Here is a 72,089-nt window from a genome sequence, read left to right on the forward strand (position 1 = left end):
TGCTCTATATAAGCTGTCAGGGAAAGAATAAAGATAGTGGTAAAATGGGTTAGAAGAAAAACATCAAGAATGAGAGATTTAGAAGGGAAACATCAAGAGTGAGAGAAGGAATAGAAAATGCAACAGAAGAATAAAGAAAACGGTTGAAGGAAACCATCAACAGAGTCTGTATTTTTTTCCTACTCCCCTGAGACAGAAAAGTCTGAGTATGTGTCAATTCCATGGATTCCTTTTAAGCCCTGTGCTTCTGGAGGCTGGCCCCCCAGGCAGCACTACCATACCTGGTTAAAAGTGAGTTGACACTCCCTTTTTCCTCGCTTCTTCAGGGCCATAAGATTCCCCCAGCTCAGCCTGTTTGGGAGCTGGGATGAGGTGGTGAGTGCAGCCAGGTTGGAGTTCCTTTGTTTCAATAGCCTGCCTGCAGCAAGGTAGGCCTTTTGTCTGCAAGGTCCCTGACCAGCAAGGGGATCTGATTCTGTACCAGAAAATCCATCAGAGGGTTGAGTGTGTTCCTGACCCGCTACAGAAGCCCAGGAATAAGAGCATAGACATTCCTCAACCCCCCATAGCGAACTTACAACAGGAAGACTTGAACACCCTAATCCAGAAGAAGTAGAAAAAATTAACATTATGAAAGTGATAGAGTCCCTTAAACAGGAGGTGAAAAACTCCCTTAAAGAAATGGATGAGAAGAATAACAAAAAGTTTGAAGAAATGAGTAAATCCGTAAAAGATACCCCAGGAAACCAAGAAAAAACAATCAAACAGAAAATGGAAGCAGTTCAAGACTTGAAAACTGAAATGGAGGCAATGAAAAAAACACAAACCGAAGGCTGACTGGATATGGAAAATCTAGGTAAATGAACAGAGACAACAGAGACAAGCATGACCAACAGAATACAAGAAATGGAAGAAAGAATCTCAGATGCTGAAGACACCATAGAGAAAATAAATGCACTGATCAAGGAAAACAACAAATCCAACAAATTCTCATCACAAAATATTCAGGATATCTGGGACAAAATAAAGACCAAACCTAAGAATAATAGGGGTAGAAGAAAGAGAAGAATTACAGCTAAATGGCCCAGAAAATATACTCAACAAAATTATAGAAGAAAATTTTCCCAACCTAAAGAAAGATATTCCTATGAACGTTCAAAAAGCATACAGAACACGGAATAAACTGGATCAAATTAAAAAAAAGTACCCTCGCCATATAATCATCAAAACACAAAACATACAGAATAAAGAAAGAATATTAAGAGTTGCAAAGGAAAAAGGTCAAGTAACTTATAAAGGTAAACCTATCAGACTTACACCTGACTTCTCTATGGAAACCATGAAAGCCAGAAGGTCCTGCAGAAATTAAGAATCCATAAATGCAAGCCCAGCCTACTATACCCACCAAGTTTTTGTTCACTATCAATGGAGAAAACAAAATATTCCAGGATAAAACCAAATTTAAACAATACGTAGCCACAAATCCAGCCTTACAGAATGTAATAGAAGGAAAATCACAACCCAAGGAATCCAATAATGCCCACAGTAACTCAGACATCAAGCGACCCTTCACCAGCACAACTCAAAGAAGGGAAACACACAAACTCTACCACCAAAAAGAGAAGAAAAAAATAACCGGAGTGAACAACCACTGGTCATTAATATCACTTAATATCAATGGACTCAATTCACCTAAAAAAGGCACAGGCTAAGAGAATGGATGCGAAAACAGGATCCAACATTCTGCTGTTTACAAGAAACATACTTCAGCCACAAAGACAGACATCTACTCAGAGTAAAGTGTTGGGAAAGGTTTTTCAATCAAATGGACCTAAGAAACAAGTGGGTGTGGCCATACTGCTTTCTAACAAAATTGACTTCAAACTAAAATCAATCAGGAGAGATGGAAATGGACATTTTATACTCATAACAGGAACAATTCATCTGGATAAAGTCTCAATCCTGAATATCTATGCCCCTAATATAAAAGCACCCACTTATGTTAAAGAAACATTACTAGAACTCAAGGCACACATCAAACCACACCCACTAAAAGTAAGAGACTTTGACACTCCTCTCTCGCCAATGGAGAGGTCAATCAGACAGAAACCTAACAGAGAAATAAGAGAATTAATGGAGGTTATGAATCAAAAGGACTTAACGGAAATCTATAGAACATTCCACCCAAATAGGAAAGAATATATCTTCTTCTCAGCATCTCATGGAACCTTCTCGAAAATTGACCATATACTCAGTAACAAAGCAAACTTCCACAGATACAAAAAAAATTAATAACCACCTGTGTCTTATCGGATCACCAGGAAATAAAGTTAGAATTTGACAATAATTCTACACCCAGAAAGCCTACAAACTCATGGAAGCTGAACAGTCAACTACCAAACCACCCGTGGGTCAGGGAAGAAATAAAGAAAGAAATTAAACTCTTCCTTGAATTCAACGAAAATAAAGACACAACATACTCAAAGCTATGGGACACTATGAAAGCAGTGCTAAGAGGAAAGTTCATAGCTCTCAGTGCCCACATTAAAAAAACGAGAAAGCTCACATTAGAGACTTAACAGCACACCTGAAAGCTCTAGAAAAAAAAGGGCAGATTCACCCAGGAGGAGTAGAAGACTGGAAATAATCAAACTGGGGGCTGAAATCAACAAAGTAGAAACACAGAAAACAATCCAAAGAATCAATGAAACAAAGAGCTGGTTTGACTTGAGAAAGTCAACAAGATTGACAAACCTTTATCCAAACTAATCAAAAGGCAGAGAGAGAACATGCAAATTAACAAAATCAGAAATGAAAAGGGGGACATAGCAACAGACACGGAGGAAATTCAGAGAATCATTAGATCTTACTACAAAAGCTTATATGCCACAAAGTTGGAAAATGTACAAGAAATGGACTTGTTTTTAGATAAGTACCATTTACCAAAATTAAATCAAGACCAAGTGAACAATTTAAATAGATGTATAAGTCATGAGGAAATAAAAACTGTCATAAAAAACCTCCCAACAACAATAACAACAAAAAGCCCAGGACCTGATGGTTTTAATGCAGAATTTTATCAGAAATTCCAAGAAGAGCTGATACCTATACTCCTTAATGTGTTTCACATAGTAGAATCAGAAGAGTCATTGCCAAACTCTTTTTTATGAAGCTACAGTCACCTTGATTCCAAAACCACACAACGACCCAACCAAGAAAGAGAATTACAGACTCTCACTTATGAACATCGATGCAAAAATTCTCAATAAAATTCTTGCAAACAGAATCCAAGAACACATTAAAAAAATATCCATTGCGATCAAGTAGGCTTCATCCCTGAGATGCAGGGCTGGTTCTACATATGAAAATCTATCAATGTAATCCATCATATAAAAAAACTGAAAGAAAAAAAACATATGATCATTTCATTAGATGCAGAAAAAGCATTTGACAAAATTCAACACCCCTTTATGATAAAAGTTTTGGAGAGGTTAGGGATAGAGGGATTATGTTTAAATATAATAAAAGTAATATATAGTAAGGCAACAGGTAATATCAAGTTAAATGGAGAGAAACTCAAAGTCATTCCACTAAAATCAGGAACAAGACAAGGTTGTCCACTCTCACCATATCTCTTCAACATAGTTCTTGAAGTTCTAGCTATTGCAATAAGACAACATAAGGAGATCAAGGGGATTCGAATCAGAAAGGAAGAAGTCAAACTTTCATTTTTGCAGATGATATGATAGTGTACATTAGTGACCCCCAAATCTCTATCAAAGAACTCCTACAGCTGATAAATAACTTCAGTGAAGTGACAGGTTACAAGATAAACTCAAAAATATCAGTAGCTCTCCTATACACAAATGATAGAGAAACAGAGAGGGAATTCAGAGAAACTTCACATTTTACGATAGCCACAAATAGCATAGAGTATCTTGGGGGTAATTCTAACCAAGGAAGTGAAAGATCTATTTGACAAGAACTTTAGGGCATTGAAGAAAGAAATTGAAGAGTACACCAGAAAATGGAAAGACTTCCCATGCTCTTGGATGGGTAGGATTAGCATAGTAAAAATGGCAATTCTACCAAAGGCAATCTATAAATTTAATGCATTCCCCATTAAAATCCCAACAAAATTCTTCACAGACCTTGAGAGAACAATAATCAACTTCATATGAAAAAATAAAAAACCTAGCAGAGCCAAAATAATCTTATTCAATAAAGGAACTTCTGGAGGCTTTACCATCCCTGACTTCAAACTCTATTACTCTATTATTCTCCCTTTCTAATTAAAACTCCTTTTCCACTTCACACCTTGCTATGCCCCTCTCGCTGCCCCATATTTTCCCTTTCCTACTTTCCTAGTTTCTGCAGTTACTCCCGGATACAGACTTACATCTGAAGATTAAAGACTATGAACAAGTGATGAGAAAGAATTCATGATGTTTTTCTTCATAGTCTGGGTTACTATTTTATATAAATTTTCATGTTTCATCTTTTTACATTCAAATTTCATGATTTGTCTTTTCTTTATATATGCATATTTTTCATAATGTATATGTCTAACATTTTTATTGTCCGTTTCTCAGTTGAAGGATATATGGGTTTCTTACAATACCTAGCTACTATGAATAGGACCGTAATGAAGATGAATGAACACATATCCTTGGAGTAGAGTGTGCAATCTTTGAACATATGCCAATGAGTGGCTTAGATGGGTCATATGGCACATTGATTTCTTGCAAGTTAAGAGTTCTCTACACTAATTTCCAGTGCAGCTGGAACTCTAGCCTTAGGAGATTTGCTATCTTTTGGATTCTGTTGCCATGCACATACCTTGACACAAACACACATGCATATACATAATCAAAATAAAAATATATCTCAAAATGCAAGAAATGAAACAAGGAAGAAAAGAAGCAAGAAGTTGACAGATTGGGGTGGTGAGAAGATGGGTGGGTAAACTGAAACTGAGACGAGAATCTGAGTTTGGTACCTAGGACCCACATAGTAGACGGAGAGAACTGACTGCCATAAGATGACTACGTACCTCCAACCGGCACCATGGCATGAGTGTTCCTCATATACAAACAAATAAAGAAATGAATAAATACAAACAATAAAAATTGTTAGTTTCATAGTAAAAGGAAACTAAAAATAAAGGGTTGATACATGGTAAGGGGGCAGATATGGGGCTAATAAGATGGCTCAACAGATAAAACTATTTGCCTTCAAGCCTGAGGTGCTGGGTTCCATCCCTGAGACTCATCTGACGGAGAGAAGCAATGCCTGCAAGCTGTCTCCCAACTGCTACATGAAACTGAGACACATTCACACACGCACTGAATAAGTCTATAATGTAAAAGCCATGACATGGTGTATCTAAAGATGTCTTTACATGAGATGATGAACAACAATAGTCAGGACAATAAAGCTTCAGACCTCAGGGATGAACTGACAAAGACAGAAGAGGAAGAGGCTGATAAAACAAGGAGGAGCCTCTGTGGCACAACCCTAGCCAGTGGGAGCAGGGGCAGCAGCAGTCTCACAGGGACGGGAAATCTGGGGCCTGCTAGAAATAGGGACATTGCACTCAGAAGCCTCAATCTAGGTTTCTGGTGAGGCAAGTTTTACTTTCCTGGGCCAGTCACAGAAAGATCCGTTTACTATATTCCACTTTGTTAGGGGGAGCTTCTGTGAGAAATATGTAACTAACATTAACATTTCAATGACCACAAAACATTGCCCAGTTAACATTGGGAAGCACCAGCAATTTTACTCCAAAGCATTGCCCAGAGAATGGGACATATACTCACATTAGCAAACTGCATATGGGGCTGGACGCAAGGTCCAAGGTAGGCCCAAACAATGCTAGTGTTACTGACAGTGTCTTAAATAACTGTCTAGGCTAGGTTCTGGCTGGACTCAGATTGGGTAAACAGAAGGATTGCTACCTAAACTCAAACTCAATATCCCTCAAAAATCTTATAAAGCAGGTTTCTGTTTGTCAAGAAAAGCCATCACCTTCCTTATCTGCTGTCTACAGCCAACTACCTCCGGCAAGGGTATTCAGTTTCCAATTAACTCCAACAAGCTTGGAACAGATCGAAGTCCCCATGCTCATTCACAAGCTGTCCTGGCCTACATTGCACTTCATGCTGCTCTAATTCCCAGGCTGTTCTGGCTCACACATGCTCCCCACCTCCAAATGTCCCCTTAAAACTGGAAGGGGACATTTCTATGATTTTTTTGTCCCTGCACTAGCCATTTGATTTTCCAATCAACCTTTCTTTCTGTCTAGAGAGTAGTCTAGTTTGTTGGTTTCACAGCTTCCTCACATTCACTGGAGAGATGCCTCATGGGTAGGAGAGCGCACTTCTCCATCAGAGACTGGTACTCAAATCCCAGTACCTGTACTTGATGTTTCACAAACGCCTCTGCCTCTCAGTCCAATGACATCCAATTCCAGTCTATATAAACAACCCTCACTACCACCTCCCCTCTCCTCCCAAACTGTTCACATATACAGTTCTTAGAGTACATACAAATATTTAAGTACTGTATTCATAGTCACTAAAATTGTGCTCTCATGGCCTTCAACAGATGGATGACAAATTGACACATACTTATTGTCATAGTAATTTTTGATTGTCAACTTGATTCAGCTTAGAATCACCTGTAAAGAGAGTCTTGATGAGAAATTATCTAGGTCAGTTTGACCATAGGCATCTGTGGGGAATTGTCTTGACTGTCAAAATTAATGGGAGATAATTCAGCCTGAATGTAGATGGCATCATTCCCTGTTTGAAGGCTCTGGACTATATAGGACTAGAGAAAGTTAACTGAGTACTAAACGTGTTCATTTATTTATCTCTGCCATTGAGTGTGAATATGACATGTCCGGCAGGTTCAAGTTCCTGCCTTGACTTTCCCCAGTGATGGGCTGTAAAGGTGGATGTATGCATCAAATAAACTTTCCTCTCTAAGTTGTTTTTTTGTCAGAGTGTTTTATTATAACAACAAGAATAAAACTAGAACACGTATGTTAGACAGAGAAGGCTGAGACCAGGATGCAAGCAGGATGGACAATAGCATCTAACATTCCAGCCATTCTGGGTTCTAGGTAGCTTGACTGTGTCCAGAAAGACTTCTGCAACATAGTCTAAGTCCACTATGTTCCAAACCACCGCAAGCATGTTAATTGAACATGCTTCCTCGTTATGTGGCATCTTCTAGGTTTTTTTTCTAGCAAAAGGACTATCTTAGTTTGTTTTGTTGTCAACTTGACACACATGGGAAAATGAAATATCAATTAAAGAATTACCTTAATTTAGGATGACTGACCATTTGGTATTGGATAACTAATTGGTGTGCTCTTCCCAAGGGGAGACAATTTCTTTTCTCTCAGCATTCCTTACTTGTCTGTATTTCTCTATGTAGGACTGACATCTCAGGGCCTTTCTCTGGTCCATGTTGTCAGATCTAATGCTGTTGTACTTGTTCAGCTCATGTGTCAGTAGTCAGTCATGCAATACCATTATACAGACTGAGCCGATTGTATTATGTATTTAAAAGTATATATGTGTATACACACATAAATGTGTGTTTTACTGTAATCAATGAGGAAAGAAACCATGAATTTGAAAGAGAGTAAGGAGAGGTATATGGGAGGCTTTGGAGAACAAAAAGGGGAGAGGGAGATGATATCATTATAGTATAATATAAAAATATAAAATAAATTATTTTAACATTATCTCAATTAGATTGGTCTCTGAGCATTTCTATCAGACATTTTATTAACTAGAAATTGTTACAGAAGGACTCCACCCCCTGTGGGTGGTGTCATTCATAGGCAGATGACCTAGGCCATGTAAGAAAGGTAGAAGTGAAAGAAAGTAAATCATATTCTTCTATGGTCTCTCTTTCAGTTCCTACCCTCAGGTTCCTCCTTAAGTTCTTACCTTGGCTTCTGTAGATGGTTGCTTTGTTTCTGTAAGTCAAATAACACCCTCCTCCAAGTTACTTTGGGTCATAATGTTTTTCACAGTACCGGAAAACAAATGAGCACAGGGAACTTATAATGAAAAAACTTTACTCTGTGCCTCTGTCCTGAAACTTTCTGCTTTCAGAATCCTGTTTTTACAAATTATCTCATTATAAAAGGTTTATCCATTTTGATGCATCTCGTGAACATATTCTTTCTTCCTTCCCAAAGTCTGGCAGTTAAAATGAAAATGTCATCAATACCAAAAGGAATGAAAGACTGGGCACACTGTAACTTAGGCAAACTCTTAAGTGGTGCATTAGTGAGGAAAGAGACCCTAAATATATTAGACAGCATATAATTGGACTGACTTGAAATTCTGGGAAAGGATCGGGATTAAAGATATTTTAGCTCTCTAGCATCACTGCTGGTGGGAAAGCATAGTAAGAGACATCTGGGAATCAGTTCCATATTGATAATGGTGTTCTAGAATTGTATACCAAAAGTAAATTCCTATACCTGTATGTCAAAAGCAACATTAATTTTACTTTCTGTAAACTTTTCTAAAAAGGTAAAAATCCATTCAAAGCATCAAATGCTTGGACACTTCACAGAAAGAAATAAATGTCAGGAATTACACATAAAATTAGTTACAAATATTGTCTATCAAAATTGGTCATCATACTATTGTAAGTTAAAGGCAATGTGCTATATAATTGCATGTCAATGTAATAACCCACAACCAGCATACATACAACCAATGCGAAGTAGAGACAACAAGAGTTTATGGTTGGTACATTAGCTATGGAAAATACTTTAGCCAGTTCTATTAAAACATGGTATTCTTTTATCATATCAACTTAGTAGCTGAACTCATGCATGTGCTAGAGAAAAATGAAAACATACATTCACCCTGTTAGGATCCGGTGATGATGGAGGAGACAGGAGTTCCATAGAGGGCTGCAGTACCTTGCTTGAATCATTCCTCAGCTTTATTACCATGCAACAAGCAGAACTGGGAGAAGTGGGAAGCTTCAGTCCTGACAGATAAAGCAAGGAAGGATTCTACTGGGAAGAAGTTTTGCATTCTGAGCAAGTACCCTCAATTAATATTTGACATGCTAAATGACTAAGGTAGGAGGGTAGAGCATATGTGGCTTGTGGCTTAGGCTACTTGACACTGGTAAGAACATGAGATAAAATGAGAACAGGCAGTTTAGAACAGGCCCTTATAAATGTTTTTATTTCTGAACAGAAATCCCAATATATTCTTGATTCTGTTTAGGCATGAGGACAAGTATGCCAGAAGGAATCTCTGGCTTCTTAATATAATGATTATATTGATTACACAGAGATGAACACCTCATTTAGAACTTACATGTGACCGAAACTGAGTCACTTAGCATATATCTGAGTCACCTGGACTAGACTGAATCCCCCCAAATCTTGCCAAATTCCCTCCCATAAGTCCTAGAAACAGCCTCTAGACTAGTGTCAATGGAACCCCATTTCAGAGAACCACTCTTGCTATACAAGATTTCTGCCTTTTCTTTCTCTCCTCACAGGTCCACTCCTTTATAAACTCACCTGATACTATGCTTAAAATCACCCTGAGAGTTTATGAGAAAAAAAATCCAGAAACCACTAACTTAACGTGATTGTGGCAGCTGTCGAATTGCCTGGCACCGTAGCTCCTCAAGCTCTGTAACCCTAAGATAAGAAAGCCTCTGTACCTCCTAAGGAGCCATGCTTCCCATATCAGCACAGGCAGTTTTCCTCATGAGTGAGGCTTGGATAACATGACCGGTGTGACATGGTCGTGCTCAGGCTAGCATCGAAAACTAAAACAAGGAAAAAGAAATATAAGCTTTGATGCTAAGAAAAAATGTCCTATTTTAAGTTCTTTGCTTATTTATCTTAACTTTCCTAATTTCTCTCTCTCTCTCTCTCTCTCTCTCTCTCTCTCTCTCTCTCTCTCTTTCTTTCTTTCTTTTATTCTTTCTTTCTTTCCATGAAAACATTGCCAAGTCAGAATTAAAGCCTGGGGATTAAACTGGGATGTTTACTTTGTAATAAACAGGAAGTAAAATGCCCATTCTTTTAAAGCGTGGTGTTCTAGAATGCAGTGATAGATGCAGCTTTTCTGTTCAGAAAGCTCATCATCTTGTTGAGTTTATTTAATGGTACATTAAATACTGAGACTCCAGACTCCAGAATATTTTTCTTTTGATGAATCCAATAGAACTGTTCTGGAGAAGGTTTCCTTGAGAAGAAATACAGAAAAAGGATAGTGAGCCTATGTGCAGACAACATAATATGTCAGCCTGAGAAATGATTTTTTTGGTGGATGCCATTTCTTCAACAATGGAAATCAACTAAATATTTGTCTATATAATATATTGTAAAATAAGACTAGACAGAGACAAAGGAATTGAATTAAAAATATCTCCAGGAAATGATAACAACCATATTTGGCACTGGGATACCAATGGGGCAGCTCTTTCCTTTAATTCATCTTTACTAATGTCAATGTTTTCAATATCGACTTCATATATGACTCTTAGGAGTACTGATGACCATGTGCTATGCACTCTGTGTTGTGTTAGAAAGGTGTCCCAACAACCCCCAAATGAGATACTGGTGGCATATTCAAGGTCACAGAGGACTCCCAACCATTCTGCTTTCCTACTCTGTACCATCGTATTGTGGTTTTCCACCTCCAATTTACTGCGGGTATCAGAAATCCTCTGGGTCTTAGAAACTGTCACACAATGTGGCAGACTGCTATTTGCAATACTTTCCAATTACATCTACATTAATAACAATGATTTTGTAAAAACGATGTTTACTTCTCCAAGTGCTTGCTTTGGCCACTGAGTCCCCGGGCAGGAGGAAGATGATGTGTAATTATATCGATAGCTTAGAGAGAGATGACTGCAGAGTTGGAAGCCAATCCTGTTCATCTCTTAAGCTCCTGGAATATTGTTAAGAACTGGAAGATTTCTTTGGATCTTTGTTTTCCCACAGCCTCTGTAGCACATTGTTTGGTGCTGTCTTTGAAGAACTTGTGTGATCAAAATTTTAGTGGATTATTATTTTTATATGCTATTTTATAAAATTTGATAAATTTGTGCATAGCCTAAGTTATAAAGCAGAAAAGATTGTCAGCCATTGCCTTACTCAGGAGGGTCCTTTATTGAGTGCAGTATTATCTACTGATTTCACAGACACTGATAACTTTTTAATGATCTGCTTATTCATCTGATCACCTAAAGAACATCTGGGAGTCGTTAGTGGTATTTTGTGAACAAGAATTGTGTGAGACACAAGGTGAGGGAGGGAATGATCCATTGATTCTGGCTCAGAAAGCATTCATATATTTTAAGACCTAATTTTCTACTGTAAACTAAAGCCTTGAAGTCTTCTCTGTGATTTCTAAGACATGAAACAGCCTCAGCTCTGGAATTGAAGCAAACACATGAAGTTTGTGGGCCCGAAGGGCCTAAAGAATAGATTCAACAGCAAATGAAGGCAGCCAACACAAAGGGTTCAGCTTCCTGGGAGACCTGTCTTGAAGATGGCACCTGGAGAAAAAAGTTCATTCCAAAGCTTTGCTTCAACCTAAGGATGCTGCAGTAGAGAAGTATTGCCTCCTGGAGAGGTAAGATGCTTCACTTCTGGAAGAAGGCAGTTCAATCATAATCCATGGCTCTCTCTGCCTCTCAGCCATATGACCTCAAATGAGGGCATCTGAATAGTGAAAACATGAAGTAGGAAAGAAAGACAGGGTGACCATGGAGAAATGGGCAGGGAAGGAATTTCTTATCTAGAATGGGTTTGCAGTCTCCACTCAGTTGAGAAGCAAGAGTCCCAGGACAATCAGCATGACCTATGCAAGCTGCTTATGGAGAGACAGTGTTGCTTTTATACATAAGTATTTGATGTTAAAGTACAATGAACCAAGGCCTATGAAATGGCTTTGTATAAAGGCCTTTTTCTGAGCCTGAAGAAATTCTGCTCCCCAGAACTCAACACCCACATGGTAGAAGGAGAGATAATGCTCCCAGAGGTTAGCCTCTGACCTTTACTTGAAGATCATGGCATATGCCCCAGTCATAATAAACACCATACATATTTAATTAAAAATATGATTTTTCCTTCTGAAATATTTTACTTTTTGAAATATCTTAGTTTTGTCTCTATCACATCCTAGAAAATATTTTTGATTAATCTTTGAAATCTCATGCATCACATATGTCTGTTATAAGTTATATTTATATTCTTCACAGTCATAATCTGGGAGCATAACCAAATCTGAATCTTGATGAGTTGCAAATCCCATGCCAGATTCTCTGTAGCTTTTGAAGATATGAACTCTTTAGTTATTATTTAGCACCCCCCAATTATTTTAATTCCTTTCACACTGATGAATAAATCAAAATAGTGACCTTGTTAGCTATTCTGTTTTGTCAGACAACACTCTAATGATTGTCTCCTGAAGTGGATGTAGCTTGGCACCTGCTGACCCCCTAGTATCTGCTGTTCTACAAGGCATGGGAATGTCCACAACCACACACAAACATTCAATCCTGAGTCCTGTGCTTAATGAACAGCTTCTCAAGATTCTCTTCTCAGTGATTTGGTGTCTGGGCAAAAGCCATAATAGGCAGACACAGTGTGAACAAAGAAGCTAAAGAAGGCTGTGTTCTCTGAGCACTTGCCTGCTTCACACCTTCTTATCTGATTTCTGCTTGCCATATGCTCATAACAACCTCACTGCATTTTTTGTGCCGTTTGAAAGTTTTGCTGGATGATGTGTTTGACTCTTGTTTTTATTTATCTACCTATCTATCTATTTATCTATCTGTATCTATCTATATGTATATGTATATATGCTGCATGTCTGTAGGGTATTTGTATGTATGTGTCTGTGCATGAGTATTAGATGAGAGGAAGCCATGTCATGGTCTGTTCTATCACTTTCTGCCATATTCCTTTCAGTCAAAGTGTCTCAGAAAATCTTTATTTTTTCAAAGTTTATTAAATTATAAAAGTTTCCATTTTCGCCCCTCCTCCCAACACCCTCCCACTCCCCTCACTCCCTCTCCTCCTTCCTCTCCATCCCTAAGAACAGTCAGGGTTTCCTGCCCTGTGGAAAGTTCAAGTTCCTCCCCGCTCCCTCCAGGTCCAGGAAGGTGAGTATCCAAACAGACTGGATCCCAAAAATCCAGTATATGCAGAGGAAACAAGTCCCAGTGTCATTGTCAATGGCTTTTCAGAAAGACTCCGGGCCAGCCACATTCAGAGAATCCGGCCACATTCAGAGAATCTGGTTGGATCACGTCCTCGTTCAGTCCCAGTCCAACTGGCCTTGGTGAATTCTCACTAAATCAGTCCCCTTGTATCAGTGGGTGATCGCACCCCTCACGGTCCTGATTTCCTTTTTCATGTTTTTCCTCCTTCTGCTCCTCATTTGGACCTTGGGGGGCTCAGTCCAGTGCTCCAATGTGGGTCTCCGTCTGTATCGCCATCCATCATCGGATGAAGGTTCCCTCTGGTCTTGCCTTCTTTGCTCACGTTCTCTTTCCTTCTGCGTCTCGTTTGGACCTAGGGAGTTAAGTCCAGTGTTCCAATGTGGGTCTCTGTCTCTATCTCTATCCATCGCCAGATGAAGGTTCTATGGTGATAAGCAAAATATTCATCAGTATGGTTATGGGCCAAGGCCGGTTCAGGTACCCTCTCTTCTGTCCAGAGAACAATCTGGGGATCTCTCCTTAGACCTGGCATCCCATTTATAATCAAGTCTCTTGTAAACCCTAAAATGACTCCCTTAGTTGAGATATATTCTTCCCTGATCGCATATCCATCCTTCCTCCCTCCCCCCATCCCAATCCCCCCGAGCTTTCCCCATTCCTCCCCTACTCCCTTCTCTCTAATCCTCTCCCCTTCCAACAACACTCCCACCCCCCCATGCACCCGAGGTTACCTGGGACTCTTGTCTATTTCCAATCTCCAGGAGGATAACTGCATGATTTTCTTCAGGTTCACCTTCTTATTTCGCTTCTCTAGGATCACGAATAATAGGCTCAAAGACCTTTAATTATGGCTAGAATCCACTTATGAGTGAATACATACCATATTCATCTTTTTGGGTCTGGCTTACCTCACTCAGTTCTATTTCCATCCATTTGCATGCAAAATTCAAGATGTCATTGTTTTTTACCGCTGAGTAAAACTCTATCGTATATATGTTCCACACCTTCTTAAACCATTCTTCTATTGAGGGGCACCTAGGTTGTTTCCAGGTTCTGGCTATTACAAATAGTGCTGCTATGAACATAGTTGAACAAATGCTTTTGTGGTATGATAGGGCATCTCTTGGGTATATTCCCAAGAGTGGAATTGCTGGGTCTTGAGGGAGGTTGACTCCCAGTTTCCTGAGAAACCGCCACACTGATTTCCACAGTGGCTGCACAAGTTTGCATTCCCACCAACAATGGATGAGTGTTCCCCTCTCTCCACATCCTCTCCAGCATAGGCTATCATTGGTGTTTTTGACTTTAGCTAATCTGACTGGTGTAAAATGGTATCTCATAGTTGTTTTGATTTGCATTTTCCTGATCGCTTAATCTTGATGTGGGATGCCCTTCTGTATGCTATGAATATGTTTCATTATCATTGGTTAACAAAGAAGTCAGACAGAATAGGGCCAAGCAGGGAATCCAAACACAGATAAAAGGAAAAAAAAGGTAGAGTCAGAAAAATGGCAACAGGTGCTGGAGACACAAATGTGAGGTAATGCCACGGTCACGTGGAAATACATAAATTAATAGAAATAGATTAATTTAAGATTAAAGAACTAGTTAATAATAATCCTGAGCTAATGGGTCAAACAGTTTGTAATCAATATTAAACCTCTGAGTGTTTAATATTGATTCAGAAACTGGCAGGAGGGAGAGAAACATCCAGTTACAGAATCTGAAGCTGTGCTGACAGCCAATAATAATCCTCTGTCTTCCATCCTCCTGTTTTCGATTCCCACTACAGAGATGGATATAAAAACACATGGTCACATTTAGCTTTCTGTTTGTTTTTGTGGGGTTATTAAGTAATCAAGACCAGACCCCTTCGCTTTGCAAAAAGCTCTCTTATCTTCTGAACCTTCTCCCCAGCCTTGTCTGGCTGCTGAGACAACATCGGGCCATGTAGTTCAAGCTGCTTTTGAATTCACAATCCTGTTTAATGTCCCAGTGATGAGATTCAGGCTTGTACCACCACATGTAGAACATCACTCTTTATTTTTTGTTAAAATTGTAAATTCTGTGATACGAATGCTCTACTGATGACTTTATTTTTTATTTTTCTCAAAGTAGTAAGTCAGAAATAATTTATTAAACATCTACTGAGGAAAAAGTAACTCTTCTGGGCCTGAGCATTCAGGAGTGACGCCCACAGACAAAAAGCTCTACTCATTGATCAGATTGAACTCTAAGACATTAAAAACAAAACAAACAAACAAACAAAAAACTAGAGTGTAAACCCAACTTTGCTAAGTTCTATCAAAACCAAAAGAGAGGAAAGGAAGGGCAAAAGTAGGAATGGGAGAGGGGAAGCAAAGAAGGAGGGAGGGACGTAAGGGAACACAAGGAAAGAACAACAGTAACAGTAGGCAGGAGAAGAGGTACTGAGCAACTGGTGGTGAAGGTAGCAGTGTCTAAAGTGTGAAATACCTGAAGAATACATCATTCAATTATCCTTGTAAAGGAAATACAGTACATGAGGGAAATCAAGTGAGAAGTGCTAAAATCAGGCATACCAAGAGTAAGGTTGGGGAGAGCAGAGATACAGTCAAGAATGAACATTTTTGTGAAAGAAAACAACAAATTGTAACTATCTTCAGCAGCAGGTTTAGAGGTTTTTTGTTGTTTGCCCCACCCCCACACCAGTATGCTACACAAGGAACCCAGCCAGAGCTGTGGGCATGCTAGCTAATCACTTGATCATTGAGTTAAATATTGAGAACATTTCCTTTAGAATGATGTTAAAAGGAGGTGTGTGTGTGTGTGTGTGTGTGTGTGTGTGCACCACAACAACGTATGAAGACCTGAGACCTCTGGTGTGAGCTCCCACTCTGCACCCGCAAAGCCCCTTGAGACAGGTTTTCCTTGCTGATTGCTTAAAGAACACAAGAGTCTCCCGGTACTTCCTGATCTCCTCACAGTAGCACCAGAGTTAGAGATAGAATTTGTGTCCACAACCCCATTTATATGGATTCTGGGAACTTGAATCCAAGTCCTTACACTATCCTAGCTACTGTTTTCTTCACTTAATCACCCTCCTGCCCCAACAGTTAGCTTTAGATTTAAGCCCATTTTACCAAAAGCACTGTAATCCAGAAGTAGAGACTCAATTTTTCTTTCAGTATTTCTTCATATAACATATGATAAGACTTCAAATGCATCAAGAAGACATTTTCGACCTTGGAGCAAAGGGTTTCTACTGCACATTCACAAAGACATGGCACTGACTCAGAGATCTGTCCATGAGTTTCTCAACTTCAGACCAAAAGATCTTTCTATGCTGGATGTGCTACCAGAAGGCTTTAATCCCAACACTTAGGTGGCAGGTGCAAGCAGGTCAGTTTAGGTTCCAAGCCAACGTGGGTAACACAGTGAGACCTTATCTTAAAGAATTTATTATTATTATTATTATTATCATCATCATCATCATCATCACCATCAATAGTAATATCTTTCTATTAAGTCAAATATGGAGCCAATTGAATATATTTAAGTTTTTGCTATGTTTTCAGACATGGTGATTTTGGGACCTTTGTCACCCTATTTGGTTTCCTTGTTCTGCCTTAATCTGGGGGTTTGTGCCTAGTCTCATTTTAGCTTGTTATGCTGTTTTCGGTTGCTATCACTGAGAGCTTTGCTCTTTTTAAAAGCAAAATGGAGAAGAAATGGATTTGTAAATGTGGGGAAGCTGGGCAGAGTGGAGGGGGTGGGAACCGAAGTTGGGAGGCATTATATGAGAGAAGAATAAATTTAAAAAAGTGTTATTTAAAAAATAACATTTAATTTGTCTACTGACTCCAAAAAGAAAAGGATGTTTTCTTCTGTTTGTAGTCATTGTCAATTACATAGTTCAGTACTTCTATTTATTTGGGTCGGGGGCAGCATGTGCATGCCGTGGCACACATGTGGAGATTAGAGAACAACTTGTGGGCGGTGGTTCTTTCTCAACTCATGTGGGGCCCTGGGATTGAACTCTAGTCTTCCGACTTGCCAACAAGTATCTTTACCCACTAAGGTAGCTTGTCTGTCCAGAATCATACATTTAAAATGTATGGTGATTATATTCTGGAGCTGCACATATACTAAAGCCTCCTGAGGGACTAGCTCTTCAATATCTTGATATTGTGATTTTATTTCTAGTCAAAGAGACAAGATTTACTGAATTTCTCATTTTCTCCTTTAGTCTGCATCTAAAAACATATTATACTTTTATCTTTATTGTAATGAATATTTTTAAAGGTGGACAATTTGGGGGAAAATCTTTGACTTAACTACAGCAACAACAACAAAACAAAAATCAAAATGGAAACAGACAAAGAAGCAGAAAATCCAACAAAATAAAAACACAAAGAAGACCACAAAAACAAGTCCAGTAGGCTAAGAAACTAGCTCCATTATTAAAGTTCCTGTCATGTATGAATTAGGACCTGAATTCATGTCCCTGATTTCATGTAAAAGGAGGCATGGTAACACATGTCTCCAATTCCAGCACTGGGGAGTTAGAGACATTAAGATCCCTGGAACTCTCCAGTATAGTTAAACTGGAAAACTCCAGGTGCTGTGAGAAGTTCTTTCCCTCAAACGAAAAAAAAAAAAGAAAGAAAGAAAAGAAAAAAGGAAAGAAAGAAAAAGAGAAAGAAAAAATAAGATGAGGGAAACAGCTGATGCCGATTATTGACTTCCCATATACACACAGGTATCCATATGAAGCAGGCAGCTATACACATGTGCTCACAAACCCAAACTATATTACATAAGAAATCTAGTTTCCCCCACGTGCTGGATACAGGGTGTCTTTCCTGATGCATGAGCTCATTTTGCACTACCGCCTAACTGTAACAGAGGTACCATCAACTCCATTCTCAATTATAAGGACACTAAGGTGCAAGGCAGATGGCTCAGCCCTTGTTGAAGAAGGCTGGGAACCTCAGTTCAAATTCTCAACCCCCACAGAACATGCCAGGTGTAGCTTTATGAGCCTGTAACCCCAGTGGGGAGCACAGGAGGATCGCTAGGATTTGCTGATCAACAGCCGAGCTCCAATTACAGCAGAAGATCCTACCTCAAATGAGTAAGGTGAGGGGAATAGAGTGGAACATATAAGGTTCACCTCTGGCCTCTGCACACGGGCTCATGGTATTCACACCTATATACACATATGTAGGTATATGACACAATCACCTACAAAATAAGTAAATAAATAGAATAGTTAATTAAAAAGTGCCAATATGTTGCTGACAGAAGTCCCACAAAGAAATACAGAATAAATTTCAAACACACTTCCTAGCTCTGAACACAGTGACATTCATTATGAGCATCTATTGAAACACTTAAGCAATTAATGATAGCAATCTCTACTTTACATAAATATACCATCTAATGGGAAATAAGCTTAATATGTAGTAGGTAATACTGTGTACATTAGGTATTTTCATTACATTACGGAATTCACTTTTTGTTTTCAATAAACCACAGTTTGCGGATTAATAATTGGTAATATGGTGGGTTTAATAGTTTGCCAATGCCCTACAGTTACAAAATAGTAGAGGTTAAATTCAACTAGAACTGCCTATCCCATTTCTTTTTCAAAGAATAGCTACTGACTTGGACATCTTAACCTCTACTTCTGCCCTTTGGGTGATAAGGCCTGGAAAACAGTCCCTTTGGGCTGACTTATAATTTCCTGAATATATGGTCAAAGATTTTAAGAAATGAACAGTCATGGTTTTTTTCAAGATACATGTTTAGGTCACTTATTCTTCATCATCAATAGATGAGCGGGATGAGAAGCAGTAGGGAGAGAAAGGGGGTTCATACAAATAAAAGAGTATTATGCAGAATGAACTCAGAAGGCAGTGATAGGCTCTATGAGATTTAAAAGCATAGGAAAAGGATTTGTCTAATTTTGTTTAGGATAAAACCTTGCTCTGCCCCTACTTCATAATGGAATTGAATATTTCATAAAATGCATGTATCTTCAGATTCTGATATCATCACCGTGGAGCTTAGCAGGTGTTGTGACCTTCGCCTGCACTGGAGATTTTCATGATATACGCTCTGTCAACAGAAATTCAGGAGACCAAGGGAGATGATAAATTATAGCTAAGTGACTCAAAGAGTAAATATTAGGTTCAATGCCTGATTGCCTCATATTTTAATGCCTCTTGTGTGACAGGTCCAGTGTAGAGCACTCACTATTTACCAATGCAGCTTCACACTAACACCTTGGCACCATCATTCAAAAATGCGTATGGTCCTCCTTAAAGTAATGGGCTTTTGATGACAGTAATAGATGAATCTTTCCTTTGGATGCTGGAACTATGGCCATTTTCAGATAAGCTGGCTACGAAGGACATTTCTTTCCAGTAATTGTGTGATTTTTCTTAGTCAGTGTTTTTCTCTGAGTTAAACTAGGTAGGTGGCTTTTGGGGAAGAGGGGACATGTTCGTTCCCTATCAAAATTGGAAGTAACTTTAAGGAGGCAGATGTAGGGGACAGACATATACAAAGAATGTGATTTGCAGAAAAATTAATGAAGATAGAGAGAAAGGTAATATGACAGATTGAGGTCAGAAAATGTGGATTGGGTGTTATAGAAGTAAAGATTCTGAGATGTGGGCTGTGGCCACGACAGACAGGGATCAGACGGGAAGCATGGGGGATCGATCTGGTCTGAAAACTAAGCTGTCTGGTATGGAGGGCTGCCATTCTTCTGTTATCTGCCAATTAATTACTAGAACAGAGTAGGTGGTAAGGGTTGGAAGATAGGAACCTTTACACAAGGAACAATTTCTCTACTCTCTATGAGTAAACTTTTCTAAATGAAATGACCCAAGTGCTGAGCGACATGATGGAAATTGAGCAGTGTTTGCGGACTTTAGATCTACACCTTCTGGTTTCATAACACTTTAGTTATTTCTAAGTGCAGGTGTCCTAGTTTGTTTATTGAGATTTTTTTTAGATGTTTATTGTTGTTGTGACAAAATCAACATAAAGGAGGAAGGATTTATTCCAAGGATCACAATTGAAAATACAGACCATCATTGTAGGGAAGTCACATGACAGAAGCTTGAAATAGCCACTCACATCTCATGCACAGTCAGGAAGCAGAGTGTGACTAAGGCAGACTGATGCTTAGCCAGGGAATGGTGTCACCAAGCTAGCTGGATCTTAGCTCCTCACTTAATGCAAAGATGCTGATTCTCACCGAAATGCTCAGAGACCCATTTCTCAGGTGATCCTAGGCTCCGTTAAGTTGACAGCTAACAGCAACCATTGACGTAGGTCTTAGGAGTTGTGAACACTGCAAAAAAAAACAGTATAACAGCTAGGGAAGTGCTGTGCTGGCAGTCTGCAAGCATGTGGCCTTTGTTTTCACAGTTCAGTTTTGCCACTGACAGTTACTATAAGTTTTGAGAGGATCCAACTTCTTTGGAATGCTGTTCATACTTACTGAGGTTTTTTTTTTTTAGATGTATGTTCATAGCACTTAATGGCCACTTAGCACAATCTGGCATTGTAATTAACCCACAGAGCGACCTTGAAGTATCATTCTGTTCCCATTCCCAGTTTTAAAATGACAACACAGATGCTAAAACTCAAAATGGCTGGTGGGTCCAGAATTTAAATAACAAAAACAACAACAAATGGCCTCTTTCAAAGACTTTTGTTAAGACTTTGAAGTGATGCTGAGGGCAGGGCAATGTTTGATGTCACTAGTTTTTGTAGACATAATTACGTAAGAGTCTATATGTATGGAAGCCTGTACTATAGCAGAATATTGCTGTGCATTTTAATCTAGGGGGGAAAGTCTTTAAAAAGAATGCATCCTTGTGGATGAGAATGGAGACACTGTCCTGGGTTCCCAGTGCTTGAGAGGTAGAGGCAGGGTCCTGGGCCAATCTGCAAGTTTAATTTCAGGCTGGACTAGTGGGGTATTGTCCTCTTGGAAGACAAAAGCAAGTGGCATGAGAGCAGAATAGATGAACCATATACATCGAATGTACATGTATTGCTTACCAAGAGCAACTGTGCTTTACTGATACAAACGTAGCCAGTATTCTGGGGAGCGATGAGAATATTCTAATGAGGCACTTATGTCCCTGTTATGAAAATTCCTTCCCTCTTGTTGGCTTGAACAATTCAACGCACTCCTCCTACTCTCCCAAAGACAAGAGGAAGTGCTGTTAGACCAATGTCTACCCAGGTTGCCAATGGATTTATTAGACTTCTTAGCAGAGAGAAAAATAAGGGGCTAAGACTTATTGAAACTTAGGGAATTGGAGTTTTCTTTTGGAGTCTCCTGCTGGGAGAAAGAAAGGCTGATGTGCTGGACGTATTAGGTCAGGTGCTCTAGGCACAGAAAGGCTTTGTCTCTTTGGGAAAAATGTACAGCTTATCTGACATGAAAAAGCAGGCAAGACCGTATTTGGAAGAACTGCTTAGTAGGCACATTTCCCTGTCTATTTAGATTCTTCATTCACCCTAGGATTGCCAAGCTGGCCTTAGGAATCATTGGACACTGGATCTCTTTGTCTCTCTTACCAACTGACCGCATTGAATAAATCTTTTCTGCTGATGTTTCTTACTTTAGCTCACGTATTGGGTTTATGCAGAATGGGTGGAAGAACCTGGCTGTTGAGTTATAGGCTGTGACTCTAAATCTGGGAACACAAACACTTTCTCCCCCCCCCCCACAAACCATGACTTTAGAAGATTATATTTATTTACTGAGTAAGTTACCATCTATTAGAGTGCTGAGAATCAACTCCAGTCCTCAGCAAGAGAAGTAAACGCTCAAGCCCTGGGCTATCTCCAGCCTGTTTTGTGTAATCAATGTTTAGAAGACTTAACTGAAAGAAATTCTTGCTTTTACTCCCATGTATATAAGTCACCAGAGTTTTGATAGGAAGACAATCAACCCTGGAAGTCCTAACAAACTTGGTTTAGTCATTCTTTCCCAATGTGCCAAATAAGGATGCTTACTCAACGTCTCCACACCAAGGAGTATAAGAAAGAAATATGTGTAGCTGCGGTAGGAAGGTAAGGAACTATCAAGATTAACACAGGAGAGCTTAGTGGGCAGGAATGATAGAATTTCTTCCCTAACTCTGTTACACATAACAGACTGTGGAAAAGACCCTTAGACACAAATACTAGAGGTGACAGACACTATGGAGGTGATGTATACTGCTCGTGAGACTGGTGACCCATGCTTTCAGAGTATTACTTAGGCCAAAATTATCTCAGGGCCTGTACCTCAAGGTCTGTAGGACAGAGAAAAGCCTGAATTGAGTTTAAAGGATAGTCTCAAAGCTACCGAGTGCAGATGAGACAGCAAAATCTAGGTAGATGACCCTCCAGGAAGAGGGAGGGTTTGCTTCTCTCTTATTTGCTAGAGGTACCCCCACATCACTCAGTGTCACTTAACCTATATAAGCTGATGCTCACAGTAACAAACTGAGTTCCTGCTTTGGCTTGACTCCCTATTACATCTGGTTGTCCTTTATCATGGGGCTGCAGAATGGGCAGATAGGGCACTCACCTTTCCATGGGGAATAAGGCTAAGGAGGCCTGGAAAGTATGCTTTTCCCAGTTCAGGGCCAGCTCCTATTCTTCGGTGTGGTGGTTTGAATAGAAATGAATTCCACAAGCTCAAATATTTGAATGCTTTAAAATTAGGGAGTAGTACTAAATGACAAGCATTAGGTAAGGCCTTTTTGGGCTAAATGTGGCCTTGTTGGTGGAAGTGCATTACTGAGTAGAGACTTTGAGCTTTCAGAAGCTCAAGAGAGGCCCAGTGGTTCTCTCTTCCCGCTGCCTGCTGATCAGGATGAAGAGATATCAGCTTCCTCTTCAAGACCATTTCCATCTTCATGCCACCATGGACTCTGCCATGATGACAATGGGCTAAGCTTCTGAAACTGTAAGTAAGCCCAAAATAAATGATTTCCGTTTTAGAGCTGTCGTGGCAATAGAGTTTCTTAACAGCAAAAGAACACTGACTAAGATACTAGGAGTGACCTTGTATTTCTTAATGGATTGTGTCTAATTCTATTGCTAACTATGAATCTCTGGTTCAGTTGTTCCTGGACACAAGAATCTGGAATTCAGTCTACGACTAAACATAATGAGCTCCACAAGATGACAAGTGAAGTCGAACCCATCACTTACCCATCATTGATTCCAGTCATTTCTTTAGAGTGGCCTGACAGTTAAAGGAATTGTATAAATCTCTATTTATTTAGCTTTCTCTCTAGCTGTCACCAAGGCTTCAGCCTTTCTCTTCCATAAGTACTGGATTCCTGGGGAAATTTTAATTCTTTCAGGTCAGTTGTTAAAGTAGTCTGATATCATAAGTATCTCTCTTTAAAAGGTCTTATTTCCTGTCAGTACAGTTATACATGTGCTTTCAGAATGACTTTAATATGAATTAAACAAATATGATTTTTAATAGGCCTTAACTAATTGAAAAGAATACATGCTTGATAGCATTAAAGATTACTGGCTTAGGTGTATTGGACTATGGAAAGAACAGAATTGTCTATTCCCATGTCAGCAACTTATCTCAGCAATAAAAGTAAAAGCTGATAAGAACAAAAGAAATAAATGAGTACTTTAAGTGTCTAATGAAATATAAAGTTATATCAGCAAGACAGATGTTTGTTTTAGTTGACAGTTCTCAAGGATGTGATTCTGAAGGGTTATTTTTCTCTATAACGTTGAAAATGTACCCAATTTAATAATAAGGAAAACTTGAATATTGTCCAAATTTATATGGGAAATAGAATTCATGATAGTAAATTCAAAGGCTTCAGAATCTACTCCCATAGAATCTCCAGCACTCTCCATAACCAACATAGAGGCAGCTGATGACATACCATTATAGGCCCATTAAAAGAAACCTATTTCCTTCTGGTGAACTTCAATCTGTCTCTGGGTGGAGGCATCCATTTTTTCCTGCCTTAAGACATAAGACAATTAAGCTGATCAATCATTTGACTATGGGGTCACCCCTCAGAAAGGCAGAGACAACTTAAGTCATGCTAAATATATATAAGAAATAATTACCTTTTTGTTGAGATGATGTACTTTTCCTTTCCAACATGGAGATGCCTTATGTAGTCACTCCAAAGTGGCCTTTTGGCTCTGTTAAGTCTACATACTTTTCTGTGTCTTCAGATGAAAAGAGGTCAGAGGACCAGAATTTAAAATCATGATAAATGGGGCAAGGTCTTCAATAGCCACGGTTTTAGTTAGGGTTTCTACTGCTGTGAAGAGACACTATAACTACAGTAACTCTTATAATGGAAAACATTTAATTGGGGCTGACTTATAGTTTTAAAGGTTTAGTTCATTATACTTGTGACAAGAAGCATGGTGACATGTATGCAGACATGGTTTTGGAGGAGCTGTGAATTCTGTATCTTGATCTCCATGTAGCATAAAGAAACTGTGCCTGACACACTGGGTATAATTTGAGAATATATGACAATTCAAAGTCTACCTCCATAGTGATACACTTCCTTCAACAAGGCCACACCTACACAAACAAGACTGTACTTACTAAGAGTTCCACTCTCAATTGGCCAAGCACTGAAACAATGAGTCTATGTGGGCTACTTCTATTTGAACCACATTCTGCTCCCTGATACCCATAAACTTGTGGCCATATCATAATGCAGAAAATGCCTTAAATCAAACTTCAGAAGTCTCCATAGTCTGTAATAGTTTCAAACTTGTTTAAAAATCCAAATTTCAATGTCTCTTCTAGAATTCTTACAATCCCTTAACTGTAATCCCTTGTAAAATAAAAAATGAAAATCAGACCACATACTCCCATCACACAATGGTACAGGATATATATTGCCATTCCAAAAGGTAGGGAAAGGGGCATAGTGAAGAAATAAATACTGTCTAAAGCAAATACAGTTGGGAAATCTCCAAACTCTCCATCTCCATGGCTGATGTCAAAGCACTTTTCCAAACTTTAACTCCTTTCAGCATTCTTGACTGCATCACACTTCTTCCTCTTGGACTGGTTCCACTCCTTGTTAGCAGCTTTCTCAGCAGGTACCCCATGGCTCTGGCAACTCCAACACCTTGAGATGCCCAAGGGAATCCAAAGTCAATACTAGCTGTTTTAAGATTTTCTCTGCCAATGGAATTAAGCCAAAGCTTATCACATTAACCCAAGGCAGATACTTATGACAAGAACAAAAGGCAGCCACATGCTTCACCAAAATATCACAAGAATGATGCCCAAGTAACTTAATCATTGTGTGTGTGTGTGTGTGTGTGTGTGTGTGTGTGTGTGTCTGTGTCTGTGTCTGTGTATTATGGGTTCACACACATGACATGGCACCTTTGTTAGGTGATCAATTTTCAAACAATCTCCTTCTACTTGGATTTAAGAACTCCAACTAAGGCTGTCAGGCTGCTGGGCTGCCACTATTGTTAAATGCCATTTTTTCTGTGTGTCTTTTGGCTGACTTCTTATTCACAATTATCTCTCTCTTAGTTGCTTCCAGGAGCTGAGACTCTTTTCTCCTCCAATCTACATGTATCTTCTGTCCTAGGGAGCCCAGGAATCTAGAACATTCCAATCCAATCTTCAGTCAAGATTTCTCCCCTCTCCCTACTTCTTCTGACCTTCCCTATACCCAAGCACAATGATGCTAACCATAGTCCATCACATCCCTTCTAAATTTAATTTTTTAACTTGGAAGCAGCAAATTATCATGATCAGCTGTTGCCAGTGCCAGTTCATTGAATTTTATATTACTCTGTGTTGCACTTACTGATCTGAAATCAACAAAACAAACCAATGAGCATAATAGAAGGGCATTTTTGTATTTATTGACTTGCATGCTGACTAAACCAACTTAACATGAGAGTTGGGAACCCAAATGAGAAAGCGCTTCTAGAAGATCAGACAAGCCAATGAGCATTTTCTTAATTAGAGATTGATATGGGTGGGCTGTACTATGGTTAGCATCATTGTGCATGGAGGCATCTCTGGGCTTATGATTCAAGCTTTGTGAATGTTCATGGTCTGTACTGCTACTGAAAACCATGTGGAATTCTATGATCCATGCTGCTGATGGTCGTTATCGGCAAAGAATCTTCTTTAGCAGTGGTTTTGATGTTAGAAGACTCCTTATTGAGAATGAAAGACACTAAAGGTTTCTGTGACAACCCCACCCAAGAAAAAAGAAAAAATAGCCTAGACAGGTGGAAAGAGTCTTTTAAAAATTGTGATAAAGATGCTTGAAGTATAGCTCTTCACAGTGATAGCTTCTGGTCAGGGAAGGGTATGAGTATATAATATCAGTGAGAGGTTGGGTAGATGCCTCAGAGGATAAATGTCCCCAGAACCCGTGTGAACATGGAAGGGGAGAAACAACTCCACAAAGTTATCCTCTGACTATCACATGTGCACTGTGACATACCTCCTCATGATACATGCACAATATTAATAATAAACACCACCACAACAATCATAACTATTATTATTATATTAAAAAGTAAACAATGTAAAATATTTTAAAATGTTTTGATATGCAATGCAGTCTAAAAGATCAAGGCTAAGCAAACAGATGTAAGATGAGGTCTTACCAAGGTATGAACTTGGGGGTCTAAAATAAAAATTTTGTATTACTTGTTTTGTTTCAGGTTTTCATAAAAATACTAACTATTGGCTCAGCAGTTAAGTGCACTCATAGTTTCTGCAGAAGACTGAGTTCAGTTCCAGGCATCCATGTAGTAGGTCACAGCTAACAATAGCTCCAACACAGGGACCAGATATTTTCTTCTGATGAGCATGGGCAACAGACAAACACATGGTGCACATTCATAATTACAGGCAATACACTCATACACAGAAAATAATAAATAATAAAATCTGATGGTTTAAGAGGTTCATTATTATTAAATAAATTAGATTTCCACAGAAGATTTAGTTTGAGAGACAGTGAGGAGCTGTGTAAACCGCCTTGAGTTTCTAGCTGCTTCCTAAGTGGGCGTGCACAGGGAGTGCACACACACACACATCAATTTTCAAATGCTATTTAAATAGTTATATTTAGACATTGGTACTGAATGTGTACTAAAACTTGAAATATGTAATGTAACATTTCTGATCTTTGCTTTCAAAGCTACACTCATATTCATATAGCAATAAAACTAAGATGGTCTTTTGTGCAAATTTGGAAATCACATCACTTTTTAAGAAATTTAAGTACTAATTGTTTATCATATGTCAAGTGACACAACATACTAAATCAGACTGAGAGAATGTAAAATAGGTTACCATGATTTCAACTTGTCAAATATCAGTTCATTTTCTTTGGTTTAATTTTGGGTTCATCACAGACTGACAGTTTAAGATGTTATAAAAATGTCACCTCACCAGGGAAAAGAAGCTATTTAGCCAAACGCTTTTGAAATGGATCCAACTGCAAGGTCCCTGTTCATTATTTATGAGGTACAGACTTGTTCTTTGGAAGGCAACAATGTCTCCTATCTTATAGGAGAGAATTGGAAGTTTTAGAATTCTGTGGTTTATGAGTCTTAGACTTCCTCATGCAACTAAAGACACAGATTTCAGTGAGTGCAAAAAGTTCCACATGTGCAAACATATCCACTCATATACCAGACACCATTCCTCCATGCAGGATGTAAATTCTTCGACATTCATGTTTCAAAATGGTCTATATATTAAAAATAAGCAACTAGCCTTTTAATGCTTCCCCGGTAGTCTGAGTTCTTAATCCTCTTCTAAATTCTTCCTAGAACTCTGTTTTAAGAGCAAACAGATCTCAATAAAGTTATCAGATTTTTTTCTTTTTCTAGAGATTTAAAAATCTTTATTTTTAAAATCATGTGTGCCTGTGTGTCTGTTGTTGGTATGTGCACATGAGTGCTGGGGGATTGGGAGGCTAGAGGCATTGGATCCCTCTGGAGCTGAAAATGTAGACAGTTGTGAGCTACCTGTGCATGGTGGGAATCGAACCCTGGCCTTCTGCAATAAGTGATCCTCACCCCCCAGTCATTTCTTCAGCTACTCTCAGTGACCTCTTACCATAAATACAAAACAGTCCTTTGAAAAATGAAGGAAAAAGAAACTATTTCCTGATAAATAAAAGATAATGGATTTCATTGCCACATCTCTGTGCTCTAGGAAATGTGAAGACAGGCCCTGCAGGTTGGAACTGAAAGCTGCTGGGCAGTATTTCAAGACCACATGAAGAAATAAAGTTCCATGGCAACAAACAGCAGAGCCATCAACATGGCAGCTACTGATATGGAGAATACCTGTAGCTTGTGTGTGTGTGTGTGTGTGTGTGTGTGTGTGTGTCTGTCTGTCTGTCTGTCTGTCTGTTTCTGTGTGTGTTTTCTTTCCTTCTCGTGTGTCTCTGTGTGATGTACATGTATTTGTTCATGTGTGTATAGGCACATGTCTGAGGTAGTGTACGTGAATGTGAGAGAGCCACAGTTGATGCTGGGGAGTTTCCTCCATCACCATCTACTTTATTTTTTGAGGCAGCCACTCATTTGAAGACATATCTCACAAGCATGACTAATCTACCCAACAGCTTTGCCCCAGAGCACTCTGCCTCTGCCTCTGAATACAGGAATTACAGGGGGACTGCCCCTTATCTTTTAACTGAGTTCTGGGATCCAAACTTGAGTCTTCATGCTTGCTGCTTGCTCAGCAAGTATTTTGTCCACTGAGCTACCTCCCCAGCCCAAATCCCATATTTTACCTTTTCATATAGTTTAAGAGACTAATATTAAAACTTGTAGATATTAAAGTCACCATTCTAATTTCAGTTTGTAGCTTTATATGTTTTTCTGCATAATTCAAGAAAGCAACATATTTAAAATATTACTAGCTTATGTTTTATGGCATTTGTTTTTCTTTTCATTAAGCGCTACATTTTTCTCTGTTCCCTTCGCTGCCTTTCCCCTCTACCCTTCAACTCTGCCACAAGGTCCCCATACTCACAATTTCCTCAGGAGATATTATCTTTTTCTACTTCCCATGTAGATTAGATCTATGTAAGTCTCTCTTTGTGTTCTCATTGTTGTACAAGTTCGCAGGGATTGTGGTTTATAGGCTGTTTTTCTTTGCTTTATGTTTAAAAAACCACCTATGAGTGAGTACACGTGATAATTGTCTTTTTGTGTCTTGGTTACCTCACTCAAAACAATGTTTTCTAGCTCCATCCATTTTTCTGCAAAATTCAAGATGTCGTTATTTTTTTCTGCTGTGTAGTACTCCATTGTGTAAATGTAGCACCTTTTCCTTATGCATTCTTTAGTTGAAGGGCATTTAGTTTGTTTCCAAGTTCTGGCTATGACAAACAATGCTGCTATGAACATAGTTGAGCACATAACCTTATGGCACGATTGAGCATCCTTTGGATATATACCCAAAAGTGGTATTACTGGATCTTGAGGAAGGTTGTTTCCTAATTTTCTGAGAAATCACCACACTGAAATTCAAAGGGGCTGTACCAGCTTGGACTCCCACCAGCAATGCAGAAATGTTCCCCACAACCTCTCCATCATAAGTGTTGTCATTAGAGTTTTTGATCTTGATTATTATTACAGGTGTAAGATAGAATCTCAGAGTTGTTTGGATTTGCATTTCTCTGATGACTAAGGATGTTGAACATTTCCTTAAATACATTTCAGTCATTTGAGATTCCTTTGTTGAGAGTTCTCTGTTTAGGTCTGTACTCCATTTTTTAATTGGATTATGTGGTTTTTTTGAAGACCAATTTCTTCAGTTCTTTCTATATTTTGAAGATCAGACCTCTGTCTGATGAAGGGTTAGTGAAGATCTTTTCCCATTCTGTATGCTGTTGTTTTGTTTTGTTGACCATATCATTTGCTTTATAGTTTTTCAGTTTCAGGAGGTCCCATTTATTAATTGTTTCTCTCAGTGTCTGTGATGCTGGGGTTATATTTAGGATGCGGTCTTCTGTGCCAATGCAATCAAGTGTACTTCCCACTTTATTTCTATAAGATTCAGTGTGGCTGTCTTTATGTTGAAGTCTTTGATCCATTTGGACTTGAGTTTTATGTATATATAGTGTTGGATATGGGTCTATTTTCATTCCTCTACATGTTGATATCCAGTTATGCCAGCAACATTTGTTAAATACACTTTCTTTTTTCCGTTGATATTTTTTGCTTCTTTGTCAAAAACCAGGTGATTGAAGGTGTGTGGATTAATATCTGGGTCTTCAATTCGGTTCCATTAATCCTCCTGTTTGTTCTTATGCCAATTCCAGGCTGTTTTCAATACTGTAGCTCTGTAACAGAGTTTGAAGTCTGGAATTGTGATGATTCCAGAAGTTCTTTTATTGTACAGGATTGCTTTGGCTATTTTTTTTTTCTTTTCCATATGAAGTTGAGTACCGTTCCTCTGAGGTCTGTGAAGAATTTTGCTGTGATTTTGATGGCCATCGCATTGAATCTGTAGATTGCTTTTGGTAAAATTGCCATTTTTACTATGTTAATTCTGCTGACCCAAGACCATGGGAAATATTTCCATTTTCTGATGTCTTCTCCAATTTCTTTCTTCAAAGATTTAAAGTTCTTGTCATACAAATCTTCCACTTGTTTAGTCAGAATTACTCCAAGATATTTTAGGCTATTTGTGGCTATTGTGAAGAGTGTTGTTTCTCTGATTTCCTCCATAGCCCTTTTATCATCTGTATACAGGTGAGCTACTGATTTTTTGAGTTAATCTTGTATCCTCTTACATTACTGAGTAGAAGTTCCTTGGTAGAATTTTTGAGACTTTCTTATGTAAACTGTCATATCATCAGCAAACAGTAAGAGTTTGACTTTTTCTTTTCTGATTTGTATCCCCTTGATCTTCTTTTCGTGTCTTATTGCTCTAGTTAGTACCTCAAGAACTATATTGAATAGATATGGAGAGGGTGGGCAACCTTGTCTTGTTTCTGATTTCAGTTGAATTGCGGGGAGTTTTCTTCATTTAGTTTGACGTTGGCTGTTGGCTTGCTGTATATTACCTTTATTATGTTTAGGTATGTTCCTTGTATCCTTGCTCTCTCCAAGACCTTTATCATGAAGGTATGTTGTATTTTGTAAAAAGCTTTTTTGGCATCTAATAAGATGATTGTGTGGTTTTTATTTTTCAATTTGTTTATACTGTGGATTACATTGACAGACTTTTGTATGTTGAACCATCCATGCATCTCTGGGATGAAGCCTACTTGACCATGGTGGATGATTGCTCTGAGGTGTTCTTGAATTTGATTTGCAAGTACTTCATTTATATTTTTGCATCAATGTTCAACTGTGAGATTGGTCTTTAACTCTCCTTCTTAGTAATGTCTTTCTGTGGTATGGGTATCAGGGTAATTGTAGCTTCATAAAAAGAGTTTGACATTGTTCCTTCTCTTTCAATTATGTGAAATAATTTGAAGAGTATTGGAATTAGTTCTTCCTTTAAAGTCCTGTAGAATTCTGAGCTGAAACCATCAGAACCTGGGCTTTTTTGGTTGGAGGACTTTTGATGACTGTTTCCTCTTGATGGATTTTTCCTGTGAGTAATATGAAATGACCTTCTTTGTCTCTTTTGAGTGATTTTAGCTTGAAATCTATTTTTTTAGGTATTAGGATAGCTCCACCTGCTGGTTTCTTGGGTCCAGTTGATTGGTATGTTTTTTCCCAACCTTTTACTCTGAGACAATGTCTGTCTTTGAGGTTGAGATGTGTTTCTTGTATGCAGAAGAAGGACGGATTCTGTTTTTGTATCCAATCTGTTAGCTTATGCCTTTTTAATATGTGAGTTGAGTCCATTTACATTAATGGATATTAATGATCAGTGATTTCTATCTCCTGTTAATTTAGTTTACATTGTTGGTGATGTTAATTTGTGGGTTTTTCCCTTCTTTGGAATTTACTGCTATAAGACCATCAATTATCTGTGTTTCCTTGTGTTCCTTGGGTTGGAGTTTTCCTCCTAGTATTTTGTGTAGGGTTGGGTTTGTGGCTAGATATTGGTGAGATCTAGTTTTGTCATGAAATATCTTATTTTGTCCTTCTATAGTGATTAAAAGTTTTGCTGGGTATAATAGTCTGGGATCGCATCCACGGTCTCTTAATGTCTGTATAATGCTTGACCACTACCTTCTGGCTTTCATTTTCTAGAATAAGAAGTCAGGTGTAATTCTGATAGGTCTACCTTTATGTGCTACTTGGTCATTATCCTTTGCAGCTCTTAATATTCTTTTTTACTCTGCATGTTTAGTGCTTTGATTATTATGTGGCAAGGGGACTCTTTTTTTTTTTGATCCAGTCTATTTGTTGTTCTGTAAGTTTCTTGTATCTTCATAGGCATATCTTTCTTTATGTGGGGAAAGTTTTCTTCTATGATTTTGTTAAATATATCTTCTGTGCTTTTGAGTTGAACTTCTCCATTTTTGACATCAGACAGGGAAATGCAGAGTTTGGAGTTTGCCTGGCTGGGTTTCGATCTTGCTTTTGTTCAGACTTTGCTCTCTATGCTCCCTTCCCTTCCCTGCATTTTGGAATTTTTATATATAATTTGTGCCATTATATGTTGCAAATATGTGATCTTTTTTAAATTTTTATTTCACAGTGCTTTATTGTTAATAGATTGCATGAAACTCGGAAAAGACTTTAAATTTTGGACATTAAAACATTGTAGAGACTATGATAGACTATGGGGACTTTTGAAGTTAAGCTAAATATATTTTGCATTGTTAAAAGTGTATGGGAGCTAGGGAGTGGTGGTTTCTCAGGTTCTCTGTTATGATGATAATGGACTGTGTATTTTCATTCTTCTACAGGTTGACATCCTGTTCTGCTAACACTATTTGTTGAAGATGCTTTCTTTCTTCCATTGTATACTTTTAGTTCCTTTGTCGAAAATCAGGTGTTCATAAGTTTGTGGGTTAATATCTGGGCATTCTATTCAATTCCATTGGTCGACTTCTCTGTTTTTATGCCAATACCAAGCTGTTTTCATTACTGTAGCTCTGTAATAGAGTTTGAAGTCAGGGATGGTAATGCCTCCAGAAGTTTCTTTATTATATAAGATTGTTTTTGCTATCCTGGGTTTTTTGTTTTTCCATATGAAGTTGATTATTGTTCTCTCAAGGTCTGTGAAAAATTTTGATGGGATTTTAATGGGGATTATGTTGAATTTATAGATTGCCTCTGGTAGAATTGCCATTTTTACTATGTTGATCCTACCCATCCAAGAGCATGGGAAGTCTTTCCATTTTCTGGTGTCCTCTTCAATTTCTTTCTTCAATGCCTTAATGTTCTTGTCAAATAGATCTTTCACTTCCTTGGATAGAGTTACCCCCAAGATACTTTATGCTATTTGTGGCTATCATAAAAGGTGAAGTTTCTCTGATTTCCCTCTCTGCTTCTCTATCCTTTCTGTATAGGAGGGCTTAACCCAGTTAAAAAATGGGGCTCTGAACCAAACAGAGAATTCTCAACTAAAGAAATTCAAATGACCAAAAGATACTTAAAGTCATGCTTAACCTCCTTAGCAATCAGGGAAATACAAATCAAAACAACTTTGAGATACCATCTTACACCTGTCAGAACTGCTAAAATCAAAAACACTAATGATAGCTTATACTGGAGAGGATGTGGAGTAAGGGGGACACTCATCCAATTGCTGGTGGGAATACAAACTGTGCAACCACTTTGGAAATCAGTGTGGCAGTTTCTCAGAAAATTCAAGATCAACCTACCCCAGGATCCAGCAATACCACTCTTGGGAATATACCCAAGAGATACCCAATCATACTACAAAAGCATTTGTTCAATTATGTTCATAGCAGTATTATTTGTAATAGCTAGAACCTGGAAACAACCTAGATGCCCCTCAATGGAAGAATGGATAAAGAAAGTGTGGAATATATATTTTTTTACCACACAGTGGTAAAAAAAGTGTTTTTTACCACTGAGTATTACTCAGTGGTAAAAAACAATGACATCTTGAATTTTGCATGCAAATGGATGGAAATAGAAAACACTATCCTGAGTGAGGTAACCCAGACTCAAAAAGATGAATATCGTATGTACTCACTCATTAGTGGATTCTAGCTATTAATAAAGGACATTGAGCTTATAATTCTTGATCCTTGAGAAGCTAACTAGGAAGGTGAATCCAAAGAGAAAAATGTGGTTATCCTTCTGGATATTGGACGTAGACAAGACTGCTAGTCAAAAATTGAGAGCCTTGAGGGGTGGGGTGGGGGTAAGAGGAGATGGGTGGAGAGAAGTGAGAAGGGGAGGATGGGGAGAGCTTGGAGGAATGAGATGGTTGGGATGGAGGAAGAGTGAATATGGGAGCAGGGAAGTATAGATCATCTTAATTAAGGGGGCCATTTTAGGATTGGCAAGAGACTGGTCTCTAGAGGGGTTCCCGTGTGTTCAAGGAGATGTCCCCAGCTTGTTCCTTGAGCAGCTGAGGAGAGAGCACCTGAACTGACCTTATCCGATAGCTACACTGGTCAATATCTTGCATATCACTATAGAACCCTCATCTGGCAATGGATGGAGACAGAGACAGAGATCCACATTGGAGCACCGGACTGAGCTCCGAAGGTCCTTATAAGGAGCAGAAGGAGACAGAACATGAGCAAGGAAGTCAGGACCGTGAGGGGTGCGCCTACCCACTGTTATGGTGGGGCTGATCTAATGGGAACTCACCAAGGCCAGATGGACTGGGACTGATGGAGCATGTGGTCAAACCAGACTCTACGAACGTGGCTGACAAGAAGGGCTGACTGAGAAGCCAAGGACAATGGCACTGGGTTTTGATTCTACTGCACATACTGCCTTTGTGGGAACCTCATCTGTTTGGATGCTCATCTTCTAGAACTGGATGGGGGGGACCTTGGACTTCCCACAGGGTAGGGAACCCTGACTGCTCCCTGGAATGGAGAAGAGGGGAAGGGGGAACGGAGGGAGGGAGAGGGAAATGGGAGGAGGTAAAAATTTTTAATAATAGTAATAAAAACCTGAAAAAAAGAGAGATTAAGAACTGGCACAGAAAATTCTGGAACACTGCAGAAGATGAGTAAGAGGACTTACAGCTTATGAGATGACAAAACTTACACAACAAAAGGAGGGGTAGGTCTCTGAGCAAAGGATGCCAGACTGGTGCCTCTCTTATCCCCACTATTAGCCTTTGAGGAGTAAATAAGGCACTGTTTTCCTTATAGTCTTTCTTGAAACTCAGTTAAATTTTAGAGACTAAGTGAAAGAGTCCATCTATTAGGAGACCATCCCAGGCCATCACAGACAAGCAACAAAATATAAGGTAACCAAGAAAGATTACAGTTATATCTTGGTGGTTGTATAACATAAAACCACAAGATGGTTAGGTAACTGTAAGACCAAAGGTAATCAACATCACCTGAGATACAGGTCAGAGGTAGTGTTATCAGGCAGAGACTGACAGCCAATTGACTGTCAAGACCAGCAGCTATCAAAGTAGAAGGTAGGGCTGAGCAAATGGCGACTTTGGACACTCCAGTCTGGGTAGGCAGCTCAGACATGGCTCATGAACATCTTTCTGCAATCAGGAAAGTGGTTCTCAACATTCCTAAAGTCTCAACCCTTTTCATAGAGTTCCTCAGGCTGTGGTGATCCTCAACCATAAAATTATTTCATTGGTACTTCAAAACTGTAATTATGATGTTGTTATGAATCATAATGTAAATATCTGTGTTTTCCGATGGTCTTAGGCTATCCTGGGGAAGGGTCAAACAACAAAGAGGTCACAGCTCACAGCTCGAGAACTCCTGGTCTGGTGAAGGGGCATGGATAGAGTGTGTGGACCTTTGATTTGTTGGCCCAGTGAGAGCTTATAGCACTATCTAAACATATTAGAAGTTACCTTAGATTTGCCCAGTTTCTTCTATGGTCCTCTAAAACTCCTAGACAATGAAATTTGATGTTCTTTTTATTTCTTGAAAACCCTCCACTTTTAGAAATGTTTATTCTATCACTTTTCCTTAATTCCTCACTTTCCCTCAATTTCTCAGTTTTCTGTAATAATTAGAAAAAAATCCCATTTTTCCTTTGAATACTCTCATGAAAGTCCATGTCATTAATCTCAATTCACTCTTTGAGTATTGGGAGGGTACAACACCACAGGTATCTGGGCCATGCACAAACGGGCTGTGAATTCTTGTTACTCTCAGGCCCCTTGGCACTGACAGGCTCTATGCTGCAGAGGTTTGCATGTGTGACATCCCCATATATTCTGTGTTTGAACACTTGGCTCCCAGCTGGTAGAACTGTTTGGGAAGGGGGAGCTGAAGAATAAATCTGCATAGGCTGAGTGACCGATAAGTTAGATGACTACTCAGAGTGTAGAATGATGCTAATCTGGTAGGCTAGTTACAATTTCTCTCTGGCTATACTGAACCTTCTAAAGAGCTATTTCTTGCTCACCTCTGTATCAGACACACCATGTAAAACAATTACACTTTGATACTAAACCCAGTGGTGTTCACCAACAGGAATAGCTAAAAATGCTATAATGTAGCATCTATGGCCTCTCATTAGGATTCTTTTGTCCACCTAATATTTCCAGTGACATGTTTTTAAAATTCTTTGATTTATGTTCCTTTTATCTGTTACTATAAAAACTACATGAAACTTCTTCCACGTATACACTTTTATTTCTAGAGATCTGAATTTGTGTTCCTGGGAGACTCAAATTTAGCTCATAATAAACTGTTCTTCATTTCCTTTAAAGGGAAAGATGTGATATAACCCAGGGGAAGATTATAGAGACTGTAGGAGGTGGAATGTTATTGTAAGACATAGGTAATGGGGAGAGGTGGGGGATGTTGCAGTTTTATCAACCTGGACCTGTTTCCTATTCACTCTTTTCTTGATTTACAAAGCAATGTAGCCAGCTCCTTCCTCTTCCCACTGCCTTGCCTTCCTTCTCTGCAATGATGCATGATATATCTTCAAACTAGAGGTTAAAATAAACCTTTTCTTTTAAAATTGCTTTTGCTGAGGTATTTTATTTCAGCAACAGGAAAATTGATGTTTATTGCTCACCCAGAGATGGTGAATAGCAGCAGTGTCTCAAAACAGAAGAATGAGAGATTGCTAGATAGGAGCCAGGTGGTAAGGCAGTGGCCACTGAAATAGACAAAGACAAAAGAGAGAGAAGCTTCTTAATGGCTAGGCTGTAGGTTGCTGAGCTGAACTTCCCACATGACACCAAAGCACAAGGAGTCCATACTTCACCATACCCAGGGAAAAGTCTTGAATTGGAATGAATTTGATAATTGAGGACCTGAAGCATTATCTTGCCCCATGAAAAAAAGATGCTGCCATTCTAAAGGGAGGGATTGTGCTCACAAGGATGTTGGGTAGATAGTTGAGGAAAATGGCATCAAAATTGATCCCCAGAGGACAGGACCAGTGTCATTGATGCTCAACACTAAGAATCTCATGGAAGACATGTGGGCAGACATAACACACTATTTTTGGAAAATCCTACATTGGAGCACCTTGCTGTTGAATGCTACAATTTCTCAAAGGATGACCATACAAGACTGGACAATTAAACATCCTTTATAGAGGAGAGGAAGGACTCATGAGGCCATGTTCCTATGCAAGGATTTATGGACAACTACCGGATGCTAGAAAGATGGCTTTGGGAGACCCAAAGGCTTCATTGACAGTTAATGGTTGCTGAGGCAAGGTGACCATGAGGTTATTCCTCTCCCAGGAACAGGTAGTTATTACTAGCTAAGGATTGGTGGGCAGAAGAGAGGCATTTTTCCCAGGGCTATGCAGCTTCTTCTTTTGCTTGTAGGTGATCCCTTATTCATGCTCCTGTGAATCACCCTTACTAAACTCATTGGTTCCTTGGGTAGAATATCTTCTTTGTTTTGTCATTGGCACCCTATCTTGTTCACACCTCCTCATAAATGTTGACAGAGCACCTATATAAAGTGCTTTCTGTAACTCTTGACAAAGTGTCCTAAGTTCTATTCTAATTGTTATTATTACAAAGTTATATATGGAATGCTTGGCATATAGCAATCATTCTTTCAAGGAACATGCTTATTACTGCTGCCTTTGAAATTCTGGTTGGTTCCTTTTGTTTGATAGCTATTCTAGTTTGTTTTTCAGGTACTATGATAAAAACCCTCTGACTAAAATCAGCATCAGTAAAGAAAGAGTTTATTTGACTTACATTTCAGGTCACAGTCCATCACTAAGAAAAGTTAGAGCCCATGCAGAAAACTTACTCACTTATTGGCTTCTCCTCAGCCAGCCTTCTTAAATAAGGTAGGCTTATTTTTTCCAGACTGATGCTTCCCCTAGTGTGCTGGACCCTCCCTGTCCACATACAATATGAATCAGAGACATGACCAGAGGTCAACTTGATCTGTACAAGTTACCAACTGTGGTTCTCTCCATAGATGACTCCTTATTGTACCAAGTTAACTGTAAAAGGTAAGCATTACAAGAACGCAGCTCCAGTTGCATGTCAAGGAAATGAGGAGTCTGGAGAGCCAGATTTACATAACAAATTAGTTTTACATCCAAGCCTTAGGAAGCTCATATGGACCCTTAGTGATTCATTCATTTATTCATTCATAGAATAGCTCATTTAATAAACATTTATTTAGTATTTGCTATATTCTAGATGTTGTCCTGGATATTTGTGACTATATATTGTTTATATAACTCTTAAAATAATTGGTCACATGTGATTGAACATCCAAGTGATTGATGAGAAAGGAGAAGCTTGTAGTACTTCTTTGAGCACAGCTACCTGAGTGATCTGTTGCACTGTTCAAAGCCTCAGCAAGAGGAGTCAGTCTCATTTTATAAATAATAATCTAAAATCTGTGAGAGGTAATTACTCTCTATAACATTTGTGTACATGAAGGCTTTATCCCCTCTCCAAATTACAACCCCATCCTTCCAAGACATCCAGTCTGAAGGTTGTACCAAAATAGATGGACTTGAACATCAGAGGCAGCCAGTAAAGTGCCTATTTTTCATCTGAAATGGTGTTTCCTGTGTATTAATAGCTACTCCTTGTACTATTGATCAGTTTTCTGGATGGTTGATTCAATTTGGTCATCAACATTGCTGTAGAAACCAGATACATTGCTTTCTTCAGTCCAGTGACTGAAGAATAACCACAGTCATAGTTCACAAAGATTGTTACCAAACACTCAGGTATTCCATGAAGGTTTGGATGCTATATATTAACTCTTTCACTGACTCAGCTGCCAGCGTCAGCAGCCTGGGCATGGGAAGTGTCTCCTGTGCGCCCATGATGGATTTCTCAAGCTGCATATATTTTGCTTCTATCTTAGTTGTTTGTATTGTCTTTTATTCTACACATGAAAATGTGTAAAATCTTATTTTTTCGAACCTGTGGCATGGCCTTCTTTCTTTTTCTTTTTTTCTTTTAATTCTTCCTTCCTTCTACCCTTTCTTTCTCTCTTTCTTTATTTTGAAGTTAAACAAATATTTATTATTGTTTTATGTGCACAAGTGCTTTCATACATGCACATAGATGTATTCCCAGAAGACTGTGTTGTATTCCCTGGAACTGGAGTTACCTCTGACTATGAACTTCCTGACATGGGTGCTAGGAATTTAACTATTTTTTTTGTTGTTATTATTGCTATTTTGTTTTGTTTTGTTTTGTTTTTGCAAGTTAAGAAGATTTTCTTAACCATTGAGCCATCTTTACGCACCCTTATTATTTTGAAAGTTTATTGATTTACATCTGTACATGTCTACATGTATATACATATGCAATTACATGTGTCCATGAATCCACTGAGGCCAGAAACGAACATCAGGCATTCTTTCTTGCTCTCTGCCTGGTCCTTTCAATCAGGGTTTTTCTTGTGTGGATAGTATGCTCTAAGTTATTTGGTGACAGTGTGGGCTAACTGCTTCCAAGAGTTGGGATAGTAAACATGGCTCCCAGAGCTGGCGGTAACCAGACCTCTGTCATGTTGGAAAGCCAAGCAGAGTGGAACCAAGAGCCAAAACGGCTCCTCTGGTCCAAGACATGCCTGCTTAACAGTTCAAAACAGTGATCAAAAAATGATTACTACACAATAAAGACAGATTTAGACAGAAATAAAACTCTAGACAGGTCATAATGTGTTTAAAAATGTACATAGGCTTAAAAAAAAAGAAAATGGATATAGGTAGTTATAGAAAGAAATAGTTTTAAAAACTAAAGCAAACTCTTTAAGGAGACAGGAAAAGTAATATAAAAGAGTAAGACAGTCATAGATAAAGAATTAAAAATAATCAAATAAATATTACAAAGTAATAGGGTAATAAAATAAACCACATAAAGATGAAAAATATACAGAGAGTCTGGGTTATTGTGTTTCCTTTGTAGTTTTTGGCTGTTTATGAGTTAACTGTTGAAAAACATTTGATTTTGGGGATTGGCAAGCTAAGCCAACATAGATAAAGTATCTTGACTTCAAACTTTGATATGTTACTTTGGAAAAAATTTTCTACTCTTGTTCCCACAGCAGATGAGAACCTGGGGATTCCTTCCAGGCTAATGTGGTTTGATAGAAGAAGACCCTCCACCCCAAAAGGTCCATAAGACCTAAAAATATTTTGCCCAAAAAACAGCAGGGAGCAGTTTGAAGATGATTACATTCAAATTACAAAAATGATTGTTTATAAATGTTTGTTTTCATTTGAAGGGGTTTGTTACTTTTTGGTTTTTGGGTGACTACATGGCATCTCTCTGACTCTGCCTTCTTTCCTCCTCTATCTCTGCTTAAATTTTCTGACTTGCTATCTTCTGCCTTGCCATAGGTCAAGGCAGCTTCTTTATTAACCAATGGTAATAAAACATATTCAAAGCACACAGAGGGGAATGCCACATTAGAACCTTGAGTTTGCCTTTTCTTAGGCTGGAAACCAACAAGGTACATTGATCCTTCTGTCTCTTCTCACTGCTGTTTCACCCCTGACCTTGGAGTCGGAATCACAGGTATATAAGCAATGTCCAGATTATTATGTAGGTGCTGGGTTACCTAGTCTTTAGGCATGTGTAGCAACTCGTCTTAACTGTAGGGCCATCTCTCCAGTCCCAGGACTTCTCTTGAAGCCTGAGGGCTGAAAATGTGTGCCAAATGGGACATTGCTAATGTTACTTTTTTGTGCAAGAGTTATTCACTTTTCTTTTCTACAAAGGCCACTGGTACTAAGGTGGGGTTCCAGTTTTTTCTTTGCCAATTTAAGAATGATTTTTATTTGGTGATTCAGAATCTTATATAACACTGTGTTATTAAGTTTTTGTTAGTTTATTTTTACACAGTTTAGTGTCTTCTAAATATTCAGTCAAAAATTACTATCAAGATTTCCACTTTGGTTCAGACAAATTCAGAGGTAGACTGATATGGAGCTAAAACTTTCTCTTCAGATATTTCTCCTGAGTCCCCATATTCACTGTATTCATATTCTTAAAAATAATTACAGTATAAAATGACAGTTAATGCAATAATGAATAAAGCATCAATCTTTCTTCTTTTAGAGCAAGCATGATTGATGACCAGTTATAATGACAGGAATAGTCAGTGCAAAGCATTTACCTTCCTTTCTTGCCACAGTCTCATTGATTAGGGCCATTTCCACAGCAGGACAGTTTTCACCTCCTCTGAACTTTCTAATGCTGCCTAATGCTTGGATTTCACAACCACTGTCTTGTGTCTCAGCTAACTAAAACATGTCTTTCCTGTTATTGCACCTAGGACCTATATTTTATCTTCAAGTTAGTACTCTTGAATTTGTAAACTACCATTAAGGTACATTTTTACAAATGTGGAAATCAGAGGACAACCTTCAGTAGTCACTTTTCTCCTTCCACCTCAGTAGTCCCAAGGAGCAAACTCAGGTCATCATATGTGGCAGCAATTACCTTTGCCCACTTAGTATAAATGAGTTTTATAAATAATATTGCAGGTCTGTCTGCATTTATTTCCTACTTTCTACATAAAATATTTCCCACATTTCTGTTGGTCACTATTTTTTTTCCTTTATGTATTCTCCCCAGAGTATCATAGTATGCCCTGGAGAGCTTTTGCAATTGTCAGTCTATGATCACAGGATAATCAGAGCAATGTCTGTAGGAGGATATTTTCTGATCTTCCCTCTGAGGTTTCATTTCATAACAAATCCCTTTTGAGTGATCTGTATGTAATGAGCCACCTTTTCTTCCAGCAGTTGCTTCATGCTGTTTAGAGAAGCATTGGATGGCATCTATAGCTATCTGAAGAAGAGCTTTGATCAACACTAGCATCTATATATATTTTTTCCTCTGCAATTTGCTACCCTTTCTTGTCTCTTGAACCAAATTTTTGTTTTTATAAATTTTCAGGTCTGTAAGGCATCCAATTCAGGTACATAGTATTACTCTTGTAATACGTGACCATGAGTCCTGTCCCTCTATGTGCCTTCTGCTTTCATCTATGTTTTGCTCTGATATAAACTTTCAGCCTTTGACTTAGGATGCTTTCACTACCTAAAATCACCTTTAAAATCAACTCACCATTAACTTTTCATGAAAGTTGTGTGCAAAAAGTGATCAATGGTTATGATTTCTTTACAGAGAGTTGGAAACACAGAGAGCACACTTATGTGATCCAATACAACATTAATTTTCTCTTTCTTCCAATAATTGTGACTATTTAAAAAAATTCTTACAAAACGGAATTAAACAAATATTTACTGTCCTCCATCACAGGCCCGCTGATCCAGTGTTCAGTGAAAATCTGATGGGGCGGGGCATGTGACAGTAGACACAAGCGTATTTGTGATTACATTTTAAGGAAATTTTTCTAAACAGAGAAATATAGAGCTCTGATTATTCCTTATTCTTATATTTGATTTGTTTTATATATTGACCAATGATTATGAATTGCTTTGTACTTAATTTCAAATTTTTCTTTTAATTTATTATCTAGATAGCATACCAAATACTGGATTTCATTGCAACATTTTGTATGTGTGCTGTTTTGTTTTGTTCCTTCAGGTTTCTTCACCTCAAAGAGTCTCTTCAGAAGAGAATGCGTGACTGTGACTGGAATATGAGTGCAATGCACCTGTGCACCTAATCGCTTTCTGTGAGACAGAGCATGTCTTCTCTGTCTCCCGCATGATCCTCTGCTGCTTTTAGACACATTTTTACTACAGATTCAGGACAGTGATTTGGTGTAGGAGGTTCTTCTGTTCATGTGTTGTTTTCATTGTCTAATGAATAAAGAAACTGCTTTAGACCTGATAGGGCAGAACATAAGTAGGCAGAGAAGACAGAACTGGATGCTGGGAAGAAGGGCAGAGCAGAGAACCGCCATGGAGCTGCCAGGTTACACATGCTAAATCTTTCCAGGTAAGCCACGACCTCGTGGTGATATACAAAGTAATAGAAATGGGTTAAATCAATATGTGAGTGTTAGCCAATAAGAGGCTAGAGCTAATGGGCCAAGCAGTAATTTAATTAATACAGTTTCTGTGTCATTTTATTTTGAATAGCGCAACAATATGTAACACAGGATGTTAACTATCCCTAACCCTGTGGTATAGTTTTTTATATTTCTTTGGGTCAGTACTCAAGAATGGCGGAGAAGCGTTACATGATACTTCTTTGGTTTTTGAGTTTGTAATTCCATTGGCAGGGCTCCTGCCATCTCCAGGTCCTCCTCAGCGTTTCTGTTAATTGATTTTATTGATGTAACACATTCTGTTGGGGGTGATATTAAATCTTAATGCAGTAATAGTTTCCATTTCCCAGATGTGTGATATTTTATTTTTATCTGTTACTATCTGTTCACTTGATTATTAATTGACCTAATTAATAATCAAATTTTTTTGATTTAAGAAAATCAAAATTTAAGAAACAAATTTTTCTGTTTGGGGATATTTTTAATTCTTTATATACTCCATATTATATTCAGAATGGGATATGGCTGGAAGAACTCTTTCCAGTTCTCTGGCTTTCTCTTTACTCCTCTAAATGGTTTCTTTGTGGTAAGAAAGGATTTTCATATTGTGCAGCCCTGTTTGTCTATTCTTGCTATTATATTTTTTAACTTTTGGAGTTGGAGTTCCTTTCAGATATTCCAGCTCTGTAAGGTTTTTTGAGGTATTTTACAAGTTTTCTTTGAGAAATTTCAAGTACATGGGTCTTATATCAATTCATGTAAGCCACATTAAATAGATTTGTGTATATGGTAAGAAAATGATCTAATTTCATCCATCTGTATGTAGATATCCAGTTTCCCCAGAGTCATTGGTAAATAAGGTATCTTTTCCTTAATGTGTGTCTGGCAATTGTTGTCATAAGCATTCTGTGCTCTTCCTTACTTTATGCACTTGTGTCTGTGCTGGTTCCATGCAGTTTTGTTTTATTTTGCTATAATCTCAAACCAGGAGTTGCAACACCCCTAGCATCATGCTTTCTTCTTAGGATGGCTTTGGCTGTTTGGATCTTCTGGCTTGTGTAGATTTGTGGAGACTGACGTCATGTCCTTCTCTCTGGTGACTGAACGTGCTTACACTTCTCTACCTTAAGATCTCACATCCTTATATGGAGGACTCATGTCATCAGATAATCCATTGTCTTTGGAAAAAAATAAGTTTATAAGTTTTTTCTATTTATATTAAATTATTTTCCATGCTAGACAACCTCTATCATCTATTTAAAGTTTCTATATGCAGTATAGATCAAAATGAAACATATTTTTTGTCATCCTCAGGGTTTTACTTCTCTGCATTGTAAGTAGGGTACATAAGTCTTCCTTGATGACTAAGAAAAAGGGGACAGGGGGTTAGAGAAGTATGAAGTCCACTGGAAAATGATCTTGTGTTAAACCAGACAGAAAAAGGTGCTAAAAAGTAAAGGTTGGCATATGAGGTGGGTGAAATTCTGAGAAAAAAATGTGTCCATATTTTAAATGTTTTCTTCAAATTATTCATAACACATCATCATGACTTTACTGCGATTTTAATGCTTAATTTCATTCTGAATCTATGGAACATGATAGAATAAAGATTTGTTCATGGTTTGTAGCAGGAAGAAACATCATGTCCCTTCTATTGCTTTTTCCAAAAATAGTCATTTATAAAACAACAACAACAACAACAAAACCCATAGCAGCCTGTATACTATTTTTCATATAAATAATTGAAGGGAGAGAATTTGGTGGGCAATGAAGAAGCTCAGAGCAGCAAATATTTCCAACCCACCACGTGTGGTGGAAATTAGATGTAACATGGTGTAACAATGATGTCCAGTTATTTCCCTCAAAGTTTGTGAAACATTTCAAGTTTGGAGCTAAATAGGACAAGAAAGAAGACTTTTAATATTCACTTATGGGTTGCTAGAGGGGTAATGTGGAAATACAAGAAGTCAGACAGGCATCTTCAGAAGCAGAATTGTTCCTTAGTCAAAACAGCCAAAAGCTTCTCCATAGACATCAGACTATGTGCATGTGGTATGCATATTGGGATTATATAAGATGTCAAAGGGGCAACTTTGGAGCTTGGAGAGTCCATCTTCTCTGCAGTTGCTCTGCAGTCTGAAAGTGGTGATGCCACCAGGTTTGGCGGGTAGATCTTCTGTCCAGAAGATTCCACAGGTGTCGTCAGTCAAATCAACTTTTCCATCCAGAGTTTCTCAGTCCACTTTAGGCTTGTAGATCATTAATCTTCCATTTAGTTAGACAACATATTTACTAAAACTATAGGATTCTGCTACCCAATGCAAATTAGGGTTTTCCCCAACTACCACCCAAATGCTAAATATACTCTTATACTCTGGAATAAAGTTCATCTGTCTCACTGAAGATGTCTTTCAGGAAGCTATTTCCACCATGTTCATAAGACAACCAAAGTTCTCTGTCACCGCTTCTTCCCCTTTGTCCTTGTGGGTTGGTGGACAATGAACTGCAGGGAAAAGGGGACCTCCATATCCCATATTTATCTCACTCAGCAGGGAAAATATTTTCATCATGATTCCTAGTGACTGCATCTCCCTTGTTCTTTCTAACTCCCCCTCTCAAGTGCTCTGAGAGGAGGAGACCCCTGGACTACAGCTCTACTCACTTCCACAGATGAGATGCAAATACCTCATCTTGATCATCAAACTCAAAACTGTGATCAAAAGACCATTTTGAAAGGCTCTTTGATTAACTTGTTTTCTAGATTACTGCTTTCCCAAATTCCACAGTGGATTCTGCTTTGAGATCACAGACACTACCCTTCAAGCAGCCAGAAATCAGAGGGATCCTGGCAGGAGCATGTAATATAGACTACACAGCAACTACACGGAATGGAGCCACCCTTCCTCTAAATGGCATAGGCATAGGGAGGCTCTCTCATTCAGCCACTCAAGCCTGATATTTCCTCAGAGACCTTTGTCAGGTTGTTCTCTGGCCCTGTGGAATCCTTCACAAGTGTAGTCCAAGAATCCCAAATGGTTAGCTGGAGAATGTGGTTCCCAAGCATCACAGATATGTAGTCTGGCTCTCCGTGACCTGACCTCTGGACCATAACTGCCGTGATTTGCATGATCCCAATTTGCATGGCTTTGATTTCCAGGTGGAGACTGTACAACTGGACATTTCACATACAGTTGCTGACCTCCCAGAGCTCTATTCCTTCTCCTGGTATGGATAACATACAAGGAAATGCACATAAAGAAACTCAGCCTAGTAGACTGATAATGACCCCCATTCTTGAAGACTATTTCCCTGTGATTCTGAGATACTTTTGTCTAGTCACAGCCCAGTCACTTTTTCTTCCAGTGCATTCAACAAAACTTTTTTATTATTCTGATCTGAAACATAGGTACATTGAATACTGTACTCAATCAGTCACAGTTTACTAGAATCATAAGCACAGACTTCAGTGTGGGAGGTACAACAGGAAGCTGCAGTCACTTCCATCTTTTCTGCCTCATATTCTTCCAGAACAAGTGCACACCATGCAGGACATAGAACATCCAATCTGGGACAGAACTTGTAGAAGTGCTGATGGCTATGTCTTTATGGATAATTCATGTCCTGTGTTCATCAAGATCTAAGAAAGTGAAACTATGCACATCTCAGAGATTCATTCTCTAAAATCACTCCCCAAAATGTCAACTCTCTGTAGACAAGGTTAGTTGTAGTCTTTAAAACACTGTTTATTCTCATGTATTGTGTTCTACCCATTTTTCCACAAAGATCTCTATATGCCACCAGCATTTTTTCATGGAATGATATGAATTAGGCATTTTTCAGAGATAGGGATAAATAAGATATTTCACACATTGATGAGTTGAGACTGCTAATTTAAGCTATGAGGACTGAAGAAATCAAAGATGAACAGGCAAGGCAAAGACAAAGTGAAAATGATTCATCCTGAGGATACAAATCAGTTGAAACAACATAGTAGATTTAGAAGCTAAATTCATCATACAGTGACATTTAAAATGTATTATAATTGTACTAAATATGTTCATGAAACTAAATAACAAAAACAAAACAAAAACACATAAAGGCATGAGCAAGAGAGCTCAGTGGCTAAAGTTGTGGTTACCAAGCCTGACAGCTTGAGGTCAGCCACCGAGTCCCACACGGCAGAAGGAGAGAGTCAGCTCCTGCACTCAGTGTTGTTTGCTCACCTCCACATTCATACCATGACATCTGCACAGCTGCCTAAGTAAATAAATAAATGTAAATGTTTAATGTAAAAGAAATTATAAGATCAGAAGTTTGAATATTTCCACATCACAATCACATTAAATCAGTGATCAAGAGAAAAACTTAAAGTATGTCATAGAAAAAATATATGTATGAAGACAAAAAAGTAGTTACACATTTCATTTTTTCTTTTAAAATTAAAATGATTTTGCCCTTGGTGAAATAATGTCCTTATTGAAATAACACCCTTGGTGAAACACCCATACACTCTCACTCTAAGCCCTCCTAATGAGACTTACTAGAGTTTTTATCTGTTTTTAATTTTATTTCCCTCAAAATACTACCATGTTTTTTTTTTTCCTTCGGAATCAAATTTTGGTACATTGTATCCTGAGACATTTCACATATTGACATTTAGACTAAATTCATTACTTCACATATGTTTGTAGCATGTCTTAAACTACAACTTCAAAAGGTAAAGTTGACAAGTTTCACAAATATGTATGAAAAATATAAAAACACTTGTAAGCAATGTAAAGCAAGCTTTTAAAACATTATACCTATTTCATTACTGCCTCTTTAAATAATTTACAGCCTATTATGTGTCTTTTGCTTTCTGTTCATGTAAGCGTTCTGTTTACAGTGGAAGTTGCGTAATTACACACATAGAATTTAGGTTTGAAATGTTTGTGCACCAGTTAGATAAGCTATATTTCTCTTTACTCAATATCTCAAAGCTAATTTCCTTTATGCTATCTTAAAGATAACACATTGCAGTATCAAATAAGAAAATATAACTAGATATTCCACAAAAGCTGTTTATCATTATCTCTCTTATTCAAATAATAAATTATTTCACAGCAATGGTCTCTGTCCTCTGGCCCTTATAATCCTTACCCACCCCTTCCATTAGTCCTATTTAGGACCAAGCACTCCACAGTCCCATATTTTCTGTAATTGGACCATTTCTGAGTCTCTGTATTTATTAGCTGCCATTCTCTACATGAAGAGGTTTCTTTGATGAGGGCTGTGAGTTGCACTTGTCTGTGTGTATGAAGACCAATATGTAGGTGGCATAGAATAGTCGAGCCTATGACCTCTTAGTCCTTTAAAGGTAGCTTTACAACCAAGCATTAGTCATTCCTTGAAGTAGGCTTTAAATCAAATTAGAAAACTTAATTAATTATCTAACATTCATGCTGCTATTATATCAATGGTTATCACCTATCAAATCAATTATTGATTGTAACTAGAGGTTTCTCTCCTGCTCACCATTTTCTAAATAGCTACTCTAAAGTTTAATATTAATTACAAATTGTTTGGCCTATTAGCTCAGGCTTGCTATTAACTAGCTCTTAAAATGTAAATTAACTTATTTCTACTAGTCTATATTTTACCATGAGGCTTGTGTCTGGTTACCTCACATGTTGCTTCCCTGGTGGGTGCTGGTGTCTCCCTCAACCCTGCCTTCTTTCTGCCTGTATCTCTCTTTGGATTTCCCACTTGGCTTTATTTGCCTGACTATTGACCAAATCAACTTCTTTAATAATCAATGGTAATAAAACATTTTCACAACATACAGAGGTGTTATCCCACATCAATTGATAGTAGCAAGGTTCCCAGTTGGGTAAGAATTTTTATTTACCCATGAACCTTCCTATCCCTGTGGTTGGCGGGATAAAACTCTTCACTGCCTTTGTAGGATAAGATGAGGTTGGTTAATATCCAGACTTCGGAAAAAAAAAAAAAGAATTCTCAGGATTCTACTTCCAGCTCTGAGATTGCTGACAATTGATGGCCCCAGAGGGAGAGAGAGACCCAGTTTTTTTCAGAGTCACCTGGTAGGTTGCCCTATTCCTATGGATGGCATCATAAAGCCATGTGCATATGAGTAGCACTAATTGGATTTAGTGAGGAAAAAGAAAAAGACATGACGTTGAAAGGAAGATGTAGATGGGGATTCAGGTTAAGCCAGAGAAAGCAGCAGAGTTCAAACGTGTGTTTGTGCATGTGTGTCTGTGTGTGTGTGACTGTAATCCCAAAACATTATACTCACCATGAAATTACCAGAAAGATCTTAAAAATAATACTTTAAACTTAAGGCATAATTTATGTAAAGAGTATATGAATTTAAAATATCTAAACTCTCTGCCAGTTCAATACTTACTTCAAAAACTCATTTACATATTCAGTAAAGTTTATGTGCTTGCTCAGTTTAACATAAGTCTAACAAATCAAATTTTTAAGATATTTCAAATTATGTGGTTTAATAAAAATTCAGGTAGTTAAAGGTCATAAATTTCTTTTAAAATATATGTTATGAGTTTTGATACTTTCCAGGGTAGCAGATGACACAGTCTCTCAGTCTCTGTGGCTAATAGAGGAAATTGCTTTCACTTGGATAGGTGGTATTTTCTAGAACTTTGAAAATGAAAGCATTATTTGGGTAGGGAATAGTTCAAATGAGTATGAAATGGCTTAAAATGAAAGGGAGTTCTAGAAATGGTAGAATGCAGCTAGAATTAAAGGTTCATTCATTTTATTTGCAATAAAAATAAGCCATGTGTAAGTAAGAAGGAAGAAGTCTCATCCTAGATTCTGCATGGTATAGGTTCAAGATATGTCTGTTAGAATATAGACATGGTCAATCTGTTTTATATAGTAATATTGTGTCTCAAAGAAAAATGAATTCTGGCTTATAATGTTAACAATAAATGAGGAAAAGTCTTGAAATGTTTCATTTAATTTATTTTTCTTTAAAGTTTTGTACATGTGTGCTGTATAACCTATCACAACACAACAATGACTGTCTCAACATCTGTCCCAGTGACATCAAGAACTGGAGGTATAGATGGATGTAAGCTACCTCATGTGCAAGGTCATTCTTGTTTCTACCACTGAACTATAGACTCCAGGCTATCTGGCCATTGAGCACAATGATCTTCCTGTCTCCACCTCCCATCTTTTATATAAGTACAATTACCATAAGTGAATAAAATGATCTTCTGATAAATTTCTGTTTCTAGCCTTTCACTTCTCAATGATAATGCCAGAAGAAACGTAGATAGAAATAGTTAAGTATAGCTACTTGCTGCTTTGACATTAGACAAAGGTCCTCTATAGGCATCCTGAGGGGTGCACAATGAATGGTTTCTATGTGCCTGGGTTAGTGATTATTTAGACCAAAAAGTAAAGGTCATTCACTTACTGCTGTAAGAATGACCTTTTATCCCAGCACCTTGGAAAGCCACCCAGTTTAGCAAATGCTGATATACATTCCAAGGAAGATTTTCAGTGTCCTCCAGGAGCTGAGTTTTCACTGCAAAAGGACCTCCATTGGTAAAATTCTGTAGAAAAGAGAAATCTTTATTGTCCCCTGGGAGATTGTGCAATGATTGGAAAAGCTAAATAGGAAAGCTGCAGGAACCTGCACATTAAATATTAATGCTGGACATTCCAGTATTTCCTGGATCCCGGGAGGCCAGCAGATATTTCTCCTTTCTCTTCAAGATGGATGTGGGGGGTCTTCAAAGGTCAGCTGTATTACAAGCCTTTGTTTCATAATGCAGTTAACTGGACATTACAGGTATGAAGCTAGGCAACCTTCTGGAACCAGTGAAATTTCCTCTTTAACCTAAATCTTGGGGTCACTGGAAATGAAAACACTGTCTAATAGTACAAGAAAAATTGTTTTTTACAAAGTGAGTGCTTGTTAAAGGTTATTTGTGTCAAATAAATCATATATTTTTCTTTGGGGATAGAACCTGTGTGTTCATAATTGAGAGGAAGTAGTGGGAGCCACTGAACCTCTCAGTTCAGTCAAGGAGGTAGTGCTGAACTCGGTGTGCATGGGCCCTGCCCCAGGCAAGTCACCAGGGCTGATCAGCAGCTCAGAGCAAGGATTTCTCATGCACCATCCATGTTAGCATCTCAACATCTGCATATCTCATTACTGCAAAACAGGAGGTGGGTGCAATGACAACTAGGCAATATCTGTCACAAGTCGGTTCATTACTTTCATGTGACCCTATGATAGGAGCTGGTAGGAAGATTTGAATATCTGAGTCCTCAGGGAACAAATAGAACAGCTGTTTCTAAATTCACTTTTTATTTAATTAAAATAAGATTACATAATTTCTTCCCTTTTCTTTCCTCCTGTCTCTCTCATATTGAGTCTTTTTTAAGTCTGTTAACTCTCTTTAATTTTTGTTGATTCACATATATGTAAATATATTTGAGTGAAACTTGCTGACTCCTTTAATAATGCTTGTGTGTGCATATATATTTTAGGACTGACCACTTGGGATTGGATCATGTTTAGGGGACTTACCTCTGGAGAAGACAAATTCTCCCTTTCTCCTCAGTTTTTAATTGCCTGAAGCTGATAATTCCTAACTTTCATAACATTTCTCCAGGATGGGAGCTCTTTGTTAATGTCTGACTCAGCTAAGGGAAAAACATAACTTTAAATCACTGGAAATCTTACCCTAAATCACAGACGGAGACTACAAAAAAAGAAAGAAAGGTTTGTTTTGGTCTAGACAGGGATCATTGCTTCAAGGGAGGTGTGGCTAATCCTTTATTCTGTGTTTGGATTTCCCTCCTACCATCAGATTTGAGTTTTTGCAAATTAGTTTTTTTTTATTTATTTTACATAGGGATCACAGTTTCCACTCCCTTCTCTTCTCATATCTCCTCCCCCACCATTCATCTACCCTCCCCCATCAACTCCTCCATCTTCTTTGTTTAGAAAGAGACAGGTCTCTATGGGATTCAACAAAGCCTGGCATATCAAGCTGAGGCAGGTCCAAGCCCCTCCCTCTGCATCAAGGTTAGATGAGGGATCCCAGCATGGGGAATGGGTTCTCAAAAACCAGCCTAAGGGACAGGGCCAGGTCGTAATCCCAGCAGCAGGAGTCCCACAAACAGACCAATTTACACAACTGTCATCTGCATGCAGAGGACATAAGTGGGTCCCATGCAGGCTCCCTAGCTGTTGGTCCAGAGTCCTTGAGCTCTCTCTCAAAAGCTCAGGTTAGCTGTCTCTGTGGGTTCCCCATGTCATGACTTTAACCCCATGACCCTTACAACCAATCCTTCCTCCCTCTCTTCAACAGGACTCCCAGGATACTGCCCAGTGTTTGGCTGTAGCTCTCTGAATCTGCTTTCATCAGTTACTGTATGAAGGCTCTCTGGTGAAAATTAGTGTAGTCACCAATCTGGCTATAGGAGAAGACCACGTCGGTACCCTCTCCATTATTTCTCAGAGTCTTAGCCGGGGTCATCCTTGGTGATTCCTGTGACTTTTCCTGGACCAAGATTTCTCCCCAACCCCCAAATGACCCCCCCCCATCGAACTATCTCTTTCATTACTCTCCCCCTCCATCCTACCCACAGTGCTATTGTTGCTCTGTCCAGCCTGATCCCTCATAATCCCATCCTCCATCCCCTCCCCACACTGTCCCCAGTTTACCCAGAAGATCCCGTCTATTTCTTCCTCCAAGGGAAATCGATGCATTCATCTTTGGGCCCTTATTGTCACCTAGCTTCTCTGTAGCTGTGGATTTTAGCCTGGTTATTCTTTACAGTACATAACCACTTATAAATGAGTACATATCACATTTGTCTTTCAGGATCTGGTTACCTCACTCAAGATGATTTTTCTTCTGGTTCATTCCATTGGCCTGCAAATTTCATGATGTCACTGTTTTTTTTAACAGCTGATTAATATTGTGTTAATGTACTACAATTTGTTTATTCTTTGATTGAGGGGCATCTAGGTTGCTTCTAGCTATTATGAACAATGCTATTGTAAACAAGTTGAGCAAATGTCTATGTAGTATGATTGAGCATCCTTTGGGTATATGCCCAAGGTTAGTATAGCTGGACTTTGAGATAGATTGATCATCAATTTTCTGAGAAACTATCAAACCAGTTTCCAAAGTGCATGTTCAAGTTTGCACTCCCACCACCAGTGAAGTGCTCTCTATAATCCATATCATCTCCAACATAGGCTATCATTAGTGTTTTTGATCGTAGCTCTTTCTGATGGTAAAATATGTTGTGTTGATTTGTATTTTCTTACTGGCTAAGTATATTGAACAGTTCTTTAAGTGTATCTTGACCATTTGAGATTATTTTCTTGAGAATTCTTTGTTTAAAGTCTGCACCCCTTTTTCAAATTATATTATTATGTATTTTGATATTTAGCTTCTTGAGTTCTTCATATATTTTGGAGATCAGCCCTCTGTCAGATGGTGAAGATTTTTTTTTCCATTCTGTAGGTTGCCATTTTGTCTTGTTGACCTTGTCCTTTGCCTTACAGAAGCTTCTCAGTTTCAGGAGGTCCCATTACTTGACTATCAATCTCACTGTCTGTGCTACTAGTGTTATCTTCATGAAGTTGTCTCTATGCCAATGCATTTGAAGCTACTTCCTCTTTTCTATTCTATCAGGTTCAGTGTATCTGGTTTTATATTGAGGTCTTTGATTCACTTGGACTTGGACTTGAGTTTTGTGCAGAGTTATAGTTATGGATCTATTTGCATTCCTGTACATTCCAACATCCAGTTATCTCAGCACCATTTGTTGAAGATGCATTCTTTCTTCCATTGTATAATTTTGGCCTCTTTGTCAAAAATTAGGTGTTCATAGATGTGTGATTTATGTCAGGGTCTTCCATTCCACTTGTTCACTTGTCTCTTTTTATTCCAATATCATGCTATTTTTATTACTATAAGTCTATAGTAGAACTGAGTCAAATACTGTGATACTTCTGGAAGTTCTTTTATTATTTATTCCTTTATTATATTTATTATCATATAGGATTATTTTAGTTATCCTTGGTTTTTATCATTTTCATATGAAGTTGAGTTCGTTCTTTCAAAATCTGTGAAGAATTGAGTTTGAATTTTGATTGGAAATCTATATGATACTTTTGGTAAGATTGCCATTTTGACTATGTTAAACCTACAAATCCATGATCATGAGAGATCATTCCAATTTCTGATATCTTCTCCAAATTCTTTTGACAAAGATTTAAAATTCTTATCATAAAGATCTTTCAGTTGTTTGGACAGAATTACACCAGAATATTTTCTATTATTTGTGACTATTACAAAGGGTGCTGCTTCTCTGATTTCTTTCTCAGGCCTTTAATCATTTGTACAGGATAGCTACTGATTTTTTACCTTTTTTAGTTAATCTTGTATCCAGTTAATTAGTTATAGGAGTTCCTATGTACAATTTTTGGCATCACTTATGTATATTATTATATCTGCAAATAGTGAAAGTTTGACTTCTTTCTTTCTAATTTGTATCTCCTCGATCTCCTTTTGTTATCTTATTGTTCTAGCTAGAATTTTGAGTACTATATTGAATAGATACAAATAAACTAGACAGCCATATCTTGTTCCCAGTTTTAGTAAAATTAATTCGCTTTTCTCTCCATTTAATTTGAAGTTGGTTGTTGGATAGCTGTATTTTTGCTTTTATTGTGGTTAGGTATGCATTGTATCCATAATCTCTTCAGGACATTTATGATGAAGAGGTATTGGATTCTGTCAAAGGCTTTTCCAGCAACTAAGAACATGATCATGTATTTTTTTTCCAGATTATGCAGTTGGTGGATTACCTTGATAGATTTTTCTTATGTAAAACCTGTCCCTGAATCTCTGGGATGAAGCCTACTTGTTCATGGTAGATTGTTTTTTGAAGTGGTCTTGGATTCAGTTTGGCAGTATTTTAGTGAGTATTTTTGCATCAATGTTCATGAGGAAGATTGGTCTGCAATTCCCTTTCTTTGTTGCATCTTCATGTGGTTTGGGTATCAGGGTAATGCTGTGGGAGTTCCTTCAGCTCCTTCAGCCAATCGCCGCTGAGTTACCAGCCCATTGGGGCGTGGTCTCTCTCCCTTTAAAAAAAGCAACGGCTGTCCTCCACTCTGTCTTTGTCTTCCGGCTCCATTTCCGGCCCCTGGACTCCTTTCCTGTTCGCGCGGAGGGGCTGTTGTCTGGGACGGTAATCTGTAAGTTTTTTCCCCTTTGAATAAATAACCATTCTATTAATCATAATTCCAAACTGGTGTGGGATTGTCTGTGACTTACGCCTTCATCTGGCGCCCAACGTTTGGTTGTTGCTTTTAGACAAACATATTGGTATTGATTCTTATATATTGATACAAAGTTAAATTATGTTGACTATTTTATGCATGCATGCTTCATGCTTCTACCTCTGTTTAAAACATTTTTATGTATTTGTATATATATATTGTATTGATATATGTATATTTACCATATTGCATTGTACACTTCTACCTCTGATTAAGATACTTATATATTGTTTATGTATTGATATATATATTTACCATATTGCAATGTATACTTGCACATTGTTTATATTTGGAAGTCACATTGTCCTCATTTATTGCACAGTTGTTTATTATCTCAGTTTTTAAGTTAGATAGATATTGAGAATTATATAGATCAACAGTCATCTAAGTTTGTCATTTATAATTAGACTAATCAGGTTCTTTAGATATATAGAGATTATATTCAGTATAGATAGATAATCCTCAACCTCTTCAAAAAGCTGTAGAAAATGGCCTTTAATCTAATTCAGAATTCTATGGTAGGGAGACACAATCACTCCTGGCAACACTGATCTATGCCCGAGAGAATGTTAAGCACCAAAGACACTCCACCTGGAGCCTTTCTTCTTGGCAGAACTGGCCTTTGGGTAAAGAAATGCTCATACCTCAACTACTGACAGAGTTACAAAATATCCGTAAATGGATAAAACAAGACTGTCATATCCTGCCAAGACAGGGTAAGATAGTTTTGAAGTTTCTTGCCTTTGAAAATGGTATGTCAGTTACATCAGGCCTTAGCCAAAGTTGGTTGCTTCAACGCTGCAAATATGACTTTGGATGTTTGTCCAGGTAGCCAGTTGTCTCTGCGATTTGGTACATGTTCTGGAAGTTGTTTGATTGCACTTCCTAATTACTCAGATAACATTATTTCCCTTCTCAGATCTTCGATGGGATTAAAGATTATATAAATGTAGTTACTTTCCTTTCATGACTTGGCCAAGTTATTTGTTATACAAGACTTAAGCTAGTTAGAATAGGATATTTGTATTTATTGTATATAATTTCGTAGGTTTGTACTTATTATATATAATTGCGTAGTAGGCTTAGAACTCTCTTACTTAAACAAAAGGGGGAGATGCTGTGGGAGTTCCTTCAGCTCCTTCAGCCAATCGCCGCTGAGTTACCAGCCCATTGGGGCGTGGTCTCTCTCCCTTTAAAAAAAGCAACGGCTGTCCTCCACTCTGTCTTTGTCTTCTGGCTCCGTTTCCGGCCCCTGGACTCCTTTCCTGTTCGCGCGGAGGGGCTGTTGTCTGGGACGGTAATCTGTAAGTTTTTTCCCCTTTGAATAAATAACCATTCTATTAATCATAATTCCAAACTGGTGTGGGATTGTCTGTGACTTACGCCTTCAGGGTAACTGTAGATTCATAAAAAGAATCTAGCAATGTTTCTTTTTTTTCTATAGTGCGGAACAATTTGAGGAACTAATTGGTGTTAGTTCATTGAAATCCTTGTAGAACTCTGTGCTGAAACTATCTGGCCTTGGCCTTTCTTACTTGGGCGACTATTAATTATTGCTACTATGTCCTTAGGGGTTGTTAGTCTACTTAAATTGTTTATCTGGTATTGATTTAATTTTGCTATATGACACTTATCAAGAAAAATGTCAATTTCTCCTACATTTTCTAATTCTGTGGAATACAGGTTTTTGGAGTATGACCTACTGATTCTCTGGATCTCCCTGGTGTCTGTTGTTATGTGCTACTTTTATTTCTGTGCTTGTTAATTTGGTTATTCTCTCTCTGCCTTCTGGTTAGTTTGGATAAGGATTTGTATTTCTTGTTGATTTTCTCAAAGAATCAACTTTGTTTCATTGATTCTTTATGCTGCTCTATTTTTCTTTTTAATTCATTGATTTCAGCCCAGAGTTTGAAGATTTCCTGCTATCTCCTAGATGAATTTGCTTTTTATTTCTAGACCTTTCACATATGCTCTTAAGTTGCTAGTGTGATATTTCTCCAAATTCTTTATGTATGCATTTAGTGTTATGAACTTTCCTGTTAGCACTACTTTCATAGGGTCCCATGAATTTGGGTATGTTGTAGATTCATGTTCAGTGAATTCTAGAATGTCTTTAATTTATTTTTTCCTTGACTCAATAGTAATTCAGTTGAGATTTCTTCAGTTTCCATGCATTTATAGGCTTCTTGTGGTTTGAGTTCTTGGTGAATTGAACTTCTCACAACTATTGGGGAGAAAATGAGGAGATTGACTGGGGAAGTCATACATGCCTTTGTACAATCGAGAGGAACATATTTAATTAGAAAGCAAATATTTTACTAATGATTCTAAATAACTACATTCCTCAAATTCAATAAAGCTGGTGGTTAAAACTATGCCTTCTGAAAGCATCTTTAACAAATGGTGCTGGCATAACTGGATGTCAACCTGTAGAAGAATGAAAGTAGATCCATATCTATCACCATGCACAAAAATCAAGTCCAAATGGATTAAAGGCCTCAACATTAATCTGACCACTTTGAATCAGATAGAAGAAAAAGTGGGAAGCAGTCTACTAGATATAGGCACAGGAGACCACTTCCTAAGTAGAACCCCAGTAGCACACACAATAAGATAATCAATGAATAAATGGGACCTCCTGAAACTGAGAAGCTTCTGTAAAGCAAAGGACACTGTCAGTAAGACAAAAAGACTACCTTCTGATTGGGAGAAGATCTTCACCAACCCCTCAACAGACAAAGGTCTGATCTCCAAAATATACAACAAACTCAAGAAGCTAGATACTAAAACTCTAATTAACCCAATTAAAAAATGGAGTACTGAACTGAACAGAGAATTCACAACAGTTGAACTTCGAATGGCCAGAAGACACTTAAGGTCATGCTCTACCTCCTTAGTGATCAGGGAAATGCAAATCAAAACAACTTTGAGATAACATTTTACACCTGTCAGAATAGCTAAACTTAAAAACACCAATAATAGCCTATGCTGGAGAGGATGTGGAGTGAGGGGAACACTCATCCATTGTTGGTGGGAATGCAAACTTGTGCAGCCACTGTGGAAATCAGTGTGGTGGTTTCTCAGGAAACTGGGAGTCAACCTCCCTCAAGACCCAGCAATTCCACTCTTGGGAATATACCCAAGAGATGCCCTATCATACTACAAAAGCATTTGTTCAACTATGTTCAAAGCTGCACTATTTGTAATAGCCAGAACCTGGATACAACCTAGGTGCCCCTCAATAGAAGAATGGTTAAAGAAGGTGTGGAACATATACACATTAGAGTTTTACTCAGCGGTAAAAAACAATGACATCTTGAATTTTGCATGCAAATGGATGGAAATAGAAAACGCTTTACTGAGTGAGGTAAGTCAGACCCAAAAAGAAGAATATGGTATGTACTCACTCATAACTGGAATCTAGCCATAGTTAAAGGTCTTTGAGCCTATAATTCGTGATCCTAGAGAAGCTAAATAAGAATGTGAACCTGAAGAAAATCATATAGTTATCCTCCTGGTATAGGAAGTAGTCAAGATTGCAAGGCAAACTTGGGTACACGGGGGGAGGGGGGAGTGTGTGTGAGGGGGGGTGGAAGTAAGGGGAGATGGTTAGAGAGAAGAGAGAGGGGGAGGATTGGGGATGGCGTGGGGGAATGAGATGGAGAGAGGAAGAAGGGATATGGGAGCAGGCAAGTATATATCTCAACTAAGGGAGCCATTTTAGGGTTGGCAAGAGACTTGTTTCTGGAGGGGTTCTCAGGCCTAAGGAGAGGTCCCCAGATTGTTCCCTGGGCAGCAGAGGAGAGGGTGCCTGAACTGGCCTTGGTCCATAACCATACTGATGAATATTTTGCATATTACCATAGAACCTTCATCTAGCGATGGATGGAGATAGAGACAGAGACACATATGGGAACACTGGACTTAACTCCCTAGGTCCAAATGAGAAGCAGAGGGAGGGAGATCGTGAACAAGGAAAGCAGAACCAGAGGGAACCTTCATCCGACGGATGGAGATAGAGACGGAGACCCACATTGGAGCACTGGACTGAGCCCCCAAGGTCCAAATGAAGAGCAGAAGGAAGGAGAACATGAAAAAGGAAGTCAGGACCGCGAAGGGTGTGTTCACCCACTGATACAAGGGGGACTGATCGAATGAGAGCTCACCAAGGCCAGCTGGACTGGGACTGAACGAGCATGTGATCAAACCGGATTCTCTGAACATGGCTGACATGGGGGCTGACTGAGCCCCCAAGGTCCAAATGAAGACTGAGAAGCCATTGACAATGGCACTGGGTCTTGTTTCGTCTGCATGGACTTGCTTTTTGGGATCCTGGCCTGTTTGGATGCTCACCTTCCTGGACCTGGAGGGAGGGGGGAGGATCTTGGATTTCCCACGGGGCAGGAAACCCTGACTGCTCTTTGGACTGGAGAGGGAGGAGGAGAGGGAGTGGGGTGGGAGGAGAGCGAGTGGGGGGAATGGGAGGGTATGGGGAGGAGGAGAGGAAGTGGAAATTTTTATAAATAAAGAAATAAAAAAAATTAAAAAAAAACTATGCCTTCTGAGACCTCAAGTCAAATAATAGATCTGTGACAGAAGGGCCTCAAAAGGAAAATATGAGAATTCCCAGAAATAAAATGTTGGTAACATAAAATGCTACTGAAAACCAGATTGCATTTAGAATATAATTATATTCTGCAGGGTGAGAATACAGGGGTCTTTACTGAACCTCATGTTCTAGTTTCAGTTTGTTATAATGATAAAACACTTTGATGAATAGTAACTTAAGAGAAACCTGTAGTCCATATGTTTAACAGTGATGCTTATTTTCTATTTGCATAGATATTATATAATATCACATTTCTTGTATTTTAAGAATTTAAAACCATTTTTAACTGAATGAATTTTTTCTATTAAAAGCTCAGGAAAGTATATTGAAATTCCTTATTACAAAATGAACACAGTTTTTCAATGTCACATTGAAACTCTAATAAGCTTTACTTTTTATGTTAATATATTTCACTATTTTATTGTGAGTGAAAAAGACTCATTACTATTAAATCTTTTAAGAGATTGTGCCTTTCATGATTACAGTTTTTCCTTTGTCCTTTTTTGATGGTTTTCACCTCAAAAGTGACTTCCCATGTTATTGCTATTACCACATTTGTTTTCTTTTATTTTGTTCTTTTATTTCTTTTGACTTTTTATTAGCAAAAGTCTCTATTCACTATGTTTTTAGTTTAATCCTTTTGTACAATTTTGGCTCTAATTGATCTCATATTAATGACACCTGCAACTGCTAATATACAGAACCTAAGAATCTAAATTGTTTAAACTTCTGAGTATTGTGAGATTTTTCTTAACACTAATACATTTATTGTATTTTCCCCAGTGTTCTGATTTTTTTATTTTTCTTCAGTTTTAACTAAAATATTCAATTACATTTATTCATTTTTACAGGTATATTCTTGTGCTTGTGGCATGTGCACTGAGTCATCCTTGAGGAGGTCTGAGAAGAACTTGTGGGATTCTGTTTTTTTCCTACTACCACAGGGGTTCCTGGGATCCCATTGAGGTGTCAGACTTGTTAGCAAGTACCTTTGCCTGCTGAGTGAGCCATCTCAACAATTGAGTTCATTATTATTTTTTTGGTAGTGCTTGTCTTTCTATTCTGAAAAATTGCTGTTTCTAAAGTGTTTTATTAAGTACCATTCTATCTTTAATAGCTTTATAGTTTATTTAAAACAACATATTTTTGAGGTATGTATCCCAAGTTAGCCTTAAACGTTTTATGTACCATAGTGCTGAGCCTCTTGTAGATAGCACTCTGTTGCTGAGATGACAGGGGTATAAAACCATACCTAGTTTATGCTGTGCTTGAGATGGACCCTAGGACTCCATCCATGCTACACAAACACTCTACAAAGTTACCTACACAGCACCTTGAATGATGAATTAAATACTAACTTTGATCTTCTAAAATATATGCTTGAATAATTTTTATTTATAGACTAAGGAGTTACAGGAGGCAATTGAAGGTTGCATTGTTTCAATTTTAGTCATAAATATTTGTCTTTATATGGTGTTTGAAGTCCTTCTGTATAGGCATATGTAATATTTCTTTTTGGGGGGAGCTTATTTTAGAATTCAGGACACACTGATGCTCAGTTTCCAATACCTGCTGCCCCATCCCTCCCCCAGTTTCACAGATACTGACAGCTACATGGCACCAATCTATAAACCTCCAGCTGGCAATCTTCCAGGTGCCTGGCCTTCTTACTTCCCACAGTGGGATAGCCAGACAAGGACACTGTCATCAAAGGACTACTGCAGACTACTCGTGTTGACATAAGTTCCTCCTTCCACATACTGTTGGCTCCTGTATGGTACCTTTCCATTCTCTCTTCTTCCTTCCTGTCTTCTGTGCCAGATTATCTTTAGGGGCTGGTGAGCCTTCTGTGTGTGACTATCGAGCCTGAACTCCTCATAAACTCTGCCGCACTAGTGTCTGTTTTCTAATGGTGTTAATAACTCATCTAATGAAATTCTTGATGGGTTAAAACATAAAATTCTTAGGTGGAGTGAGAAAATGCTGACAGAGATGTTGATTTGACAAGTAATCCCATTGGGAGCTTCTGAGAGACCAGGCTCATTCACCAAAGGAGTAAATGGCAACTTTATTAAGCACAAGTTGGGCATATATACTATGGGGCAGAAGGACAACAGCCCCCTCCCATCAGGAACAGGGAAGGAAGAAGTCAGGTGCTGCGCCCAAGGTCAGAGAGCAGCTGCTAGGTGGGAACCTTGCTTGCAGGTGGAATTGCCATAACAAAAGAGAGCGAGTTCTCTCTAAGCTAAACCCTCAGGCTGCAGGTAGAGCGAGCAGAGAAACCAGGAAGTCAGAGGAAAAATGGCCCCCCTCCGCATAGCACCTCCAGCAAAGGGGAAGAAACCTGGGTACCGACACTGTATGATTTGTTTGGTTTCTTGTGTGAACTATGTATGTGTATGTGTGTAAATGTGTTTGTGTCTGTTTGACGGTATGTCTGTCTCTGTGTTTGTTTTTTAGGTGTGTGTCTTTCTTTTTTCCTGGAACTCCCATTAGTCAGGTGGCTTCCTGTGTTGAACCTGTCTGCTGTTCAACTCTCACATTTCACATCCTCTCTTGTCTTTTCCAACTTAGCCCCTGCCCTCTGTTTCTGCTCTGCTGTGAAAAGAGTCTGAATATACAAGTGGGCCTTGGATTCATGGCTTTCCCATTTCTACCGGCTGAGTTTTAAGGTTACAGGTATGTGCCTTGCCTGCTGTTTAGGTTTTTCTGTATGGAAGATTTACTTTATATCTTAGATCTATTATTGAAGATATTACTTAAATTTTCATGGTGTTCAAAATTTTGTAGAAATAGTCTTATTTCCTTGCATTTCTTCAGACTTTTATAGTTTAACATAACTCAATTACTCTTTCTGAATGCATAAATAACAAGGATCAAGAAACTTTTGTCCTGGTTTTCATTATCATTTGTTTTTGTTTCATGTTGCAGTTTTCTCTGTTATATATCGGCAGCATTAAGCATCAGTGTCTTGCTGTCTGTGTTAATGAGATATCATAGGTTGTATATGATCTGTCATTGACGTTACTGGCTTACTCTCATGTTACATTCTATGGAAATTAACTGGATTTTTTGCACTTAGTATTCATAAACTGGATGTCAAGTCACTGATGCTTTTTACAAAAGGACATGCAGGTGTGTGAGCTCACTTTGCCCTGATGTTGGGCTTCTCTCTCTCTCTCTCTCTCTCTCTCTCTCTCAGAGCAAACATTTGACTCTATTTACACAGGATCACACTGCAAATTTTGTTTGGGCTATAATTATCTTCAATGTTAACGAAAATTAAACTCATAGCATTATTTCCTGTGATGTCCATAATTGCTAAGGCATACTTGAATGATCTGTTTGGAATTTTATTTACTTCTAGGCTTTCAGGAGGGCCCTTTGGGTAAGGATGGAAGCTCACTGGGGGGCATTGTGACCCTCCCTTACTTTCTTTGACCAGGAGTGGAAATAGCTATATTGTTATTTCCTTAGATCTAGTTATGAATGTAGTGTTTCTCTGCTCATTAGCAGTCAGTATGATCTAGCCTAGTTATTGTCTATACCAAGACAGTATTGTGTTATGCCCTGAAGAAGAAAACATTTTACAAAACAACCTCCTCAGTAGTACTCCTTTGTCTTTGACCTTGGCCTCATCTAGACTTGGACTTAGTCTGAAGATAGTGGTAGGAATCGTGTTCTCCAGTAAGGACTGTTCCTCTTCAATACGCTTGTTTACAGGCTGACTCCCATTTGATTGGCCCGTGGCATGCCCTTGCACCTTTCCTTCACTCTACCTGTTGTCTGGGTTTCTAATTTTATCTGCCTTCATGGATCTTAGCTTAGCTCCATTGCCATGGCTTTCTCTCATCAGCAACCTCTACCAAACAATTTCAATCTCTTTCCAATTTCTCTTCTTGAGGGGGAATGCTCTAGCTATGACTATCGGTATATTGACCTTGGCTATTAGTATGTTGACCCCTTCTAAACCTTATTATATCTCAAGAGGGTAAAAGATAGCTTAAAGGCCAGAGAATAATCTCATTTTCAGAAGCAGTTATCTGAGAACAGAGGAGTAGAAAGTCAACTTAAACTTCATTCCGTTTCCCTTTTTTTTTGTGGCATATATGTATTCTAGAAATGATCTTTATGTGTTCCCAAGGCTCCATTGTGTATCTGCCAATTCACAGACAAATGATACCAAAATGACTAATGTAAGATAACAAGTGTTGAAAATTCGCCCAGAAATGAGGCCTTTGAGTGTTATAAGTGCAAATCTGAGTTCAGGGTGGGCACCCACTGCTATTTTCACCCACCAGTGTTTTCATCAACCGGTATTTTCATGTTCTTGTCTCCCAGAGTAAGTACTGGACCAGGTACACAGAGCTAGAAATACAAATAGGGAAACGCCTTGGGAAAGGGAAAGACTTCCCAAGATGGGAAACAGTGAATGAATTAAAAGAAAATCTGGCAAAGGTCTGACAGAGATTCTTCACCCTTCCTAGGTTGTTTGCTTTGTGTCCACCTCACCTTCTGCTTCTCTACTGTGGGCTTTTCTTGTGCGTGTTCAGTTTATTGTTGGAAGTCTTTTAAAGTTTCTCCGCCAACTGCTTTCTTTTGCGGTTAAATTTGATGTAGCTTTTGTTGGTCTTTCTTGACCTTGCATAGGGTTAAGACACAGATTGGACAATGGTAAAACAATGAGAATTTCTTCACTAATTGGAAGAAACTAAAGAAAGTTTGCTGTCCTCACACATGTTATGGATTTTTTTTGGTTCTAAGGAAAACTCTCATGATTTTTATATATATATATATTCTCAGAGAGATCATTTCCCTTGGAGAACTGGTGCACTGGTGTTAGATCGGTAAAAATACCTTTCTCTATCATATGCTAAATAGAAGGTGGTGGTAAGCCTGTGGGTGGAGAGCTATATTCTACTGATATAGAGTTGTTTTGACTCCCTTTCATGTTGAAAGACAGGCTATGCCCACAATGGGCCATCCAGCAATTTCATATCCTCTTTCAAGTAATTAGAACGCATCTACCTTGTCTCCTATAGCATTTATGAAGGTTCCTAAAGCTTCCATGAAGCCTTAAAGACAGCTGGATCAATGTGTGCTTTTATCTCAGGAGTATTTCATTTCTCTGTGTGTGCCTATTGTGGCTGTCTTCTTTTTGTTAAGCATTGCTACAAAGTAGCTATGTTTGACAGTTGACATCTCAAGATGGATGGGTTTTCACAACAGCCTTAAGTATCGTGCCTTCAAGATCACTCAAAGGATTTACTAAAAAGCCACATGTACTGCAGAGGTAATTTGGCACTTGTCATACTTAATAATCTTTAACAGAAAACAATCACATTTGCCCTTACTTTCATATCAGCAGGCAAATGATGGAGAATACTAAGTAGTTAGAACCAGTCCACAATTATTATTGAAACTCAGAAGAGTTCTTTTCCTTGTAAATGATTCTTTAAGTACTTAACACTCTGCTCATTCTTGCACAGGAAGTTCCTCATGACAAAGTTAAGGAAACTTAAGATTTTCTGCCTTTTGTTTAACTCTTATGATGCAATAGAGGTAGAATATGCTTATATGATTTTTAGATATGCAGGCCCACAAAAATAAAGCATTTAGCTTTTGAGATATCAGTCTGGTGAAAACCAAGAAATGCATTTGAATAAGATATTGTTGAGTACTGTTTTACTTTTTTTTGTGCTCAATTACTCTCTACCTTAATTTTTGAGAAAGGATATTACCCTAAACCTGGAGCTAACTGATTTGGAAAGATTAACTGTCTAGGGAACCCAAGGGATGGTGATACTGTTGTTTCCCCAGTGCTGGGATTATAGATGCATGGCACAATGCCTTGCTTTCTGTGTGGGTATTGGAGATGGAGGTCAAGTCCTCATGAAAACATCGTAAGTTCTCTACCAAGTGAGCCATCTTTCTAACCTCTGAACAAATTCTATGCTACCTACCTGACATTCTTCAGGTTGGTAAATTCTCACCCATCCTGTATATATAATAATTTATAGACAGATGGGAATGAAGAATAGGTTTGCTTGCTTTAGGTAATGCGTGTATAGATGAAACTCTATGGAGACAGAATCACCCCAAAGGTATTCAAACACTTGTTCAATGTGATATTTTTCTTTTTACTATTGATACATGAACAAGAACAAGAAAGGACAGAGCTACAGAACTTTTTGTATGAGACAGGAAAGAGCAGATGACTCCCGTCCTTGGGAGTGGAGAACAGGGAGGATCTGGTGACTCTGACAAAATAACACAGAATGTGAGGAGCCTACACATCAGCACTGAGTCCCCCTGCCTCTCTTAGCATGGAAATCATAGTGATGCTGATAATAACCTAATACTAATATTATTTTAAAAGAGCAGAGTAATAATGGAGGTACTTACTAGCGTAACTGAAATTCAGTTAACAGATGAATGACTTAATTTTCTAAAATATCGTCTATTCAGAAAAAGAATGTGGCAGAGTAGATTCAGGTTGACTGACAGATAGTCTTGGAATGTGGTTCCTAGGTCAGGAGAGACAGTTTCATGTCAGACTCTTTATTTAATTTCATTTCTTATCCCTTTCTCTCTCTCTCTCAATCCTTCTGTCCTTCTCTTCCTCCCTCTTTCCCTTTCTTCCTCTCTTTTACACTTTATTTGGTATGTGTGTTGTATGCCTGTGTGCACAGTTGTGTGTATGTTTGCCTGTGTACCACCGTATGAAGGGCAGAAGTCAGCACCATGTGTCTTCTGCAATTTGTTCTGCACCTGAACTTTGTACACAGTTTCTAACTGAACTCGGAGTCCCATGAGTCAGTTAGTCTTGTCTGGCTAGTGACTAGGGGCATGGCTGTCTCTTCCGATCTATAATTGGAGTTTTAGGTAGATACCTCTATCCTCTATACTTGTTTTTTTTTTTTTTAATGTGAGTTCTGGGGTTCTGAAAACAAATTTTTATGCTTGTACAACAAGCTTTTTACGCCCAGGCCTGTCTTCTGAGACCCTATATTAGTCGCTTAAGTCAGGAAGTATAGCTGGCCATCTTAAGAATTAAGGCTATGAACAAAACAAAACAAAACAAAACAAAACAAAACAAAAAACCCAAAACCAGAAAACAAAACTAAGTGCTCGACTCTACAAGGAAGAAGGTGGATGGAACAAGTCTCTACTGTGAGAAATCAGAAATTAATGGAAAGAAAGTTAAGTGCACACACAGGTGACATTCCTGGAACATTAATTCTAAGGATTTGAATCATAAAGCTTCCATTTCATATTGTAAAAATATCCAGACATTTGGTTCAGGATGAATTTACAAGCAAGGAAGAAGTTGTATATCACCATTATATGTTTGTGGGTACTTTAAGTGTTTCTATAGTCTCCTCTACATATTTTCTCAGATTTCTCAGCATTTTATAATATCCATGCTTTTTCCTTAAATATAAATAGCACTTTCCTTATATTACCTATTAATAAGATAGTAAATAAAATACTGGCTTAATGTGGAACTGCCATGAACCTAGTGGGTTAAATATATGATTTCAGTTCAGATGTAAGTAATTTGAATGTGAAATCGGAGGATTATTTATTCATTCATTCATTTGCGATAGACTGATAAAATGCAGAGCATGCATCACAGTGTTCCAGTGTGTCAGTCTGAGGTGTCACCTGCTGATGATTAAAGGCTAGAAGAATGTGATGTTCCTAATACAGAATAGAAGGGCTATCCTAACCCGAAGACCTGGATGTAGACCTGGCAAAGTAAGAGTTCTCTATACTTGATAAAAGAATGAGGCTTATGTGTGATTTTAATTTGATTTTTCTTTCTCCCAAATGGATAGACTAGGAAAAGAACAAAACATCCAGTCTTGATATATAATAGTTCAGTATATTTTATTTGTAAGAGCATGTATGTGTTTGTATATATATCTATGAAAGGATGCCAGGTACTCTAGAGCTAAGTTACTGACAGTTTTGAGCTGCCCTCTGAGAACCAAATTTAGTCCTCTGGAAGTACCTTTCTCTGTCTCCTACCGGGCCATTTGTAGTAGAGTAAAGGGTTCTCTCTTATAACTGAAGCCTACCGTTATGGCTGTTCTTGGTTGTCAAGCTGACCACATTTGGATTAACCAAGAACTCAAGCTCCTGGTATACCTGTGAGGCACTTTAAGTTAGTTGGACCATTAGAGGAGAGATGGCTCATCTTAAATCCAAATCATTTGAGGTTTCAGGAGACTCATCATAAATCTGGACCAATATTTTTTGAATCTGACTGAATAAAGGACATGGAAGAAGGATGTGCTTTTTCTTTGCCTGAGTGACCTCACTGCCTGGGGCAAATTTATCACATATGTAGCATCAGACTCCATATCTTCAGAACTCTGGTATCTACTAAAGACCAAATGAGATGACCATCTTTGTGAAGTGAACAACTACCAAATTCTTGGACTTTTGGTATGAGACACCATTGTTGGACTAGCTGAACCATAGTCTGTAAGCCCCCCTAATAAATTGCCGCTATGTTTATATAGATTCATTCTATCATCTTGGTTCCTCTAAAAATATCTTAAATGAGAGACCTACAGACCTTGAATAATAAAAGATACAGCCTCAGTGAATGATATCAGTCAATTAACAATAAAATGGAGGACAGAAAGTACCAGAGAACATAGGTCTTCTATAAAGAGCATTGCAGTCAAGAAGTAGGTTCTACAGATTTGCATGCATTTGTGTATGATCCTATACTCAGGAAAATAATCTAGAACACAACTGTCAAGGAAAAAATACACTCTATTTAGTGTTGGATTATAGTTAAGAATTCTAAAATAAGGTTAAGAAATGGAAGATGTGATAAAATTCTTTTTATCTACAAAAACAAACAGAAAAGGAAACCTATTATGGAAATGATGTCTCAATGGTAGTTTTTAAAAGGAGAAAAGAGAAACAATTAACAGGTGAATTAATAGCTTTTATATTTATTTCTTCCTCTCTGTCTTTATTACTTAATTTAAAGCAAATTTTATACTTATTAAATTATTTAAATGTTTATTTTTTATGTGTATGAAAATTTTGCTGCATGTATAGCCATGAAGCACATATGTGCAGTGATTGTGAAGACCAGAATTGGGTGTCAGAGCTCATGAAACTGGCATGGCATACGGTTGTGTACTAACATGGGGGCCCAGAATCAACCCCAGGTCCCCTGAATGGGCAGTCATTACTATTAACCCTGAACTCTAGCATCCTTCCTTCCTTCCTTCCTTCCTTCCTTCCTTCCTTCCTTCCTTCCTTCCTTCCTTCCTTCCTTCCTCTTTTAGTTCTGAAGGAATTGGAATAAATGTGCACTAATTCAAAAAGATGCCACATTACTATAATCAGGTGAGTGAGCATTAGGAAGTTCCAGGTTCTGTGGAAGTGAGTTCACTGGGGACGTTGGGTAATGTCAGTTAAAGAGAGATTGAGTGTCGCCATTCTATAGCACTTTTGGTTAATTATACTCATAACCTGTGACCCAAAAATTTCATTTTAGAAAATAAATCCCAATTATGTGTGGGAAGTTTATAAAGATTCTGGAATGAAGAGATTTATTAAATCATTATTTCTGGGTGTAGATGATTAAAAAAAGCCTATAGGTTGCATAATTAGTGTGTAGCAGAAACTGCAATCACTGTAGTTTGTTATGTATTGTGAACAAGGACTAAACTAAATTTATTAATACTTCTTAGATGTCTTGATGGGCAAAAACAAGAAAGAAAAGATGTCTCTGCTTAGTATCTTTCTTGTAAATTAAAGGTAAAGGCAGGACCTGGGCCATGGCTCAGTGGAAAATGTGTTTGCTGTGGATCTATATGGATTTGAGTTTGGATCACTGGCACACTTGTTAAAAATTCCAACAAGGCAATGTAGACCTGTCATCACAGTGCTGTGAGACAGGACAGGAGCACCCCTGGGGCTCCTATGGAGCCAATCTCTCTACACCAGTGTGGTCCAGGCTCAGAGAAAGTTCTTATCTTAAAAACTAAGGAAGGTAGTTACTGTGGAAAACACCTGAGGTAAAGCTATGACCTCCACATATACACACATAAGACATACACCCACTTGCACAGAAAGACACACTCACACATACAGATAAAAATAAAAACATGTAAATTCCTAATACACATCGTCTTTTATTTTATAGCTTATGAATATGCCCACAGAAATTAGGCCTGTCAATTGTTGATAAGGTAAGGTTGTAGAAGAAACAGAAAGAGATCAAAGTAGAGGAAAGACAAGTCAGAAAAATTGTGGGATTAACATTTACTATTATGGACCAGGCACTCAGGAGTAGAACAAGTTCAGCTTTAGCATCTGAGAGAATGAAGAGGAAATGTAGGCATTAAACTCCTAAATACTGCAGGGTAAATAAGCACGCAACCATGACCATTAGAGCTTTATTATACTTATTATGACATACACAGGGGAGTGAGGAAATTTATCTTTATTACAAATACTTTAAGCTAGCACTCAGATAGAGGTAATTAGGTAGCCTCTGACACCCCCACACTCTGCTCTTCCTATCATTGTTCTATCTAATAGAGGTTTCTTTGCTGCTGCTCCAATGCAGGGTCATTGTACCAAGCCAGGTACCTCTGACTCACATCTACTACACCTTATGCTGAGTCCTGACTTGCATGCTTTGGATTCTCTCTTCCTGGGAGAGAGAATGTGACATGCCTCCCCTGACATCTTGAATTTTCTGTTCCCTGTACAACATTTTTTTGACAAGGTGTTCTTGGTCCAGGGTACACCCTACAAAAGGTGTCATGCAGGCATGACTTCTCAGACTATCTTAATATTTATGTTTTTGGTTGTTCTAGACCTTGAATTCACTGGTGCAGTACTTTGAATAATAATGACCCCCATAGGCTCATAGATTAGTATCCCTAGGGAGTGGCACTATTTGTTGGAATAGGTGTGGTCTTTATGGAGAAAATGTGTCACTGGGGGTGGGCATTAGAGTTTTAAAAATTCGAGCCAGGCACAGCGACTCTTTTCCAGCTGTCTGCAGATCCTGATGTAAAATTCTCTAGCTACTTCTCGAGTACCGTGTCTGTCTGCATTCTCTCTTGTTTCCCAACATGATGACAATGGACTACATGTCTGAAGCTACAAGCGTGCCCCAGTTAAATGCTTCCCTTTATGAGAGTTGCTGTGGTCATGGTGTGTCTTCACAGCTAACTAAGACAACTAGATAAATATCAAGATCTAGCATCTATTCACAGTTGTTAGCTGTCTTTTGTTACATTGGTTATCAGCATTTGTCCTCTGGTTAGCTCTGTGGATT

This window comes from Myodes glareolus, chromosome 22 (genome assembly GCF_982192425.1).
Source record: "Myodes glareolus chromosome 22, mMyoGla1.1, whole genome shotgun sequence".
Lineage (NCBI taxonomy): Eukaryota > Metazoa > Chordata > Mammalia > Rodentia > Cricetidae > Myodes > Myodes glareolus.